This window comes from Pyrus communis, chromosome 9 (genome assembly GCF_963583255.1).
Source record: "Pyrus communis chromosome 9, drPyrComm1.1, whole genome shotgun sequence".
NCBI lineage: Eukaryota > Viridiplantae > Streptophyta > Magnoliopsida > Rosales > Rosaceae > Pyrus > Pyrus communis.
The window spans coordinates 16,443,900-16,515,988 of record NC_084811.1 but is presented as its reverse complement, the minus strand read 5'-3'; the positions used below and the strand labels follow the sequence as shown (position 1 = coordinate 16,515,988).

General features: G+C 38.3%; 1 protein-coding gene across 1 annotated transcript; it reads left to right on the top strand.

Moving 5' to 3' along the window:
- The first annotated feature begins 32,849 nt into the window (after window positions 1-32,849).
- On the top strand, window positions 32,850-35,917 carry LOC137746230 (phosphatidylinositol 4-kinase gamma 8-like). The gene is made up of 4 exons (XM_068486304.1): window positions 32,850-33,012; window positions 33,105-33,147; window positions 33,304-33,412; window positions 33,915-35,917. The coding sequence occupies exon 4, from the start codon at window positions 34,012-34,014 to the stop codon at window positions 35,662-35,664; it is 1,653 nt and encodes a 550-aa protein (XP_068342405.1). The 5' UTR covers window positions 32,850-33,012; window positions 33,105-33,147; window positions 33,304-33,412; window positions 33,915-34,011; the 3' UTR covers window positions 35,665-35,917.
- Window positions 35,918-72,089: the final 36,172 nt, after the last annotated feature.

Here is a 72,089-nt window from a genome sequence, read left to right as displayed (position 1 = left end):
TGTGAGTTCTTTCTCACTTATTTTCAACTCTTTTTCTTTCTTTTCTCTTTCTTTTTCATGTTTTTTTTTTTCGTGCCCTATTCTTTCTTTGGCTCACAAATCATACATTCTCCTAGATTCCCATGAAAAACACCTTCCCCCACACTTGTTTTTTTGCAAATTGTAAATCAAAAGGAATTCACTCTAAGTCATGCTTTGCTATCCTTAAGAATAAGGGTATGGATAGTCCTATACAAGGCTACGTAAGGATAATGTGGTTAACAAAGAAAATAGGCTAAATAAGGCTCAAAGGGGTTAAACCGACAATACATATGCAAAGGGTAAGGCTTTTTGGCTCTGGTTTTAACTAAATAACTTCATCTTGTTATATGTTATGCACTCAATTTTCTGCTTTGAATGAAATGGGCATGAGTTCTAGTATTTGGAACTATAGTGATGAAATACATTCTAAGTAGCAACCAAGCAAATAAATAATGAGATCATGCAACGACTTTAGAAAACAAGAAAATCAAGATTAATAACTCTCCAAATAAAGTTTAGGCTCAAGTCTCTTAGGATTGTAGCGTTAGTTTGAGTTTCTTCCTTCAAGCATGTTACAAAAACTGATTTTTTCTTCTTTGTGATTACATGTGAATTCGTAAATGTCAACTACAACTAAGCATAAACCAACGAGCATATCAAACTTCCATCCATGTTTGTAACTTTCTTTAATAGTCATGGAATTAGAAACCAAATCCTCATCATTGTGTTGGAAGGTATCCTAAGACACAAACAAACATAAAAACAAAAACAACTCTAAAAACAACTCCTTTTTTTTTTTGGGTTTTTAAAACACTCTTTTTCGATTTTTTTTTCTTCAAATTTTCAAATTTTCTGTTTAAGATACATAAGAACACCTCAAAACACACTTAAACAGTGAATAACAACATTAGAAGTGATAGGTGATAAAATCCCACGAAAATCTTGCAAAAACAACTTGTTTATGCCCCCACACTTAAACCAAACATTGTCCTCAATGTTTTAAGCATAGACTCACAAACAAACAACTAAATAATACAACTAACAAAGATGACAAACATGGCAAAGCAATCAAGAGTAGGGTTTAGGACAGCAAATCTGGTTATGGAGTGTTGGACATTCCTAGCTCTTCTTTATTTGCATACATGGGTTGCCTTCCAAGAAGCACTTGCTTTAACGTCTTCTAGCCGGACGATACCTCCTTTCAAGCTTCTTTGGAGCCCACGGCATGGAGGGGTATATCCTCCACTACATGCTCCTCAAAGTGCTAATAGTATGGCTCAATCAATGGGAGGGGATAATGATCCTCCCTGATTGTGGTGTTTTGGTTCCTAAAGTCCATGTAAATGCTCCCACCACCATGAAATTGATTGCAAACTTGCACCAAAGAAGGTAACAACCTATTAGTTGAAATGGGAATTGGAATTGGGATTGGAGACTTACTAGGATGTTGTGGCAATGCCCCTAGGGCAGCCACCATCTCGCCAATTTTATCATTAGGCACGGTCAAATTGGGCGTTTTTAGGGTAGTGGCGTGCTCCTTGTGCTCCACTCCAATTCCTTCCTCGATGGTGGTTCGAGATGCATTCTTCTTGATTGGTGTTGAACGTTCATGCCCTATATTTTTAATTATACCAATAGAAAAATAAGAACGAACATCAGTAGGATTCTCAATAGATTCAGAAACTTTAAAGTTAATCATATCAACACCAAACTCCATAGTTAAAGCTCCCTTGGCCACGTCAATCTTAGTGTGGGCTGTTTTCATGAAAGGTTGTCCAAGTAAAATTGGCAAAGGTGGAGAGTGGGTTGAATCCTCCATGTCAAGCACATAGAAATCTGTAGGAAAAATCAAGTGGTCTACCTGCACCAAAACATCTTCCAAAACTCCTCTCGGGTATGCATTAGATCGATTGGCTAATTTAATAATAACACCATCATTTTTAAGTTCTCCTAGATTCATAAATGCTTAAATAGAGTATGGCATAACATTAAATGATGCACCTAAATCTAGCATAGCATGTTCAAACCTTGTATTACTAATTACACAAGGGATAGTGAAACTACCTGGATCTTTGCATTTAGATGGCAGCTTTCTTTGCAACATTGCAGATTCTCACTTACATGTACCACCTCTTGCTCCCGAATCCGTTTCCTTGTTGTACAAAGCTTCTTAAAAAACTTAGCATACCTTGGAATTTGCTTTATTGCATCAAGGAGTGGGATATTGACGTGCACCTTCCTAAACGTCTCTAGAATGTCTTTTTCATCCTCCTCTGTCTTAGATTGCATAAACCTGCTAGGAAAGGGCACATTTAGTGGAATAGAACTAGAAAAATTCGAATTTGGACTTACCTTGGTGGTTTGGGACTGTTTTGGTGCACTAGGGGGCTGTGGCAAGGTTTTGGATTCCCTTGCTGTGGCCTTTGCTCCTTATTCTTCTTCTTGCAGCAGCTTTTCGTCCTCATTAAGGCCTTGTGTGGATGGTTTTGGATGATTTCCAAGCTCCTTACCACTTCTCAATGTAATGGCCTTGGCGGTTTCAAATCTTCCCTTTGGATTCACAATGGTTGAACTAGGAAGTTTGCCTTGCTCTCGAAACTACCCAAGGAACTCTGAAATCTGCCCTATTTGCTTCTCCAATTCATCCACCTTTTTGGCTTGATTTTGCATTCCCTGCTCCACAGTGGTTAGTAATTGAACAATTTGATCATTATCCATGGGCGAACCTGGTTTTGGTTAGGCAGATTGGGGTTGGTTTTGAATTGGTGCGTATGGCTTTGGAAACATCCCAGGGGGTGGTGGACGAAATCCTCCTTGTTGTTGAGATTAGTGGGGCTCCCTCCACTTGAAATTTAGGTGATCTCTCCACCTCGGATTGTAAGTGTTGGCGTATGGATCATGCCTAGGTTGATTTTGGCCTTGATAATCTATGAAATTGGTAGACTCCCATCCTCCATTCTCAATCAATTAAGGGCATTGCTCAGAGGGGTGTCCTTGCATGGTGCACTGATAGAAGCATATTTAGGCAACTTAGTTAGCTTGTTTTCGTACATTTATGTTGTTAGTTCATTGTTATTTTAGTAGTTTAAGCTATTTTCGTGTGTTTATAGGTAATTTCCCCTTCCTTGTCGTGCAAGGGAAATGCTTATTTCCTATTCTATGTCACAAAATCACGTTCCTATTTCACCTTAGTTAATGCCGCACCTTACATACCTTTTCTATCCTAATCCTTGCCTAATTTCAGCCTTAAATCACATTCCCTTTCATATAATTGAACATCGCAAGTTACCTTCCCTTTCTCCTTTGATTTCTGATTTCAAGTCTCACTTTCCTTGTGGATTTAATCCTTTCCTAAACTATGTAATAAAACTTAAGATTTTTTCCCTCAAATAAATACAAGAGCAGCACCCTTATTTCACCCTAATCATTCATCCACACAATCTGCCATCTTTCACAAACACTTAAGCCTTTGCCGCAGCCTTCAACCTATCTTTCCACCATTCTCCTACTTCCATACCTTCACCCAAACACTCATACATCTTCCCTAACCTTTGCCGCACCACTCTACCAACCTAAGTCCATTCACAACCTAGAAATTCATCCAAAATCACCCCTAGACTCTTGTGCTAAAGCTTTGCAAGGAAGAATAAGAGAACAAGAAGCCTTGGACGTTTGTGCATTCAAGTTTGAGTGTTGGAACGTTTTTAGGTGTAATCTATCTTTTGTTTTCAATGTTTAATTGAAGATTTCTTTGTTTTGTTGTGAACATGAGAGGCTAAACTCGTTTTAGCTAGGGGAGGCTTTGAAACCATGATTGACACACCCCGATCTAGATCAGGGCATGCTGGCCGTCACGTGGAAGTGACGTAACCATGTGCACAGTGCGGAAGCTAATAAAATAATAATGGAAATAGTAATACGAATAAATAAAAACTAGTTTTACATAAAGTAATAACAATAAGTGCAAGCGTAAGTGTGACGCTAAGTTCAGAGCATAAAGCCTAAAGCAGTCCGGGAGAAAATGACGTAACAAAAGTACACCCGAAGGTGGTCCTATGCTGGTGATCATCTGTCAGTTATGCCGGGAAAATCCTCAGGGAAACCACCAAACGTGCTAGCCAACTAGAACCTGGAGGGGCGCAAAACAAAAGCGTGAGTGGGCAAAAACAAAGCTTTTCGAAAACCATTTAATAAATAAGTTCTAACCCCTTGCCGTAAAACCTGTATACTTCCCAGAAAATAGATATATAGATATATATACCAATGCTCAAGAATATGCTATGCCAAAACCTCAAAATGAAATGCAAGTGCTCAGGTAATATCGCATCAATATCATATAAACTGTCAGCCGGAGTCACTTAACGTGACCTGTACGGCTGAATCCAGAGCTCAAATCTCAATCTCACTAACTAGACTTGCACACGAGTCGGAACCACCTAAAGTGGTCTGTACGACAGGCCTGGGTGTAATATATATATATGCTCAAGTGCTACGATCACGTGAAAGCTGGGCGAATAATCGCGGGTCACCTACGAGTCGGAACCACCTAGAGTGGTCTGTATGACAGGACTGTGCACCTAACTTGGATCCAAGCTGAGCGTGTGGTGCGGGAGGTGAACATCACGTGAAGGACTGTGCCCAACTCTGGGCGGGAGCACTAACACCGGGGGTGCAGGTTATGAGCTCTCTAAGCATCTCAAATCATTACTGAATGTAAACATGAATTACACTGACCTGGCACTTACCTGTGCGTCCGTGATAGGAGCATATTTATGCGACTTAAATGGCTTGTTCTCGTACATTTACGTTATGTTTCTTTAGTTATTTTAGTACTTTAAGCTATTTTCGTGTGTTTGTAGGTCCAAAGGGCTAAAGGAGCAAAAAGATGCATTTTGGAGACTTTTGGAGCACTTTTGGGCTAAGGACGGATAGCTTATGCTTGAAGCCAAAGTGTTGGACGAAATTGAAGACCTAATTGGAGCCAAAGTGTTGGAACCTTGTTCTCTTTAGTTTTAGGACATTTAAACCTTTCCTAATCCCAATCATGCCATGCATAACACACATCCATTCTAACACATTGTCATTGCACATGCATTTCCTTCAATAGTTAACCCACATGCACTTATCACTTATCATCACCACATATCATATCACTTAATCACTTATCACTTATCACTTACCATCACCACTTAACCACTTATCATATCATAACCACATATCATATCACTTATCACTTATCACTTAACATATCATCCACCTACTTCACCTACAACATCCACCTACTTCACCTACAACATCCACTTCACCTACAACATCCACCTACTTCACCTACAACATCCACCTACTTCACCTACAACATCCACCTACTTCACCTACAACATCCACTTCACCTACAACATCCACCTACTTCACCTACAACATCCACCTACTTCACCTACAACCTCCACTTACTTCACCAACCTCACACACTTACTTCACCTACAAATGACATAGCCATATGTTCCCTCCACTACTCCTATAAATACCCTTGCATTCATTCATTCATGTACATCTCATTTCATACACAACACACCATGAACACTTCCATTCCCTCATTGCCGTGAGTCCCCCTTCCCCTACAAATCCAAACACCATCCTTCCATCTCCACAACTCCTCTTCCATTCCTCCACCACTCCCCAAACCATTCACACCATCAAACTATCCCTAGACCTTGTGCTACAACGAAGAGGAAGAGAAGAATGCATAAATGTTCATACAATTCAAGTTTGAGTTGTTAGAATGTTTAGGTGCTTCTTTGATTTCTATGTTTAATTTCAATACTCTTTGTTTTGTACGAATGAGGCATGGAAGAGAAGAGGGCCTAAACGTTCATACAATTCAAGTTTGAGTTGTTGGAATGTTTAGGTGTTTCTTTGATTTCAAAGTTATGAGGAACTAAACCCTTTTTGGCTAGGGGTGATTTCAATACCATGATTATTTATGTGATATGAATTGATGAATTCCGGTTATGAACTCTTGATTCGTGAATGCAATTGGCTTAACTATTTGATGATTAACTTATTTGTGTTTGTTGATTGAGGGTCGATACTTAATTAGCATGCATGAATATGTGGCTAAAGTTTAAGAAGGTTTCACATAATCGTTACTAACTTATACTTGAAAGTAGTGAAGGTCGCTTGTCACGATCGCGTTAAGTTTAATTCTTAGCATGAGTAACATGATGTCATAGTTGCAAATGCTTTGTCAATGCTTATGGTTTTCATTATTCTTAATGATCTTCGATTGTATCTCTATTATGATGACATGTAGGGAACTTTTGAGAATGTTTTGGGTTGTCGAATGATGCCATCCAATCCAATAATATAAGGAAAATCTGAGGGTTAACTAGTGATGTCACGGTTAATTTGGGGCATTGTCGTTCATAATTCAATGAAGGAATAACTGGAAATTGATTCATATGCATAAATATCATGTGTAGAGAAAGAACCCTTAGCTAGCTTCCCATCCATTCATTTCCGTCAAATCCATATTTACAATTTGTTTTGTTTCCAAGTATTCATTTTAGTTTAAATTCGTCCAAATCCAATTCCCCCCTATTTCGTTGAAGTCTTAGTCTTAATCTTTCTTATTTTTAGTTTTGCTTTCTTCGAGCATTAAATAGTGTTTTATATTGTGTTTTTATGTTTTTAAGTCAATTTAGAAGGTTTTAGCAAGCCCTCCTAATCCCCGGTCTAGAACGATCCCTACTTGCACCTATACTACAATTTGACAAAAAGAGGGTTTAATTTGTGCGCGTATAAAACTCGCATCAGTCCGCAGCCCCAAACATATATATATATATATAAATGCCAACTAATCATGCATAACAACCGGCAATATAAATATGGCATGTAACGAATAAACGTTTTAAATCACTTTCTGGGAAAAATATAAGTATATAGGTATATACGGAAAACCAAAAGCCCACTCACTGGTATGTGGAAGGGTCGTAACCCCCCTGCCTCGAGTGACCACGCTCGTCCTCGGGATAAGATTCACCTATATGTGAAACAACTACAAAAACATTAATTTAAAAGCACATAACCAAACTTAAGAAATAACTTCTCATACAATGCTCAAATGGGGTGTATGAATACACCAACGTGATCTACTCAACCTCAGGATCATCCCCATATTTTTAAAATAATTTTTCACCGCCGCACGCGCCCCCACGCGCCGGCCAAGGTACGACCACACTCGCCGGCCACGCGCAAGCACGTGCCTGGCACGCTGACGGCGTCAGTTAACGCCGTCAGGAATATTCCGTTATCTTTAACGGATTCCGTCAACGGCGTTAGGAATATTCCGTCCAAACTGACGGAATATTTCGTCGTCTTCTCCGACGAGACTCCGGCGCCGTCGTCGGCGCCGGAAAAATCAGGAAATTTTCAAATCGTGATATCTTCTTCGTTTTTCAACCAAATTTCACAAAATTGGTACCAAAATGAAGCTTACAACGAGAGGAACAAGATCATACCACTTTCAAGTGCTAAAATCCACGAAATCTCGCCTGGAAAATACCCCCAACTCCGGCCAACCTCGAAACTCGTGATCCCGACGTCCAAAACCTTCAAACGAACCACCCCGAGCCTCCTAATACAATTTAGCATTGATTATCTATGATTTAAGATATTTTATTTCCAAAATAGTTTAAAATATTTTTAAATTTCCCAAAATCAAACGTACCAAAATAAGTTTTTCTTTTAGTACATTTAGAAAAAATAGGATTGAGAATAATATAAACGTACCAATACACAATATGTACGAAATAAAACATAACAAAATAAAAATAAGGCTTTTTAGCCAAAATGGTCCCTGAGATTTGCATAACTCATCATTTTGGTCCCTGAGATTTGAAATCAATAGAATTGGTCCTTGAGTTTGTCCACAATCAATCATTTTGGTCAAGTTGTGAACTATCTCCATAGAATAAGGATAAAATAACAAAAATACCCTCAATTTTGGTCAAATCATTTTGCCTTACTATTTAGTAAATTGAGGGTAATTTTATCATTTTGATCCTTATTTAACATAATATTTCACTCAAGGACCAAAATGATTGATGCTGGACAACTTCAGGGACCACTTTTATGGATTTTATGTGACATCCTGTCCTGAGATTTATCATATGTTATTCTCAATAGTAGTGAGATTATCAAAATACCCCTGAGATGCCACGTAGACCTTCCATGTGGACCTTAATTTTCCTTTCACTTTTCCAATCTTATTTTACTATTTTTGAATAATACTCATTTTTACGAACCGGCCCAAAATCCATGATCCACTAACCCTAACCCGGATCAGCAAACCGGCCTAGATTCTTTTCAAAAAATAAAAAAGGGGCTTAAGCCCCAACCCGGGCCAAACCTTTGGGCCTTTGTTCCAGCCCAGGCCCATTTTTGAAAATGGAGGGAATATTCCTCTTGAAATATTCCGTTAACTCCCAGTTAACTTTAACAGAATATTCTTTCTCAGGAGGGAACATTTTGTTAAAGTTAAATGTTGACGGTTAGTAGACTTTTTCAAAATTTTCTCGGAAACCCTCATAGGCTAATGTCTGATAACAATGCTCAGAAACTCAAAGAAAACCAGAAAATGCTTAGAAATATAGAGAGAGAGAATCATAGAGAGAAAAAGATGAAAAGATATGATTTTCAGTGTATTACATTCGATAGATTGTTTACAAGATTTATCACACTTATATACCCAAGTGTTATCTTATCTCCTAAGCTTCCAATGCTAACAACTCTAACTAACTAACTGTCTTTTATAACAGTTTTACACACCAGCACCATTTTACACATTTTGACCATACTACCCTTCTTATGCTAGTCAATAATGTCGACGTCCCGAGTCCATTTTGACATCCATTTAATAAAATTCCAAAGTTTTAACGTAATTGACTGCCAGGGCGTCTCGATTGACTTTTACGGTTGACCATTGACTTTTTATAAAATTTATCCGAGACCCCTCTTAGCGTATTTCGACGCTCTGATTCCGAATCTGCACTCTGTTTTCCGAAATTTAGTCGTTTAAGTTGAGATTTACTAATAGGTCCTAATATTATGCTTAGGTGCGATTACTATCAAAGACTCCAACTTTCCAAGCCTGAATGGATGTGGCATCGCAAGTATCTGTGAGTGGGTCTTTTGTTTTTATGTATATATATGTATATGTGATTTTTTTTCCAACAACTGCTTTTATATATATGATGTGACATGCCATGTTTAGCTTTACAAATAGATTTTTCTTACACTTTATGCTTTTAATATTATTTGTGAGCATAAACTTGTGGCATGACATTTTTGCGTTTTATTTGCTCATTATTACATGTTTACATGGTGTCTCTTAGTTATTTGTACTGCCCTGGGTCAAGGACTATCTTCATGTGCAGTTCACATGCATCGTTTACATTCGCTTTGCATCCAGAGTTAAGTACTAGCCTGTCCTTTTGTGTGATGTGTTAGACTCGTATGTGATGGGACTAGTACAGCTCACGTGATGTAGTACTAATATGTAAAACCTACACCTAGTCTGTTCCATTGTCTGAACATCTCTGCAATGGACTTGTGTGCCTACAAAAATTAATGAGCATTGATTTCTTATGATATCGATTTGAGATGTACTGTTGAGATACCTTGTTGTTGTACCCTACATCTTGGACTCACTTCTACTGCAGGGTACCTACTACATACTACTATTATAATATTTTTTAGGAAACCATATACTTGTTTTACAGCGAGGGGTTACACTTTTCGAAAAGGTTTTACAGAACTTTATTTTCAGGCCCACTCACCCTTGTTTTTTGTCGCTCCAGGATGTTAGTGGCAGAGCTTTCGAGATAACGAGGATTGTTGGCAAAAGCTGTTATGTAGGAGACTTTTTCTTTAGATATAAATGTCACTACTTTTCTTTTACATTAATTTATCTGTGCTCTGACATCACTTGTATGATATAGGTTCAATCCCTGCTCACATGCGCACTCTAAATTAGTCACTTTTAGGTTTTAATTTATTCACATTTTCCACATCACTACACTTTATGGCTTCGTCACCTTCCAGGTGTCTTATATGTAGTATGAATTCCTGGAACCTATACAGGTATTACAGCGAGGGGTTATATTTTAAAAGGTCTTTATTAAAGCTTTATATTTTGGCCCACTCACTCTTGTTTTTACCCCTCAAGGGTCTAGTAGCAGATTTTTCGTATCGACGAGGATTCGTGGCAATTCTTGGTATTGAAGATTACCTTCGATGGTATGATTTTCAATCCACTCTACTATACTTTACTTATGTTCTGACGTCACGTGTGAAATGGGGTCATTCCCGCTCACAGCTCATTCTCGTGTTTAGGCACTTTTAGGTTTAAAATTATTCACATATTCCACATCACCACACTTTATGGCTTCGTCACCTTTTAGGTGTTCGGCAACACATCTCAATTCGAAGTCTTAGTGGATAATCCGAGTCAGGATATGTTAGTTTGGTATCAGAGCATAAGTTGGGAAGTATTGGGTTCATCACACACGTGACGTAAGCATTCTTGATTGTTGAACCTGATTTTCAAATCTTGCCACCTCATTGAATACGAAAAATGTGCTAGTTTTCCTAAGTTTAGGCAGTTTTGTGGACTTGTCGGCATTTTAGAAGATCATTTTGGTGAATGCCTCTAATGTTGGAAATGTGCCCTAAAACCAATCATATGATGATACTTTACGGACATTTCACAAAGTTAAACTAATGTAGTTTAAATGTAAAGGGCAAAGATTATTGTTTGAGCCGTCTCATATAAATGTTATATGCTTAAACGATAAGTCCAAGGAATATGTGATTGGAAAAATGCGATCTAAAGAAGTTAGATTCATGAGACCATTCTTTCGTTGACACATCCTAAACGTTCCTGATCATAGGATTGTCAATTGGGCATTGACAGTCCGTTAAGATCAGTACGTGCTATGTCTTCTCTCAGGGAGAGTGACTAGTCTCGAGTCATTGGTGTGAGTGACACCAAGACAAGCACGTAGGTGCTCAATAGAGAATGAGTTCACTGAACACGATCAACGAAGAGTTCTCATATTCATGTCACATGAGAACTCATGGTTGGGATAATGCAAATTAGTCTTTTGACCTGAGGCATCACAGTTGTCTTGTGGTTAGGTCCTTAATCTTTGATTATGTCAAAGTCACTCCATCAGGAGGGTGTCCACGACATCGTTGGGGTTAAGCCACTTAGCCATGGAGGCAAGTGAATGCGCAACAAGGGATCTCTAACCTTCAAACTGTTTGAGGGAGAATACTCTATGATATGATTAAGAATCTTTGGCCAAAGTATGAATGAGATTTAGGAATGTGTTCCAAATCACATTCAAGGTAATCATATAAGCACAAGACTCACATTGGATAGTAGACATGAATAAACTATCAAACCAAACACTGTGATCAAGAGTATTGTATTAGAGAAAGACCGTATTGCATTTGTAATCCTAAAACTGAATAGGTTCTCCACCTCTTCTGATTAGCTTGGGTAACCGTGACATGCTGCTAGGCGTCAACCATGGTTTGTGGAAGCCCTAAAAGTGTATTATCACTAACGGGAGAATTGAAAGTAAGTTTCAATTCACAATCGATTTGAAAGAGTTTGAATCGCCCACTGCCTCGCTAAAAGGAACCTAATGGATCGTACACCGTGTAAGGTAGAGATTGAAGATTCAACAGAGATGAGTAAGAATAATTAAATGGTTTAATTATTTATGGCAAGGATTAATTAATATGATTATTAATCAAACGAATAAGTTCGTTAAAAGACCTCGGGATAGTTTTGGACCTTAAGGCCCAATGGGCTTCGAACGTCAAGTCCATTGACTTAAGTTGTGTGACAACTTAATGAATAATGATTCACAAAGGCCCAAATAGCCCAATGAATACCCTAAGGCCGGCCATTTAGAGAAAGAGTGGATTTTGGACTTATTTACAAGTTTGCCACTCAAATGAATTAAGGTATAAGTGTGACTTAATAGCCAAAATTCATTTGGGGTTTTTTTTGGGAAATTGGAGAAACACAAACTCTCCTTTCTCTCTAGAAATGGCCGGCCACCCTTGAGGAAAACATCTAGCAATCTTACTTCCTCAAGGTCACTCATTTCTTCTCCAATCTTACCTTGGTGTGGAGACTTAGAGGTTCTCAATTTTGGGAACTTGGAGAAACCTTTTCATCCATCCAAATCCATGGATCTAAGATGCAAGGAATGAAGGCCCTCTCTTTGGGTGATTAGCCTTTGCTTATGCAAAGAGGAATCTACAAAGGTATTGATTTCTCAACTCACTTTGTTTTGAGTTGAGTCTTGGTTCACCTATCTACTAGGCTTTGAAGTTCATGGGTTAAGTTTTGTTTTTGAGTGCATATAAACATGATTCCGCCTTTTAATTGTTAATTGCATGTTGTTGATGTTGCTCAAATGAACTTGTTTTTCACAAATCTTCCTTCAAGTGGTATCAGAGCCTAAGTCTAGTAGTTGGTGAATCCTTTTGGGTTTTGTAGTTCATAGTTTGTGATTTGAATGTTGTAATTGTTACAAGCTTTATTCTTGCTTCTTTGAATGTAAATTTTGTTAGAAAATTTGCCATCTCAAATGTTGTAGATGTAGTTCATATGAGCATGAATTTTGGAGCTAAATTTTGGTGCCATGTTTTTGGGGAAATTCGGCCAAATCCAAAGGGTGGATTTTTGGGTTCTTGTTTGACTTGTTAAAAGTGTTTTAAAGTGACTTTTGGAACCCCTATGTACCCTAGTATGGTTGTATGTTATTTCCCTTAAGTTTGAGTGGTTTTGGTATGTTTTTGGGTGAAGAATGTTCATGGAGCTCTTATGGGTTTTCATGGATGTTCTTCATTGTTCTTGATATGTTCTTGCCAAGAACAAAAGGTTTGGTGTTTTGATTCAAAGTTTTGATTTATTTCATAAAGTTTTTGTTTTGAAATATTTCTTATGTTTAAATATCTTAGATATTTGTTTTGAAAAATTAAAGAAATTTTAGTGGGTAGGTGTGTAATGATTTATTCCATTTCACACACCCCACTTACAAAACTTTGAAATTTTTTTATATACTTTGCTTCAATGGCCGGCCACCCTACTCAATTAGGATCCTTGTGGGGCTCTTATGCAATTACATAAAGTTTTGATACTTTTGTGTATTTGTACTTTGACCCAAAAGTTTACGTTTTTACGTAAAGGTCCAAAATCACTAAAAGGACAAATTGTTTTGCTCCTTTAATGAAGTTTTAGCTTTTGTGGAAATTTTTGGGTTCTAGTTGTAATTACATGAAGTAGTGGACTTTTGTGTTTTTACAAAGTGACCCCAAAAGTTTAAGTTTTGCAAAATGGCCCAAAAGTTGAGGTCATAGCATTTTGGCCCAAATTAGGTAGAGAACAAAATTGTTTTGTCTCTTTAAATGAGAATTGGATTTTCATTTCATTTAGCTCCATTTAAATCAATTCTATGGATACAAAAACCAAATGAAAATGTTGCATTCAAGTTTAATTAGTTAAAGCGTTAATTAATTAAAGAAAGGGTGATTATGAACCTAAGCCTACTATAATTGAGCTATGTGAAAAGCTGTTTCAAATTTGTTTGAACCATGGGAGTGTGTAGATTAAATTTTGGTTGTAATTTGATATGATCAATTGTTGTAAAAGAGCATAAGCTCTTCTTTACTTTAAAGTAATTTGATTTGATCAATTGTTGTAAAAGAGCATAAGCTCTTATTTACTTTGAAGTACTCCTTTCTTGTTTTATTCGATATGCATGAAATTGGAGTAGTTGGGTCCAACGCCCAATAAGACAACACGCCTTAATGTGATTAAACGCGTAACTAAAATCAATCACCATCCCTAGACCGAGATTCAACACTAGGCTCGTGTTGAATCGAATCAAAGGTTCATAGTCATCCTAAGGCCCTAAGGCAACTATATAGTCCATCAATGAATGCAAACCTTATGTTAGTAGTATCATATACTCTTGCTTTAAAAACCGTTTTAAAAGCTTAGTGGGAGTATTATATACAACTAAATCAATCAAATGGACCAATAGTTGTAATAGGACCAAAATTGTTTTAATTAGATTAAAATGAATATTTATGTGATGAGACCTAAAACCCTCAACCAAACCATTATTAAGTTGATAAGCGAGAGATGCTTTGAATATCTCTTCGTGGCCTTCCACCGTGGTAGGCTCCAATCGTTTGTGACTTGTACACCGGCTTCACCCTATCATGGGGGAGTACAAAGTGCATGCTTACACTCAGGAGGAGTCTATACGCATATGATGAGGTGAGTGTAGGCAACGAGGATGGCCAATATCATATCATTGTGAGGCTATTCTTGAACCCCTTCATAAACTAAGCATGGTGGGAATAACTTAACTAAGTGCAATGGCGCCGATATCAGATCATTGTGAGGCAACATTCTCTAGAGGCCAAATAAGATGGGTACTTGCAAGAGATGCAAATGAGTAAGCGTACTCTCTCATTATTATTAATGCTAGCCGATATCGTATCATCGTGAGGTGGGCTTGGTAATAGTGAGCCTCCCATACCCTACTAAGAGTTTCCTCCAAAACTCTCGAATTCCGATAAGGGATATGGAATTTGCCAAAAATAGTGGGTGGTGCTATTTGATTTAAAGACCCGAATCAAATGGCTTAAAATCAATCAATTTATATTCGTTATGTATTTGTTTACCAATATATTTGCAAACGCTATCCAAAACTTGACAAAGAAAAGCCGAATGCTTTAATTTCCGGACTTAGTTCTACAATCCCATAGATTGTCTTTAATGGCTTGTAGATGTAACTAAGTAGTCTCATCCTCACAATCTTCCTATTGATAATGTATCATTGGAAGAATATATTAGATATGTCTATCATAAAGAGGACAACAATTTTAATGTCATAATTCTTCAAATACAAATTGTTGTATGAAGAAATAAGAGTTGCTTTGAACAACCCTTAATCAATGCAAACATTAGTGCTTGTTTCTTTGTTACATAAACAAGGAACTTTTGAAGTAAGCACAAGGGCATGGACACTTTATGTGCCATGATTCTTCACTTACAAATTGTTGTATGAAGAAATGAGAGTTGCCTTGAACAACTCTTGAAAGTTTGTAATTGTGTTTAGAACATAATGGTTGGTTGACAAAAATAGTCCATCAACATGGACTTATAATGATTTTGAATCATTGAGTGTTGAAGTGTTAAACCACTTAACGAGACGGAAACTAGGCAAGGACTTCACCTTTGTGTCCCTATCCTAATGGTTCACTAAGTTTATTGTAAACTATATAATGAACGATAACCACACGCTCTCCAAATTGTTTGATGTGTATAACACAATTGAAATAAGTTTCAAGAGAGATAGTGGGAGTTTAGGGACCATGACTATTGTAGTCAAAGGAGAAGTCAAATGAAGAAGGCAAAATAACTCCAAGGGAACAAACTTTCTTTATGAAAGGATGGATATTGGAAGGGGTATTTGCAAGAAATGTCTTGCAAGTGTCAAGAACGCACCTTTCGAAGGTGTTGTAAAATGTTCTTGAATAGTTCAAAACAGTTGGTTCTTCTACTTGAATGTTTGATTCTGTATTAGTAACTATGTTTTACAATTGTTGTAGAAGTGTGCTAATAAAAAGTAGAAGATTAATGAGAGAAGAGAAAGTACTTCACATTCGGAAAGTGAATAAAATATAGATCTCTGCGAAAGCGGATTGTACTTACTTCCTCATATGAACTACCAAAGAAATTGGAAAATACTAAAGATTGTCTTTACATTCCAATTTTAAGGAACTTAAATCCGTCACTATAGTAGAGATGGATGAATGTTTTGTTTGACAAAACATTGTTCTTTATTAATCAATAATTAGATTATTGTAATTTAATTGGTTGTCTCTATAGTAGAGATGATGTGGTAGTTTAACTGTTTAGAATACGATGATGCTTAAAACCCAAAAGGTTGCAAGGTAGTGACTAATCCCAACTGAGTTGTGATACCTCTAAAACATAAGTTACGAGTTGGTCATAGATGGATGCTTTGGATCGTTAGATCCGGATCCAATACCTTCTTGTTAAAATTGTATAGAGACGAAATGTTCGAATCCTTATTCTTTTGGAAAGAAGAAAGAATCACAAAGTTGTTGAGGTTAATTCACTTAGATGTTAGTGGCACTTGTCCACAACATAATACTACTCATGTTGTATGACATTGATGCGTTATTTTATACGCACACAAACTAAACCCTATTTGTGACAATTGTAGTAATGATGTAAGTAGGGATCGTTCTAACCGGGGATTAACTAGGGGTGCTAATCTAATTTGAATTGACTTTAAAACACAAAAACTAAATGTAAATACTCTTAACAAGACTACTATGACTCAGAATGGCTTTGAAAAACTCAAACTGCCTAAAACAATCAAACTGACTCAAATAGAAACTAGAACTTGATTTAGACGAATTTGAAACTGTTTATGACTCCAAAAGCTTAAAGATACAAAAATAAAACAAATACGAATGATTAAGACTCAACGAAATATGGGGGAAATGTGTTTGGACGATATTAAATTAAATGGACAGAATATAATTAAAGGCAAAATGTAAATATGAATGTGATGAAAATATGGATGATGGAATAGCCAAGGGGTTCTACTCCACACATGTTACACTTGCATACAATATTGATTCTCAGTTGGTCTTTCGATAAGTTGTGAAACTCAATGCTCCAATTTAATTAGGTCCGCTTAAATTAACTTTCAGATTTCCCTAAATTCGTTGGATTGAATGGAATACGCATTACAACCAAATTATTCTTAATCAAAGTCCCTAACTATGGAATACGCATGATAGAGACATTCAACAAAGATCATTAAGTTCAATGAAAATTATAAGTATTGACGAGGCATTCGTTACTATGGAATACGCATGAAACTTATGCCAAGAATTCATTTAACGCGATTGTTTATAAGCAACCTCCACTACTTGTGAATATAAGTTCATAACGATTAGGTGAAACTCACTTATATTCTAGCGTCATATTCATGCATGAAAATTAAGCTTGCAATCTCAATGAACATACATAAATAAGTTATCAATCAAACAGTTAAACGAATTGAATCCACAACTTATGAAATTCCAATCCAAAAGTAATCAATTCATATTGCAAATATAAACATAGTTTCGAATCACCCCCTAGCTAAAGGGGGTTTAGTTCCTCATAACCTTGAAATCAAAGAAACAACTAAACATTCCAACAACTCAAACTTGAATTGTATGAACGTTTAGGCACTCTTCTCTTCCATTACAAAACAAAGAAAATTGAATTCAAACATTGAAATCAAAGAAACACCTAAACATTCCAACAACTCAAACTTGAATTGTATGAACGTTTAGGCACTCTTCTCTTCCTCGTTGTTGTGGCACAAGGTCTAAGGTGAGCTTTGGGGATTATGTGAAGTGTTTTGGAGGGATGGGAAGTGGTTGGATGGCTGAAATGGAGGATAAAAACTGCACAGATTGGAAGGATATACACGGCAATGGATGTGTATTTGTGTGGTGTGTTGTGTTGTGAATGAGATGAGATGTCCCTAGGTGATGGGAATGCAAGGGTATTTATAGGAGGAGTGGAGATGTATATGGCTGTTTGTTTAAGGTGTTTGTGGCTGCAATGATGAAGAGTTAGAGCTGGAAATGAAAGGGAAAGCTGGAATGTGGAATGGTGCCCACGACATAGACTTGTTTGTTTGATGATGATGCATGTGATGGGTGGGAACAAAGGGGGAAACATGGCACAAGGGTGCTTGAGTGAATGATTGAATGTGCATGTGGATTAAAGAATGAGTGGTGGTGTAATGATGAAGTGAATGCATGTGTTGATGAATGCATGTGTTGATGACTAGGTTAGTGGGTGGAAATCTGAAAATGGCATAAGGGAATGGGAGCTCACGGTTTTGGCTAGTGTTTGAATGTGTAAAGTGTGTGTGAATGCATGTGAAGATGCTAATAAATAATGCATGTAGGGTTAGGAAATAAAATCATAACTTAAAGGGGGATGATTAAAGGGTGTTGAAAGGTTTTGCATGGCTTTGAAGTGATTGTGGATTGGGCTAGAGTTTAAATACATGAAATGGACCCAAATTGCTCATCCTTGCATGGCAAGGAATGGTGTTTGTGTTAAGCCCATGGCAAGGTGTTATGTGATTGGGTTAGGGCCATTGTTTTGTGTTTTCAAGTGCATACAAGGCCTTCAATTTCATCCAACACTTGGGCTCCAAGTATAAGCTATCCATCCTTAGCCCAATAGTGCTCCAAAACACTCCACAATGCATCCTTTCGTCAAACACGTCTTATTATCCTGAAAACACACAAAAGAAGCATAAAGGACTAAAATAACTAAAGAAACACAACGTAAATGCACGAGAACAAGCAAAGTAAGTCGCCTAAATATGCTCCTATCAGACATTCACCGAAGATCACTCTCGGTTGGACTACAGTTTATTTTGAATAAACACAAGTCCGAAAACTTTGCAAAAGGTTTCAAAGAATTCAAGAAATGTAAGTAGATGAGTAAGACGTCTAAAGTATTTACCTCCTTAGATTTGATCCAAGGAAAAAGTAACACTTTAGATTAATTTCCTTGAAAAATATCAAGGAAAATAGCATCGTAAGATAATGAATTTCTCCATTAGGAGAAGAATGAACATGAATAAGATTTAGTTCGTTGGACATTATCAATTACCCATATATATATGATATATACTTCTAAGACAACCTAGTTCCTATACCACAAGCTCCAAGGTAGTTCAGAAGGATTTATAAACCGTCTCAGTTGAATGGTTTGAACTTTATGACTATGTTATAGAGTTGCACCTCTTAATTCGAAAGAAATAAGAATGAAAATCCTTATGACTACATTGAGTGTATATACGATATATACTCAAGGAAATGGATCTTAGCAAGTTAGTGGGAGCTATAAGCATCTTATGAGAAAAAGGATCAAATCGTTTGATTTCTCATAAAGATGTAAATGAATCTTTTGTTTACTAGGTTTTACAAAAGATTAGTGGGAGTTAATCATATTCCTAAATTTGAATATATATACATGATATATATTAATTTTGAAAATGAAAGGAATTCTTCATCGTTAAAGTTATGACTTTAAACATTCTATAATGATAGAATGTATATGGGAGACATAGTCTATATACATGGGATGGAAATCTATAATGATAGATTTCAAGATATAATTGGATTATATCAATCCCTAAAATAGACAAGAGATACTAGGAAGTTTCTCATATGATGATAAACTTCAATTAGAATGACAATTCTAGTGAGACTAGGAAGTTGTTCTTCTCAAAGGGAATGTACCCTTTGACTCCCAAAGAAATAATGCGTAAATAGAATCCTTCATGCATACGCAGAAAGATGATTTATGTATTTCATATTGTATGAAAACATTGATATAAGTTGTACCTAGAATGGTACAAGATGATATCAGTGCAAGCCCAGGATCAAAACCATGGCAACTGTCAAGTGAATCCTTAGGTATTTAAGAAATACTAAGGATGGATTCCTCAAGAATGAGGAAGAATTAGAGTAACGTAATGGAAGCGTAAATGTATTAGATTATGAATCTAATCCATCATAGAATATCTCTTCATTATGAATGAAGTGATAATGAGATATCTCTTTATTATGACTAAAGAGATATTTGGGTGGAAACGTTAAAAGTAATGACTTTAATGTGTTCCATCATGTATGCAAAATATATTGCCATATAGAAGCTTACAACATTGTTGTTTGGATGGGAAAGTTCATTTATGAACTCTCCATTCGGTTCCAACCAGAAAGTGTATGACACTAATGGGGTGATAGCTCAAGCCAGGGAATCAAGGTCTCATCAAGGTCCGAACTCAAATGAGAGACTGAACCACATGATTAGGAATCATGAATAATGGTGAGGTCGTTATTCTCAAGGTTGCTTCTATGGATAACATATAGATATTCATCTTGTTTAGGCCTACTACTCAGCCATTTATGAAATGAATTACAGAAGAGGTATCATCACTGATAACCAAGCTGATTGGCTCTAGTGCAAGTGGGAGATTGTTGGAAATGTGCCCTAAAACCAATCATATGATGATACTTTACGGACATTTCACAAAGTTAAACTAATGTAGTTTAAATGTAAAGGGCAAAGATTATTGTTTGAGCCGTCTCATATAAATGTTATATGCTTAAACGATAAGTCCAAGGAATATGTGATTGGAAGAATGCGATCTAAAGAAGTTAGATTCATGAGACCATTCTTTCGTTGACACATCCTAAACGTTCCTGATCATAGGATTGTCAATTGGGCATTGACAGTCCGTTAAGATCAGTACGTGCTATGTCTTCTCTCAGGGAGAGTGACTAGTCTCGAGTCATTGGTGTGAGTGACACCAAGACAAGCACGTAGGTGCTCAATAGAGAATGAGTTCACTGAACACGATCAACGAAGAGTTCTCATATTCATGTCACATGAGAACTCATGGTTGGGATAATGCAAATTAGTCTTTTGACCTGAGGCATCACAGTTGTCTTGTGGTTAGGTCCTTAATCTTTGATTATGTCAAAGTCACTCCATCAGGAGGGTGTCCACGGCATCGTTGGGGTTAAGCCACTTAGCCATGGAGGCAAGTGAATGCGCAACAAGGGATCTCTAACCTTCAAACTGTTTGAGGGAGAATACTCTATGATATGATTAAGAATCTTTGGCCAAAGTATGAATGAGATTTAGGAATGTGTTCCAAATCACATTCAAGGTAATCATATAAGCACAAGACTCACAGTGGATAGTAGACATGAATAAACTATCAAACCAAACACTGTGATCAAGAGTATTGTATTAGAGAAAGACCGTATTGCATTTGTAATCCTAAAACTGAATAGGTTCTCCACCTCTTCTGCTTAGCTTGGGTAACCATGACGTGCTGCTAGGCGTCAACCATGGTTTGTGGAAGCCCTAAAAGTGTATTATCACTAAAGGGAGAATTGAAAGTAAGTTTCAATTCACAATCGATTTGAAAGAGTTTGAATCGCCCACTGCCTCGCTAAAAGGAACCTAATGGATCGTACACCGTGTAAGGTAGAGATTGAAGATTCAACGGAGATGAGTAAGAATAATTAAATGGTTTAATTATTTATGGCAAGGATTAATTAATATGATTATTAATCAAACGAATAAGTTCGTTAAAAGACCTCGGGATAGTTTTGGACCTTAAGGCCCAATGGGCTTCGAACGTCAAGTCCATTGACTTAAGTTGTGTGACAACTTAATGAATAATGATTCACAAAGGCCCAAATAGCCCAATGAATACCCTAAGGCCGGCCATTTAGAGAAAGAGTGGGTTTTGGACTTATTTACAAGTTTGCCACTCAAATGAATTAAGGTATAAGTGTGACTTAATAGCCAAAATTCATTTGGGGTTTTTTTTGGGAAATTGGAGAAACACAAACTCTCATTTCTCTCTAGAAATGGCCGGCCACCCTTGAGGAAAACATCTAGCAATCTTACTTCCTCAAGGTCACTCATTTCTTCTCCAATCTTACCTTGGTGTGGAGACTTAGAGGTTCTCAATTTTGGGAACTTGGAGAAACCTTTTCATCCATCCAAATCCATGGATCTAAGATGCAAGGAATGAAGGCCCTCTCTTTGGGTGATTAGCCTTTGCTTATGCAAAGAGGAATCTACAAAGGTATTGATTTCTCAACTCACTTTGTTTTGAGTTGAGTCTTGGTTCACCTATCTACTAGGCTTTGAAGTTCATGGGTTAAGTTTTGTTTTTGAGTGCATATAAACATGATTCCGCCTTTTAATTGTTAATTGCATGTTGTTGATGTTGCTCAAATGAACTTGTTTTTCACAAATCTTCCTTCATCTAAATTATAAGGGAAGAATTTCCCGGCCAAGGAAAGAGGTAGATTTGGGATAAGTTGATGGCCCTGAAGCAGGGCTACTATATTGATAGTTGTGTATCTCGGGGGGAGAATTTCCTATCAATTCGACTACTATCTAGTCATTTTTCCAATCTTTTCGAGTTAGGAAACCATTGATAGTCTTGATTCCATGGCAGTAACCATTAATGTTTCACTTACTAGAATCTTTACAAAGTTTTAGTTTTCGTCGAAATTTTTAGAAAAGTTAGAGTGACTATGTAGTACTATAGGGGTAACACTCGACAAAAGAGCATGTTGGGATAATCACTTTTGGTCCCTGATAGCACAAATTTTTCCAAAAACGCTAGTGATCATTCTGGATCTTCAGGGGAAGATCGACTTCCGTCTAGGTTCGCTCTAAAGTAGATTACTCGAAAATTCTATTTTTTGACTTTAGAACACTCCAACGAATACTAATTTTGCCACGTTACTTTTGGTGCTATACCCGTCATTTTGATGAGCATTGGCACGGGAGTAAGAATTGTTATACCTACGATCAGTAGAAATCTTCGAAGTAGTAAGTATTTTCCTTAGAATTGTGGAACCAGTTCTTTACCAATAGACTGACTAACAGTTATTGCTGGAGCCTAAGAAACTAAATTTAGGAAAGTTAGGGGCAAACTTTGTATTTAGATAGTAAACTCACGGTTTGTTAGCCATATTACCTATTTAGGTAATCAAAACTTCTTCGTTTGGCCATGCTTGATCACTTTCACAGGTAGACAGTAGAATCGAAAGATGAGATGATATCTATGTTGGAGTGATTTAAGTGTCAAGAAAACTGTGAAGACTGTTTAGTTTGTGTCGTAAAGTTGGTTAGTAGTATATTACGTTTTGAGGATGTTTACCTGTGGCATCCATTCCCAAATTTTTACTTAGGAATCCACCAAATGTGGGAAGTAGAATACACCGTTGTACCACCTTATTAAACATTTTTCGAACAAGTCCTATATCAGTTTTCCTTATGACTTTTCGAACAAGTCCTACTTCATTGAAAGAACTTAGTTATTAAACACTTTATCTTGGAAATCTCAAACTTATCTGCAAAGGTGAAAAACTAAGCTTCAGGATTGTGCCTATATTTTAGCAACTCCCTCGGATGACGATTAGAAACCATTATCCCCTACTTTGAGTTGATGGTCTAATCGACCAACCTTTGTAAATTGAGTTTCCTTGTGTAGTTTAACGAATTCATAATAGTATTATAGACGACTATCTCATCTACTCTAGTAACGATATTAAATTCTCCAATCATCGGAAGTCAACTTGACATCAAATTCCTCAAATATTGCCTTTGTGTAAATTGGTACTTTACCTGGGAGATGTGATTTACGTACATGATATTCTTTTCTTTTCTCCAAAAAGGGTAGTAGCGGAAGAAAGTTGGAATACTCACAAAGTGTTGTGCTCGAAACAACTTTGGTCTTGTCGACCTTGTTGACAACTGGTTATTGATTTTTCAACTATAGTGTTTTTCTTCACTTGTCGACCAAGGAAAATTAGTTTGGTTTGGGATGTTAATTATGAATAAACTTTCTGACAATGAACTGTTATCTCACCTTACCTTTTCTTTACATTTTTCGATGACATTGATTATTTGAAAATCCATGATGACGTGTTCTCTGGATGTTTCGACTGTGCTGAGTTAGCATGCTGAAGAATCGCTTACACTTTCCAATGGTTAACTACTCAAATTGAACTCTAAGTCACTAAACCAGAATTGAAAACAGAAAACTAAACTTAGACTACTCAAAATAAGCTAAATTGATTCAAACCACATAAACTAAGTTAAATTGACTCGAAACAGGAACTAAAGGGAAGTTTGGATGAATATTAAACCAAAAAAACTCAGAATACTAAATATGGGGGGGGGGGGTTGTTTTGACAAATTTCAAATTTAAACAAACAAACTAAGGGGTACGAAATTGGGTGAATTAAGGGGGTGAAAGGCTAGCTAGGGGGTCCTTCTCCACACATGACATATATGCATACAAATCGATTTCTAGTTATTCTTCCTATAAACCATAAATGACAATGGCCCAAGTTAACTGTGAACTGCACAAATTAACCATCAGATTTTCCTAAATTCATTGAATTGGACTCAACAACGCAACCAAATTATTTCCTACATGAACTGCATATTAGAGATACATATCAAAGATCATTAAGTTCTGTGAAAATCATAAGCATTGACATGACATTCGTAACTATGAACTGCATGATACTCCTACCAGGAATTTACTTAATATGATTGTGACTAGCAGCCTCCACTACTTGTAAATATAAGTTCATAACTATTAGGTGAAACTCCCTTATATTTTAGCATCAAATTCATGCATGCAAACTAAGTGGGTCCCCTTAATCAATACACAAGAATAAGTTATCAATCAAACAGTTAAGTAAATTGCATTCACGATTTATGAAACGATAACTGGATGTAATCAATTCATATCACATATATGTTTATGGCTTTGAATTCACCTCTAGCTAAAACGAAATTTGTTCCTCATGTTTGCAATTAAACAAAGACAATTAAAATTAAACTTTGAAAACAAAAGATAGAATACACCTAGAAACGCTCCAACAATCCAAAAGTCTTGAATGATAGGCACGGCTCCAAGCTTCTTCTTCTCCTTCCTTGTAAAGCTGCGGCACAAGTGTGCTTTTTCTGATTTTAGGCTCTTGTGTGTGGTCCTCTGAATGGTGCGGCATTGTTGTGTATTTATAGGCTGAGGGCACACGACACAAGGTACTTTTGGAGAAGGATTTGGCACTCCAAAGGTTGTGTTGGAAAGGGATTGCACAACACAAACTAATAGGGACAAGGATCCAGGGTGCGACAGATTTCTAGGCAGAAATGAGCATTGTGACAGGTTTCTAGAAGGACAAGGGATAAAGTAGGTGGCACCCTTTTAGGAAAAGGTAAGGCCTTTTAGAAATCAGGTTTTTAGATATCTTAATATGAAAATAACTCCCCCTTGCAACTGGAATTTAGTTAGAATAGGATTACAATAAGGTTAGGATAAGATGAGAGAAGGTTTTGGATAATGTTCCTTCTCTTTAGCTGATTCCTTATCTTCTATGTCTTGAATTAATTTCTTCAACTCTTTAGCACATTCCTAGCCATTTTTAATCTTCAAAAACGTCCATGCACACCGCTCCATGTACGTGCTATCCATTCCAAGTCCAAAGCTGCTCTAAAACGCTCCAAATTCTTGCCATTTTTGCCATTTGAACCTACAAACACACGAAAATAGCTTAAAACACTCTAATAAATATAAACTAATTGAGTAAATGCAAGGAAATAGGCTAACAAAGTCGCATAAATATGCTCCTATCAATGACATTGATTATTTGAAAATCCATGATGACGTGTTCCCTGGATGCTTCGATTGTGCTGAGCCAGCATGATGAAGAATCGCTTACACTTTCCAACGGTTAAAATCGCTCAAAATGAACCATCCTATTCTTGACTAGCATCAAGTGTTATTATCTTCATTTAAAACATCGGATGACACTTCTTGGTGAGAATGTGTCTAGAACCTTTACCAACCTTAGATTTCTCAAATACATTTTCAGTTGAGATAACCAATTGTGCAAATGTATTATTATTTAATGCAGCAAAAGACTAATGTATACTTGAATATTTTCGGCCTGTCCTATCCTATCTCAGTTGGAGTTCATAGGTATTGTTTTGACGTTACTTGCAAGATATCAAGAAATGGTTTGAATAGTTGTAATTACTTCCTGTATATGAAGGGAGTTGGGAAGTATCAACATAAACTTTCACTACAAGGTATCTTGTACATGTGTAAATGATGATGATGCTTCGATGTTTATAGATAGACTTGATAAGTCAATCCATTTTTATTGTTCTAAAGGGATTGCATTTTTTTTATCACTTGGTAAAATTCCTCATTCATGAAATTGTCAGATTTCTTGGGCGTTTAGATCAGCGTATATTCTGATGGTGATTCCATACTCACCTCTTTGTGCTGGAAGGTATTCTAGTCAATTTTGGGTCCGTGTCTACCCTACTACACTTAGTATTATTTTTGAAACAAGCAAATCGTCTAGAGGAGTTGCGAGGACTTTGACATTAGAGTTATGTGTAGCTACGGTTACATTTCTGGTTTGGCTATGGTATTGTCTAAGCCTTAGTATAGAGATTTTACGCACTGAACATGTTTGAAAAATGAGTATTGCGAACATGTATTTGGACGATCGAGATTATGATATAGAAAAATTATGATTATTGTTAATGTTACCCGTGAGGGTAGTGCATGAGCACGATTGAGACTTGGATCATTGATGTATGTATATTTCCCAATGAGGGGCAAGATGGTAATATTGCACCCTCGGGAATTTTTACTTGCTTATTGAGACAATAGTAAGTTGTTGGTATTGCAGGGTGAAGATCGTAATATCAATGACTTATTCGTTGGGTTTGTTAAGAAAATAGACAAGTAAGTCATTCTATGTTAGCATTTGTATTTACTTATTTAGTTAGTTATTTATTGTCTGGGCTCGACCCAAAGATACTACATGTTCATTTTCGGGGTATGTAACACAACGAGTGCTTAGGTGAAAAATAGTCTATGTTTAGTTTTAATTTTAGTACAATAACTTAATGTTTATACGTATATAGACCTTTTCCTATCTTCTGGAGTACATTATGTTTAGCAAATGATTTCAAAATTTCAGGGACGAAATTTTTTAAGGTGGGTAGATTGTGACAACCCGTCCCTAAAATTTCGTTTTTATTTATTTTAATTGAGGGAATTGATAAAAATGCCCCAAAGGAAAGGATTTTGACTTCTGTTGACCATCGTCTAGAGGAACGTATGACTTATTCTTTTGGTGTATTTGTGTAATACTCGTTGGTACGAATGCATAGGCTAAAGCCGTTCGTGAGTCCGGATTATAACGGTATAGTTACAGACATTTGAAGTTGTTTCACTAAATTATAGATTTAAAGGAAAATAAACTCCCACCATGTGGGAATTGTAACCAATTAGAGAAACAGGAAAGGAAGGAGCAACCAATTAGAAAAGGGGGGAAAGGAAATGACAAAAAAAAAAAAAAAAAAAAAAAGGGAGAAAAGCCCAGCTTCCCGTGCACCAGCCCAACTCCATTTCTGACGGTTGTCGCCATTCTTTCCGCCGATTCATCACCATTCATCGCCTACAACCTCTTCCTTAACCTCCCCTCTTCTATCTCCACCCAAATTTGAGGATTTTTAAGGTCCAATTCGTGTAGAACCCTATCGGTGCACAAGAGGTGCTCAACGATGATTCCTCTAATCCGGGGAGTTTAACCACCCACCATCACCCTTAATCAACTCCCTTTGGACCCAAGAACAAGACCCAACTGGTTATAGGAGTGTTGGAGCACCGAGGAAGTCGAATGCACCGAGTAAGTCGAATCGAATAACACCCACCTTAGGGTTTCCTGCGGGTTCGAAAGAATTTGGAGCCTTTCCCAGCCAAATTGGACTTGGCCACATGTATAAAGTTTTCTCTACTCCTTGAGATCTTCATTTCTGTAAATTTTGAGAATTTTTAGAGATAGTTGAATTTTCCGGCGAATCAGGATGGTCGACCGTCGTGTGCGGCGGCGCGTGAGCGAAGTCACCCCCTGACCTTTCTAAGTTAAGTTTGACACCCCAATTCCATAGATGAAGTCCGATTGATGAAATCTCATCATTTGAGCATAGTTTTGATAAAGACTGCTACTTGAACATTATGTGAATTGACGATCTGACCGTTGGATAGTCACCAAACTTTAATATATTATAGTATGTAATATTTGAGGATATTAGAAACTTACAGATTGGGAATATGACACACGGATCTTCCTGATGTGATATATAATAGCACACAAATTAAAACCCTCTTTTGACAATTGTAGTATATGTATAAGTAGGGATCGTTCTTAACCGGGGATTAGGAGGGATTGCTAAATCACTTGAAAACTGACTCAAAAACGTAAAACAAAGGTTAAAACACTAAACTAGACTCAAAGAATGCAAAACTAAACACTTAAAACACTAAAACAAACCAAAAGATTCAAAACAGCACCAAAACACTCAAAACTGCCTTAAAAACACAATCTGGGCAGTTTTGAGCACTTTGACTAATTTGGACGAATTTGGGTAATAAATTGAATCAAAACACTTAGAAACACAAACTAAGACACTTTCTAACTAAATTGGACACTAAAGTAAAGGGGGATTTAGTTTTTGACGAAATTAAATAAAATGCACAGATTGTAAAGATGACTTTGATGAAAATATGGATGGAATGCTAGCTAGAAGGTTCTTCTCCACACATGTCACACTTGCATACAAGATGATTTTCAGTTGGTCTTTCGATGAATTATGAAACTCAACACCCCGGGTTAATTAGGTCCGCCTAAATTAACTTCAAGTTCTCCTTAAGTTAATGAATTGGATGGGACATCGCATACACAATTCAAAACATTCTCCAAAAGTCCTTTACGTGAAAAGCACAATAAAGATACAATCAAAGATCATTAAGCAACATGAAAACTATAAGTGTTGACGAGGCATTCGTTACTATGATGAGCATGAAACTAGTGCCAAGAATTCATTTAACGCGATTGTTTATAAGCAACCTCCACTACTTGTGAATATAAGTTTGTAACTATTAGGTGAAACTCACTTATATTCTAGCATCATATTCATGCATGAAAACTAAGCGTGCACTCTCAATAAACATACATAAATAAGTTATCAATCAAGCAGTTAAACAAATTGAATCCACAACTCATGAAATTCCAACCAAAGGTAATCAATTCATATTGCAAGCATAAACATGGTTTTGAATCACCCCCTAGCTAACTAGGGGATTAGTTCCTCATACTCGCAAAGCAAAAATTCTTGAAATTAATCATTGAAAACACAAGAAGGATTACACCTAGAACGTCCAGCAACTCCAAGTCGAATGGCATGCACGTCTAAGGGCTTTCCTCCTTCTTCCTTGCTGCGGCACTTGGTGTGGGTGGTGGGTTTGGGGGTTGTGAATGGTGTGTTCTTGTTTAGAAGGATGAATAATGGCTAATTATGGTGGTAGGGTGTGGCAGGTTGTGTATGAAGGTGTATGGAGTGGATGGAGGATGAAGAATGGAGGCTAGGGTGTTGCAGCACAAGGGTTTTCTGTATAGCATAGGGGGTGTACGAATTTGTGACTGAAAATATGTTTATATAGTCCTAGGGTTAATTAGATTAGGGTTACACTTAGCAGATTTATTGGATTAGGGCCCTAGGGTTTAGCACAAGTGAATTAAATCCACTTAGGAGAGGGTTTGGCCCAATTGGTTTCATAAAAGGATTTATATAACCCAAATCCACAAGGAATGAGGCCTAATAAATCAGAATCCAAAGGGAAAAATGTTTAGGAAATTCGTCCAAAATTGGGCCTTCTAGAAACTAGGTGTTTTGTGGCTGATTTTGGGTTTTCTAGAAGAAATAAAAGGGGGAAGGGTGTTGCACCCTTTTAGGGTCAGATAAGGCTTCTAGAAATCATGTTTTTAGGTCCACTTGCAGCTAGGATTAAGGTGGAACAAGATTAGGTTAGGATAAGATAGGATAAGGTTTGGATAAGATAAGGTTGGATAAGGTTTAGGATAATGTTTCCTCTTTTGAGCTGATTCCTTATCCTCTTTGCCTTTAATTTAATTTCTTCATCTTCTTATCAGATTCCTAGCCTTTTGAACTCCAAATTCGTCCATCCATGTTGGCCCATACATGTGCTATCCATTTAGTGCCCAAAACTGCTCCAAAGTGCACCAAAATGCACTTTCTTGGTACTTTAACCCTTTGGACCTACAAACACACGAAAATGAGTTGAAATACTATATTAACTAAGAAATAATAACACAAGTGCACAAGAATAAGCTAGCTAAGTCGTCTAAATATACTCCTATCACTTCCCGAATTGAATTTGTAAGTGCGTAAAATAAAATGTTGACCTCTACTTGAATTGGAAATTGGCGGAGATCCAACCGTTGGATCGTAATGAAACTTTAGTATGATATTTTAGAAGCAAAATTTGGATCTTTGGAAGTTATGGATCGGAAATCCAAGATACAGATCTTTCGGATTGAGTTACGTAGGGTTGTGGACCCTACCGTTGATCTTTGACTAACGATTGACTTTTGGTCAATGAGTCTCAAATCATTCTAGAGCGTCATTGGGATGTGTTTTATGTAAGTTATGTGTTCTATTGATAAGAGTTCGGGCACGTGACTGAATAATTGTTCTAGGTGAGGATTGTTTGTGACGTCTCGATATTCGTGCTAGGGAGTCGTAGTGCGGACCTCAGGTGAGTGGGTCATTTCCTTCCACAAAATGCTTTTAAATTGATTTATGCATTTCATGCCATGTCATATATATATATATATATATGTATATTCTAAAATACTATGATATGGTTGAGTTTTGGATTGCATTGTCATACAGGTTGCATTAGGCAACTCTGACTCAGGTGTTATCATGGATTGCTTTATGAGTACAGGTTGTGTTAGGCAACTTCAACTTGTGGGTTACCATAGATTGATGAGCACTTGATTTATATTGTTGTTGCCGATATGTAGTGATTTGGAATATTCTTGGATTTACTATTGATTAACATTTGATTTCATACTTATATGTAGTATGAATTCTTAGAACCTATACAGGTATTACAACAAGGGGTTATATCGTTTAAAAGGTCTGTATTAAAGCTTTATATTCTAGCTCACTCATTCTTGTTTTTACCCCTCCAGGTTCTAGTAGCAGAGTTTTCGTATCGACGAGGATTCGTGGCAAGTCTTGGAATTGAAGATTACGTTCGACGGTATGATTTTCAATCCACTCTATTGTCTTTATTTATGCTCTGACGTCACGTGTGAAATGGGGTCGTTCCCGCTCACAACGCACTCTCGTGTTTAGGCACTTTTAGGTTTAAATTTATTCACATATTCCACATCACCACACTTTATGGCTTCGTCACCTTCCAGGTGTTGGCCAACACATCTCAATTCGGAGTCCTAGTGGATAATCTGGGTCGGAATGTGCCAAAACGTGCCTAATATATGTAACAATACAGGAAAAATAATTTACCTACAAGTTAGAGAAGTATTATTTGATTCAAAATATATAATATGGATTTAGTATAATTTTTTTTTAATAATTGGAACAAATTAATTTACTTCCCAATTAATGCAATATATATATATATATATATATATTTGTCACATCCCTGTCCGGGCGGGACCACTTCCCGGGCCCGACTTTACCGTAGCACGATATTGTCCGCTTTAGGTTTACCATTCCCTCGCGGTTTTGTTTTTGGGAACTCACGAGCAACTTCCCAATGGGTCACCCATCATGGGATTGCTCTAGCCCTCTTCTCGCTTAACTTCGGAGTTCCTACGGAACCCAAAGCTAGTGAGCTCCCAAAAGGCCTCGTGCTAAGTAGGGATGAGAATATACATTTAAGGATCATTCCCCTGGGCGATATGGGATGTTACAATCCACCCCCCTTAGGGGCCCGACGTCCTCGTCGGCACACTTCCGGCCAGGGACTGACTCTGATACCAAATTGTCGCATCCCGGCCCGGGATGGATCACTTCCCGAGCCGACTCCACCACCGTAGCACGATATTGTCCTCTTTGGGCTTACCATTCCCTCACGGTTTTGTTTTTGGGAACTCACGAGCAACTTCCCAGTGGGTCACCCATAATGGGATTACTCTAGCCCCCTTCTCGCTTAACTTCGGAGTTCCTTCGGAACCCGAAGCCAGTGAGCTCCCAAAAGGCCTCATGCTAGGTAGGGATAGAAATATACATTTAAGGATCACTCTCCTGGGTGATGTGGGATGTCACAATCCACCCCCTTAGGGGCCTGACGTCTTCGTCAGCACACACGCGACCAGGGTTAGGCTCTAATACCAAATTTGTCACATCCCGGCCCGGGGGGGACCACTTCCTGGGCCCACTCCACCATCGTAGCACGATATTGTCCGCTTTGGGTTTACCATTCCCTCACGGTTTTGTTTTTGTGAACTCACGAGCAACTTCCCAGTGGGTCACCCATCATGGGATTGCTTTAGCCCTCTTCTCGCTTAACTTCGGAGTTCCTACGGAATCCAAAGCCAGTGAGCTCCCAAAAGGCCTCGTGCTAAGTAGGGATGAGAATATACATTTAAGGATCATTCCCCTGGGCGATGTGGGATGTTACATATCTCTCTCAATAAAGGTAAATTTTTGGTATGATATGGATAGAATTAATGCAATACAACAGTTTATATATTTTATTTCATTTTTTCTACAACTTTTAATTTGGAATAAATTTAGGGATTTGGGAAAGTGGCATGGGTGTAAATAAAATGTATTAGTAGGTCAATAGTGTTCTGATGTGACTGCATATTTTAAATTTGGATTTTTATTGAACATTTATACGTAGATGAGTTTTTATCTAAAAATCATGAATTGTAAGGGCTAGGATCTAAAGCACCAACATGATCAAAATGATGGGATTCAAAAGGAACGTCCATTTCTAACTTCCACGGACAAGATTAGAAACGTAAAACAGAAAAAGGTTAAGTTCGGAAATAGAAAAGCGTTGGCGGTGGAGCAGGAGCAAAAAATAAGCCAAATCAAGTAATCAATCATCAACCACGAAAAAGAAAGAGAAAAAGAAAAAAAAGGAAGAAGAAGGAGGTTGGGGGATCGAAATCGAATAGAGAAGGGGAGCCAGCGAGAGGTTAGGGCGCTGCAGATTGGATTGGGGGTGGTTGAAAGTAGTAAATAGCATTACACATTTTTTATTACCAGAGTGGGATAAAAACTTGTTCTTCTTCTCTTTCTCACGCTCCCCACCCCCCCTTCTGTTCGTCTCCCTGAATGCCTTACCAGTGTTCAGGGTAACAACTACAATTACAGCAACTTGTTCATCTCTGTCGATTTCTTCCTTTCTCTCGATTTCCTTACGTATAAATTGTTGTGCATGTTTCAGACTATCGTGGCGATTTATGTGCGGAGGAGCGAGGGAAAAATAGGTTGCTTTTTCAATTCAAATTTTTATCTGTACATGTATATTTTGTTTGTTGGTTTCATTTAGGTGTTACGTTGTGATTTTTTGGGTTGGTAATTGGAATGTAATGAAATTATTATCAATAAATAAATAATGAAAGCAAATATATATATACATGCAGGAGGTTGCGACGTAACGTATTGATGCGAAATGGAGACAAGTTGGTGTGTAACTTTGGTCGTTCACGAAGTATGGGATTGAATTCGTTCCAGCATATTTGCCACTCTCCGGTCAGATCATTAATTCACGTCTTTCTGTACAGGGTCTTTCTTTCTTTTATTTCCACAATTTATATGTTAATGTTCTCTTGCTCTCCTAAACCAATTTCTTTTCTTTCTTTCATTCTTTCGTTCAATAGATTTGCTCAGGAAAAAAATAATCGTATCAAGTTACTCAGTTTTTAACATTGGACATATGATCGTGTCAGTTATTAACACTTGACTTGTTTATTAATTAGAAAGATAACTTTCTGAAGATATGCATTCTGATGAACGGACAACAATGAGAATATTGTCGAGTGACATCTGAATTAGTTTACTACCATCCAGAAAAGAAAAAAAAAACGAAGATACGTTTTAGAATGTTGATCTTACGAATTGAATGCCACATTAATTGTGGTTGCTAAGACTTTCGTGATATGAATATCGTTATTGTTGCTAACATTTTATAGAATACATATTGTTCTTGTTGGAAATTGATCTTAATTTAATTGTGCTTATGTCAAATATGCAGATTTATGTAACCTAACTTGCCAAGGAAGACTAATTCTCAGGGGATCTTTTGAGAGGAACAAGTGCCTCTGGCATGCACTGCTTCCATTCTTATTTGCATGAGAATTGTCAAAATGGCTGTAGCAGTTGATCAACATCATGGATTCAAGACATTTAGCCGATCCCAGAGATGCAGATTACAGTCCTATACTCAACTTGATTATAACATTCTTGCCCACTCCTTAAAACATGCATTCGGTGATGCTAATTTTCACAAAAGCTTCTCCACCCCATGTCTATCCCTAACCACTGCATCGGAGGAAGATTTTGACACTAATCCAAGAATTGAGATTGTTGGTGGCAGTAGGATACCTAGGGTACATGCTCTTGTAGTCGAGGTTGCCATATCTATGGCGTCTGGTGCCGACCTCCTGCCAGTGTCAAGTGGACTAGGCGGTGCCTACTACTTATGTAGCAAAAATGGTGACAATATTGCTGTGGCAAAGCCCATAGATGAAGAACCTTTAGCTTTCAATAATCCTAAAGGTCTCGGAGGCAGGATGCTGGGCCAACCGGGTTTGAAACGCTCAGTTCGGATTGGTGAATCTGGAATCCGAGAATTGGCAGCATATCTCCTTGACCACGGTGGATTCGCTGGTGTTCCTCCAACAGCTTTAGTGAAAATTTCTCATGTTGCATTCCACATTAACAAAAATGCAGCCGCAATTTCCGCTTCACCCTATAAGATTGCTTCTCTGCAGCGCTTCGTGGATCATGACTTTGATGCTGGAGAGTTAGGTTCTTCAGGCTTTTCAGTAGCTGCTGTCCATCATATTGGAATTTTTGATGTAAGACTCCTGAATCTTGACAGGCATGCAGGGAACATGCTTGTTAAGACATACGAGCAGCACAACTATGCAGCTGGGGTGCTTGAGCTTGTACCTATTGACCATGGTCTTTGCCTTCCTGAGTGGCTTGATGATCCATATTTCGAATGGTTGCACTGGCCTCAAGCTTCAGTTCCTTTTTCCGAGTCTGAAATTGAGTACATATCCAAACTTGACCCCTACAAAGATGCGGAGCTTCTACGAACTCAGATTCCTTCTTTACGGGAGGCTGCTATCCGTGTTCTTGTGCTATGCACCATCTTCTTGAAGCGGTCTGCTGCTTCAGGGCTCTGTCTTGCTGATATAGGAGAAATGATGACTCGGCAGTTCTGTGCCGATGAAGAAACGTTGAGTATATTGGAGAATTTTTGCATGCAAGTTAAGAATGCCATGCCTACTAGAGACAACGAGAAGAAAGGAGAAATTGGAGAAGTTGAAATATTTGAATCAGACAATGAAAGTAAAGAAGGGTTTAATGAGAATATGGATCTTCCGAGCCATCCCGAAATTATCATGTCAAGGTTTTCATCAGCGGGTTCAATGACTGGGTTGACCGATGCATCTCTGTCTCCTCTACTCGAGGAAAATGATCAAACTGTTGACAACTATGATAGAAACACTATAACAGGCAGCAACAATGTTGGTGATGATGGAACTACTAGTGATGGTGGCGGTCGTAAGGTAGGGGTTTTGATGAAGAGCGGGAGTTTCTCAGCAGCGACCCTCAGTTGTGAAACTGGGGGAGCAATATCATTTGGAGACATGAGTGGAGACGAATGGGAATTGTTCTTGGACCATTTTGACAAGTTTTTGGCGCACAAACTGGAGGAGGGCAACAAGTGCTTGAGCTCGAAACTGAGGTTGGGAACTTCCTGCAACTTCTGAGAATTAATCTTATGGAGTGACTGTACATTATTGTCAAATGAAATGATGCTAGATAGAGTAGATTGTAAATAAATACATACCATTTTACCGATTTACCAATTTACCATAAGGAGCAGTTGAGATCGGTGGAAACGCCATCCTTCCTTTCTATGTACGTACCTGTCTGCCTTCTACGTTTTCTTGTATTGTTGCCCTACACTGGCATATAATTGCTTCTCTTGCACATGTTTTTGCTTGGGAAGGATTGAATTGTTCAGACGGTTGATATTGTTAACAAGTTTTCTTTTCTTTTATTTTTTTTTTCTTCCAAAGTTACTCTTTTTCTTTTTGAGTTAAATAAGAATTTGTTGAGATTCGGGTGATCAATTTCAATCGAGTTAATATTACTTTATCTAACCCAACTCACCTATTGGATCGGTGGTCGGGTTTCTATCCAAAAGTAATTTGTAAATTTTACAAACCTATCCATTTCGGTAGAGTTGGTCGGTAAAGCTAGTAGAACGTCAAGGACGTTTTCGTAATTTTCTAGCATTAGGGAATAAAATAGGATTAAAATTAAAACGGGATGTGACAAGTAAACCCACTAGAATGCCCACCCTAATTAAAAGTAGTAAAAATAGGAGAGTGAAAGAGAGATTAACTCGGACTTGCTTGCAAGGAATTTGAAGACTAAACGGTACATGTTCCAGTTTACTCCAAAATGCATGGTTTTTAGTAACAATATCCATCCTCAACGGGAACAAATTGCCCTCTCAGACAAATAGTTAGGGGTGATGTGATATAAACTAACACACAAATTAAACCCTTTTTAGACAATTGTAGTATGCGTAAGTAGGGATCGTTCTAGGCCGAGGATTAGAAGGGATGCTAATCTACACTTATTTAACTGAAAAGCAGAAAACTAGACTCAAAAAACTCAAAACAAGCTAAACTGACTCAAATAACACAAAACTAAGTTAAATTGACTCAAAACAGGAACTAAAGGGTGATTTGAATGAAATTTGACTAACTTGACTCAAAACATTAAAGGGGAATGTGTTTTGACGAAAATTGACTTAAAACTAATAAGTTGCAGAACTAAGTAAAGGTAGCACGAAATTAAGGTGACTTAAGGCGTGAGAGGCTAGCTAGAGGATTCTTCTCCACACATGAACCATATGCATACAAATCGATTTCCAGTTATTATTCCTATAAACCATGAATGACAATGCCCCAAATTAATCGTGAACAACACTAATTAACTCTCAGATTTTCCTAATTTCATTGAATTGGACTCAGCGACGCAATCAAATTATTCTTATCAAGTTCCCTATATGAACAACATGATAGAGATACATATCAAAGATCATTAAGTTCTATGAAAATCATAAGCATTGACAAGGCATTCACAACTATGAAAAGCATGATACTCCTGCCGTGGATTTACTTAACGCAATCATGACTAGTGACTTTTACTACTTGTGAATATAAGCTCATAACTATTAGGTGAAATTCCCTTATATTTTAACATCAAATTCATACATGCAAACTAAGTAGGCCTCCTTAATAAACATACAAGAATAAGTTCTCTATAAAACAGATAAGTAAATCACATTCATGTTTTACGAAACAATAACTGGATTTAATCAATTCATATAACACATATGTTCATGGCTTTGAATTCACCTCTAGCTAAAACGAAATTAGTTCCACATGTTTGCAATTAAACAAGACCAATCTAATTTAAAATTTTAACTAAAACTAAGGGTAGAAAGAACCCAGAAATGCTCCAGCACTCTAATGACCTTGGATGGCAGGTCACGACACAGAGCTCTTCTTCTCCTTCCTTCCTTGCAAAGTTGCGGCATTATGTGTTTATTTTTTTGAATTTCTCTCTTTAGCTCCCCCTTTATGTGGCAAATGTGTGGTGTATTTATAGGGCTAGGGGGCACGGCAAAGGCTGTCAAGGAGAAGGATTACACGGTACAAACCAAGAAGGAAAAGGACTAGGGTGCTGCGGTAGAGTCCTAGGGAAAAAGTCACACACAAATCTAGGGTAGAGGATAAGGCTTCTAAAACCAGATATTTAGGTGATTTAATGTGAAATTGATTCCCCCTTGTAGCTCGAATTAAGGTAGGATAAGATTAGGATAGGATAAGATAAGATAAGATTAGTTTGGATAAGGTTTAGATAAAACAGGACTGGATAAGGTCTCCTTGTTTTCAGCCAATTGCAAGCCTTAATAAATTCTTCCTGATTCCTTATGATGCGAGATTTACTTGACACTCAAATTAAACCCTCGTTTGACAATTGTAGTAGAATGGATAAGTGAGGGATCGTTCTAGACCGGGGATTAGGAGGGCTTGCTAAAACCTTCTAAATTGACTTAAAAACATAAAAACTAAATTAAAATACTCTTAACAAGACTACTAGGACTCAGAATGGCTTTGAAAAACTCAAATTGTCTAAAACAATCAAATTGACTCAAATAGAAGCTAGAACTTGATTTAGACGAATTTGCAAGTGTTTATGACTCCAAAAGCTTAAAGATACAAAAATAAAACAAATACGAATGATTAAGACTTAACAAAATAGGGGGGGGAAATTGTGGTTGGACGATATTAAATTAAATGGACAGAATATAATTAAAGGCAAAATGTAAATATGAATGTGATGAAAAATATGGATGATGGAATAGCTAAGGGGTTCTTCTCCACACATGTTACACTTGCAAACAAAATTGATTCTCAGTTGGTCTTTCGATAAGTTGTGAAACTCAATGCTCCAAGTTAATTAGATCCGCTTAGATTAACTTTCAGATTTCCCTAAATTCGTTGGATTGAATGGAATACGCATTACAACCAAATTATTCTTAATCAAAGTCCCTAACTATGGAATACGCATGATAGAGACATTCAACAAAGATCATTAAGTTTAACGGAAATCATAAACATCGACGAGGCATTCGTTACTATGGAATACGCATGAAACTTATGCCAAGAATTCGTTTAACGCGATTGTTTATAAGCAACCTCCACTACTTGTGAATATAAGTTCATAGCGATTAGGTGAAATTCACTTATATTCTAGCGTCATATTTATGCATGAAAATTAAGCTTGCAATCTCAATGAACATACATAAATAAGTTATCAATTAAACAGTTAAACGAATTGAATCCACAACTTATGAAATTCCAACCAAACGTAATCAATTCAAATTGCAAATATAAACATAGTTTCGAATCACCCCCTAGCTAAAGGGGGTTTAGTTCCTCATAACTTTGAAATCAAAGAAACACCCAAACATTCCAACAACTCAAACTTGAATTGTATGAACGTTTAGGCACTCTTCTCTTCCTCTTCGTTGTGTCACAAGGACTAAGGGATGTTGTTGGTGTGTTGAATGGATTGGGGGATTATGGAAATGGAAGAAATGGAGGAGAAAGGGAAGGGAATGGTGCAGAAAATGGAGAGACTCACGGCTAGGGAGAAGATGGAAGTGTTTGTGGTGTGTTTGTGTATGAAAATGAGATGATTCCTAAATGAATGAATGCAAGGGTATTTATAGGAGGAGTGGAGGTGTAAATGGCTGTTTGTTTAATGTGTTTGTGTGGAGGAATGATGAGAAAACAGCTAGGACACATGTGAAAATCTGGAAAGCAAAGGGAAGCCCCACGGCATTGATGTTGGAATTGCATGTGTGTGCTGAAAATAGTGTGTGTATGCATGTGTTTGGGAAGCTTTCTTGCTCATTTTCTGGATGCAATGATGAAGATATTAATAATTAATGCATGTAGGTGGCTGAAATGATGAAGAATGAGTGGTGGAAATGAAAGGGAAAGCTAGAAAACATGTGAAGATGCTTGAATTTATGAAGGGGATACACGGCAATGTTTGGAATGTGGAGAAAAGGGTGCATGTGGTTGTAATGTTTGTTGGTTAAAGATGCATGTGGATGTATTATACAATGGGAAAGTATGTGATTGAATTAAAGGATGCAAAGTGAATGAATCATGAATCATTGTGGATGAAAGTTGGAAGTGCATGTGTTGATGACTAGGTTAGTGGGTGGAAATCTGAAAATGGCATATAGGAATGGGAGCTCACGGTTTGAATGTGTAAAGTGTGTGTGAATGCATGTGAAGATGCAATAAATAATGCATGTAGGGTTAGGAAATAATGAAGAAATGCATGTGAGATGTTTGGAAAGGAAATGGGAACCCACGGCAATGAAGTTGTTTTGTGTTGTGAATGCATGTGACTTGTTTGTGGAATAAAGAATGAATGGTGGAAATGTGAGTGAATGATGTGCATGTGTGAGAATGCATGTGGAATTAAGAGGAGTATGGAAGTGATAAGTGAATGATATGTGGTGAGTGATAAGTGAATGGTTTGATAAGTGATAATTGAACTAGTTTAAAGGGCTAGGGTTTAAGTACATAGAATGGGCCTAAAATAGGTTGGTTTGTATGGCATAATGTGTTAAGCCCAAGGCAAGGTGAATGTAATTGGGTTAGGGCCATTGTTTTGTGTCTTCAAGTGCATACAAGGCCTTCAAATTCGTCCATCCTCTTGGCTCCATGGATAAGCTATCCAATCCATGCCCAAAAATGCTCCAAATGGCCTCAAAATGCACTTTCTTGCTCCCTAGGCCCTTAGAACCTGAAAACACACAAAAGAAACATAAAGGACTAAAATAACGAGAGAAACATAACGTAAATGCACGAGAACAAGCCATTTAAGTCGCATGAATATGCTCCTATCAAATACCCCCACACTTAGCTTTTGCTAGTCCTCGAGCAAAACAGAATAAAAACAAATAAACAAAACAACACTAAACACGTAAAACACAACCTAAACCTTCCAACAACCGTCTTAGGGATTTCCAATGCACATGACACGTTAAAAATCATCATTCTCACAGATTTTAGTCATCTTCACACTTAAGTACATTCTTAATCATAGTCACCATATACTAGTTCACAATTAAGCATTTAAAACCATGTTTTGAATGTAGTAACATGCCTTAGAGAATTTGCTCAATTCCTTACAAGATATGCACTCGATTTTCACTCAGAATTTCTAACTACACACCCTAATCTAGTCATATGTGAGAAGATTGATGTAACATGAAAACGAACACTCACATATAAATATCACAAAGAACGCAATTTCTGGAGTTAATAAGCATGTTTAGATATGATCTCATGAATGGAATGCTACTACTTAGACGCGAGAACCAGTGACACCATAAGCTCACACCAAGTTCAAACTCCACAAATTGAAATACACAACACTCAAGATAGAAGTCAAGGGTTGTAACGGGGCTTGGGGTATGTGGATAACAAAGAAGGGATATGGAAAACAAAGGTTCTTAAAGAAATAGTGAGCAAAGCATTTGAATCAACTTAGAATTCACTTTTGAATGAAAACTCAACTTTTGAACAAAAAGGGAGAATTTAGACAATTTACGCCCAGAATTGGTGTTTTGGAACCTTTCTTCAATCACTTATTCTTTTCTCTTTTTTTTTTTTTTTTTTTTTTTTTTTTTTTTTTTTTTTCTTTTGAATCTCAAAACATAAACACTTAAACATTCTCTCCCCCACACTTATTTTCTTTCATAATGTAACTCAAAAGGAATTCAATTAAGTCATGCTCACTATCTTTTAAGAACAAGGGTAAGGACGGTCATATTCTAGGTTAGGTGAAGATAAAGTGGGTTAACAAAGAACATGGGTTAACATGGCTCAACGGGGGTAAAACTTACAACATATACGAAATATGGGAAGCGAGGCTATTTGGCTATGGTGGCAACTACACAACTTCATCTTGATATATGTTATGCAAATCAATAACATGCTTTGAATGAAATGGGCATGAGTTCTAGCATTTGGAACTATATGATGAAACGCCTTCTAAGTAGTAACCAAGCAAAGAATAATGAGATCATGCAACGATTTTAGAAAACAAGAAATCACAGATTAAACTCTCCAAAGAACGTTATAGGCTCAAGTCTCTCAGGGTTGTAGCATTTGTTTGAGTTCCTTCCTTCAGGCATGTTACAAAAACTAAATTTTCTTTTATGATTGCATGTGAAGTCATACATTATAACCATAACCAAGCATATACCAAGAGTAAATCAAACTTTTCTCTATGTTATAACTCTTTTTAACAGTCATGCAATTACAAACCAAATCTTTATCATTGTGTTGGAAGGTATCCTAAGACACAAACACACACACAAAAACAACTTTAAAACAACTCTTTTTGGGTTTTTCAAAACAATTTTTCAAATTTTTATGGGATTTTCGAATTTTTAAGACAAAACACACTAAAACAGTTTTAAAACAGTGAGAAACAACATGTGAAGTGATAGGTGATAAAATCCAACGTATTTGCATCAAATATACTTAGTTACCCCCCCCACACTTAAATCAAACATTGTCCTCAATGTTTTAAGCATAGATTCACACAAAGCATAAGTAAATACACAAAAAGCACTTAAACATACTAAACATGGCATAATGTAATTAACAAAGAGAAGAGTTTAGAGACGCAAATCTGGTTATAGAGTGTAAATTCCATCTTCTCCTTGGTAATTGCATTGAGGCTTTGATCTTTGTGATTCCACAGGCTTACTCTTGAACTGGTTTCCGCCCATCATTGATTTTCCTTTGTGCTACTGGGCTGGAGGATTCTTTTGGTCTTCCCCGAAGGTCTGAGCTTACCCCTTTGGCCTGTTTCTTTGTTCAATCTTTCCAATTCGTATTGAAAAGGGTTGGAGGATAACTCAGCCTATGTTTGTCTCCACATGCTTCAATGTATCATTTTCACTTGCCTTACTCGCTCCCCTTTGCAGAAGTGGTCCCTTCTCCGGAAGTGTATCAACCGTTGAAGATGACTACTCGAGAGCAACGCTAGGTAAGCAATCAGGAATAGATTCCAGGCAGTTGGCTCCAGAACGGAAGACTGACTCCAAGTGCCGGCTGATTGCTTGTTTTACTTTGCCATGCGAGTAAGAACAAGGACAAAGAAAAAGACAGGGAAAGAGCATGATATGAGATACTTTTGCTTTTGACCTTGATGATATGAGATACCTTTGCTTTTGAAGAAGCGGTTGGTTGAATCAGCACATGTATTTGTTGTGCTGTTTCCTCCTCGGTCATATGTACTCCAGGCATCTGGTATCATCTTTGGGGAAGAAGAAAGAATTGAGTATTTCGAAAGGCTTGGCTGGGAGTGCACCCTCAGAGGTGAGGGAGAGTTGGGCATTTTCTTCAGGTTTGCCCTACCATAAAAGACGAAGGTCGACATATATAGAGATAATAGCAAGTGATGGTACTTTTTACCTTTGTCGACAAACGTTTTGATCCCGCAACTCTGGCTTTTTGAAATAGTGGCGCCTCTTCGATCTCTGAACACGCCTCTTCGATTTCTGAGCAGGCGCCCCTTCGATTTCTGAACGACGCCCCTTCGGTTTCTGAACGACACGTGGTAGTGCAGATGCGGCTCCTTTTGACAAAGCTGCACGCGTCTTCTGAAAAGCTGAGAAAGCGTCGCCGAACTTTGCGCTTGTCGGCAAAAGATGTGTAGTTGTGATGATGGCCTCCACGTGTTGTCAGAAAAGAAGAAATCTTTTGACAAAGTTGAACGCGCCTTCTGAAAAGCCGAGAAAGCGTCGCCTAAATTACGCCGGAAATTCCGGCTTTTTGAATTGGTGGACGCGTCGCCTTGGCTTTTTTATTGAGCTATCGATCACCACAACAAACACATTCTGAAAATTTCCCATTCTTGAAAATCGACTCCGGCCCTTTGAAATTTAACTCCATCCCTTCTCTTTGAACACTTTTGAAAAATGGCAAACTCATCGAACCTTAGCTTGGAATTGAGCCTTAGTAGTGATACGGGCGCGCCGCGTCAAGGTAACGTATGGCGCCCTTCTTTCTTTTCTTCTAACGGTCCTCTCACAGGTGAAGACTCCGTGATGCAGGACGCCACAACAGCTACAATAGTAGCTAGGAACCTCCTCACTCCAAAAGATAGTAGGCTGCTGTCAGGACGGTCCGATGAGTTGGCCGTTCAAGAGTCCCTCGCACTTAGTGTTCAGTGTACGAGTTCTGTGTCCAACATGGGCCAACGCCTGCTTGCCCGCTCCCGTCAGGTGGAATCATTGATGGCAGAGGTGGAAAGTCTCAAGCAGGAGATCCAGCAGCTGAAGTATGAGAATAGAAGTTTGCACGTGCTTGCAAACAACTATTCGACGGGCATGAAGAGGAAGCTTGATGAGTTGCAAGAGTCTGAAGGTCGGATTCACAGTGACCGTCAAAGGTTTTCGTCTTTCCTCCAGAGGCACCTTTTTCCTGGCTCATCCAGCGCTTGGCCAAGTATTGAGGCCTGGAATGCTCTATCTTCGATGCCTCCCGCTCCGATGCCTTCTGTTCCTACGCCTTCCGCTCCGATGCCTTCCGCTCCGATGCCTTCCGCTTCTACGCCTTCCGCTCCAAGAGTAAAGCCACGTAGTGGGGCCTCAAGCAAACAACCTTTATGAAGCATCATCTTTCTTTGTTTAGCAGTGCCTATCAATAAATCAAACATTTTCTCAATGTTACAATCATAGACTCACACAATTAATAAACAAACAAACAATAACAACTAAACAACCTAACAAGGCAGAAACGAAATAGCAACAAAGAAAAGAATTTTTTTTTTTTTTTTTTTTTTTTTTATCAAATTTTCGGAGTTTTATACCAAGACACTATAAAACACACTAAAACACTCTAAAAACGCTTAAAATAGCAAGAAACAACATTCTAAGTGATAGGTGAATAAATCCCACGAAATTCATGCAAATACAAATTGTTTACCCCCCCACACTTAAATCAAACTTTCTCCTCAATGTTTTAAGCAGAAAGTCACAACAGAGCAAGCAAATAAACAAATACGAGAAAGAAAGCAAAGTAAAGGCAGTAAAGAAAAAGAAAGGAATAAAAATAAGTCTCTTAAAGGGGTTTCCAAGTTCTTCTCTATTCGGATGCATGGGTTGCCTCCCACGAAGCGCTTTCTTTTACGTCTTGCAGCCGGACGGTACCTCCGTTTAAGCTTGACTAGGTTCCACGGCATGGAGGGGTACCTCCTCCACGACATGCTCCTCAAACATCTCGTAATAGGGCTTCAATCGATGCCCATTCACTTTGAATTCTTGCTGCGTCCTTGAACTTTTGATTTGCACTGCACCATGAGGGAAAACATTAGTAACAACAAACGGGCCAATCCATTTAGAACGCAACTTACCAGGAAACAAACGTAGGCGAGAGTTGAAAAGTAACACTTTCTGCCCAACTGTGAAGGTCTTGGTTCGAATCATTTTATCATGGAATGCTTTGGTCTTGGCTTTGTACATTCGGGCATTCTCATAGGCTTCATTCCGAATCTCCTCAAGTTCATTCAATTGGAGCTTCCTATGAACTCCCGCTGCATCTATGTCCATGTTGAAAGTCTTCACGGCCCAATGTGCCTTGTGCTCTAACTCTACGGGCAAATGACATGGCTTACCATAGACGAGCCGAAAAGGTGACATCCCAATGGGTGTTTTGTATGCCGTACGATATGCCCACAGTGCATCATCTAAGCGTAAGCTCCAATCCCTCCTTGTTGGTCCAACGGTCTTCTCCAAAATTTGTTTGATTTCTCGGTTAGACACCTCGGCTTGGCCATTTGTTTGAGGATGGTAAGGTGTGGAGACCTTATGGTTGACATGGTACTTTCTTAGCAACGCCTCAATGGTCCGATTGCAAAAGTGAGACCCTCCATCACTTATGATTACTCTCGGCATCCCAAACCTAGCAAAAATGTTAGTTTTCACGAAATCTGCAACCACCTTAGAATCGTTAGTACGGGTGGCTTTTGCTTCCACCCATTTAGAAACATAATCAACGGCTAGCAAGATATAAGTGAAACCATAAGATGGAGGGAAAGGGCCCATGAAATCAATGCCCCAAACATCAAAAATTTCAATATTAAAGACAGGGGTTTGCGGCATTTGGTCCTTGGTACCTATGTTACCCATTCGTTGGCAACGATCACAAGACATACAAAAGGTTCTAGCATCCCTAAATATAGTCGGCCAATAAAAACCACACTCTAGAACCTTGAGGGCAGTGCGTTGTGTGCCAAAATGACCACCACATGCATATGTGTGACAAAAGCTTAGAATTGAGTGAAATTCAGAATCATGCACACATCTACGTACAATTTGATCTGAGCAATACTTCCACAAATAAGGGTCATCCCAAACATAGAAACGTGCATCATTTTTAAGCTTATCACGTTGGTGCTTGTTTAGTTCATTTGGAATTTGTTTAGCCACCAAGTAATTCACCAAATCTGCATACCATGGTTCACTTACCTCAATGGATAGCAGCTGCTCATCGGGAAAAGTTTCAGGGATAGGCACGGCATGTTCATGCTCCTCGTGGATCATTCGGCTTAAATGGTCAGCCACTACATTCTCGCTTCCTTTCTTATCCCGGATTTCAATATCAAATTCTTGAAGAAGAAGAATCCAACGGATAAGCCTCGGCTTTGCTTCCTTTTTCGTGAGCAAGTACCTCAAAGCTGCATGATCAGAATAAACGATTACTTTAGTACCAATTAAATATGAACGGAATTTATCTAAAGCAAAAACCACAGCTAGAAGTTCTTTTTCCGTCGTGGAGTAGTTCAATTGGGCATCATTGAGAGTCCGAGAGGCATAGTATATGACATGCGGCCGCTTGTCTCTTCTTTGTCCTAGAACAGCTCCTAATGCATAGTCGGATGCATCGCACATGAGCTCGAACGGAAGGCTCCAATCTGGAGGTACAATAATGGGGGCCGAGACTAGCTTCTCCTTGAGTTGGTTAAATGCCGAATTACACTCTTCATCAAACTTGAATGGCACATCTTTTTGGAGCAATCGGCAAAGAGGGTTAGACATCTTGGAGAAGTCCTTGATAAAACGCCTATAGAACCCTGCATGGCCAAGAAACGAACGTACCTCTCTAACCGAAGTAGGAGAGGGTAAGTGACGTACAAGGTCTATTTTCGATTTATCTACTTCAATTCCTTTTTCTGAAACAATATGTCCTAAAACTATACCTTGTTTCACCATAAAGTGACATTTCTCCCAATTCAAGACAAGGTTAGTTTCAACACATCGTTTCAAAATTAAGGTCAGATTATCTAAGCAATTATTAAATGAACTCCCAAATACACTGAAATCATCCATGAAAACCTCAATGATCTTTTCAACAAAATCGGAAAATATACTTACCATACACCTTTGGAAAGTGGCCGGTGCGTTGCATAAGCCAAATGGCATGCGACGATAAGCAAATGTTCCAAAGGGACATGTGAATGTGGTCTTCTCTTGATCATCCGGGGCTATCACAATTTGGTTATATCCAGAGTATCCGTCAAGAAAACAGTAAAAAGCATGACCGGCTAACCTTTCGAGCATCTGGTCGATGAATGGCAAAGGAAAGTGATCTTTCCTAGTCATGGCATTTAGCTTCCGGTAATCGATACATACTCGCCATCCAGTCTGAATGCGTGTAGGCACGAGCTCATTCTCATCATTCTTGATAACAGTTACTCCGGACTTCTTGGGAACGACTTGAACTGGAGAGACCCAACGGCTATCGGAGATAGGGTAGATCACTCCGCAATCCAAAAGCTTGATTATTTCCTTCTTCACCACTTCCATCATCGGAGGGTTGAGACGGCGTTGAGCCTCTCGAGTTGGTTTAGCCCCCTCCTCAAGAAGTATACGGTGCATGCATGTGGTAGGGCTTATTCCTTTAATGTCGGCCAAAGTCCACCCTATGGCCGTTTTGTGCTCTCGCAGCACCCTCACAAGCTTCTCCTCCTCCATTGCCGTGAGACTTGATGAAATGATGACGGGCAATGTTTCGCCTTTTCCCAAAAACACATACTTCAAATGGTCTGGCAACGGCTTAAGTTCAAGCGATGGTGCCTGAACAACAGAAGGTAGCATCTTAGTGGAAACTGAATTTGAAAGTGAGAGTGGAACCTTACCATATTGTTGTGGCAATGACTCAAGGGCTGCCACAACCTCAATTATTTCTTCACTAGAACCCATTGCAAAGAATTCCTCCTCCTTGCCGTGGCCTTGCATTGGCCCAAATCCTTCATTTTTGCGCTCTATGGCCTTAGTGATGGTTGTTTCCAGGGCGTCCTCGTTCAATTCTTCAAGGTATACCTGCGCCAAAGAATCGATAACATCAATGGAAAAACAAGAATAGTCATCAACGGGATATCTCATAGTTTCAGAAATATTAAAATTAATCACTTCCCCATCGAATTCCATTGTCAAGGTGCCTTTGTATACATCAATCTTTGTTCGGGCCGTCTTCATGAATGGCCTACCAAGGAGAATCGGCAAAGATGTAGAATGGGCTGAATCCTCCATGTCTAGGACGTAGAAATCAGCCGGAAAAATTAAATGGTTCACCTGCACAAGCACATCCTCCAAAACTCTTTTTGGATACGCGTTAGAACGATCAGCCAATTGTATAATTACACCATCTTGTTTTAATTCACCCAAATTCATAGATGCATAAATAGAATAAGGCATGACATTTATGGATGCACCTAAATCAAGCATGGCATGTTCAAAACGATTATGTCCAATTACACAAGGAATCGTGAAACTACCGGGGTCTTTGCACTTGGTAGGCAGTTTACGTTGCAAAACAGCGGACACATTCTCGCTTACCTTCACTACCTCTTTGTTTGCCCTTCTTCTCTTTGTATTGCATAGGTCCTTGAGGAATTTAGCATACTTTGGAACCTGTTTGATTGCATCGAGAAGCGGTATGTTCACTTGCACTTTCCGGAACGTTTCAAGAATGTCCTTCTCGCTTTCTTCCTTTTTTTCTTGCATGAACCTGCGAGGAAAAGGTACATTGGGCAGATTAGGACGTGAAGTACATGAATTTGAACTTAAATTACCTGATTTGGCCGAGTTAGGGTGATCTGCCTCAGGTTGTGTCGTCTCTTCATCTACTTTCTGGGCAGATTTGGGATTGTTTGGCTCGGTCCCAACTTCTTTTCCACCCCTTAGGGTGATGGCCTTGGCGGATTCGAATCCTCCCTTTGGATTGACTGTGGTTGAGCTAGGAAGCTTTCCTTGCTCTCTAATCTGTCCAAGGAACTCAGAAATCTGCCCTATTTGTTTCTTCATATCCGTCATCTCCTTCTCGTTATTTGCTATCCGGTTGTTTTGATTTTGCAACCCCTGCGAAATAGAGGTTAGTAATTGCATAGCTTGATCACTTTCCAAGGACGTACCTGAATGAGATGACGTCGAAGGTTGTTGGGGTGCATACGGCTTGGAATAAAAACCAGGGGGGTTTGGCCTAAATCCTCCTTGTTGGGTGATAGGAGCATATTCATGCGACTTAATTAGCTTGTTCTCGTGCATTTATGTTGTGTTTATTTAGTTATTTTAGTGTTTAAGGCCACTTTTGTGTATTTTCAGATTATAAGGCCAAAGTGTGCAAGAAGATGCAAATTGGAGTCTTTTGGAGCGAAAGAGGAATGAATGAGTTGAAGACTTGAAGAAACGACGAATTCCTACTCCAATGATGAATTCTTACCAAAACGAGGAATCCTACTCAAACAAGGTTTCCTATTTTAGGAAAGTTAACCCTAAGTTTCCCGTTTTGGTAACCTTTCCTAATCTTAAACGTCCGTATTTTCTAGCCACTTTGAAGTCCTTGTAGGCGCTTTAGGACACAAAACGAAGGCCCTAGCCCAATTTCCAACCTATGTCGTGCCTTTAGCCTAATTCCCTTCCCTTGCCGTGCAAGGGGGGGTAGTTTTGTCTCATTTCATGCATTAAACCCTAACCTTAAACCCTAATATTCAATCCTATTCCCCATGCAGCCGCACTATTATTCATTGACTTCAACATTCACATATTTCCATTCTTGCCAGCCGTGCCTTTCCCCATCATTTTTCAGCCATTCACCATAATAAATTATTGATTCATTCACCCTAATTGACTATTGCCGCAGCACCATATCCCAATATATTTTTTTTCAGCCACAAAAAAACCAAAAGGGCCGCACTTTCTCCCTGCCAAAACAGCCGCACTTTATCCCTTTTATTCCACCCTAATTGACCTTTTCTCCATCACAGCCGCATTCCCCTTCCATTCCAGGAGCCTCCCATTATTGCCGTGCTGCCACCACACCAATCCGCAGCCAACCATCATAAATTCACACACAAAACAAAAAACAGCCGCATCCCACCACCCAAAAACTGAACAGCCGCACCTTTTTTCTCCATTCCAGCCGTAGCCTCCATAACCCTTTTTCCCATTCCAATATTTTTCAGCCGTCACCACCATCCCATATTTTTCCAATTCCCATATTTTCACTGCAAGCCGTGCATCCCAACTCCCAAAAACCGTGCAGCCTTCACACACAAAACATCACAGCCGCAGCAAGGAGAAGAAGAAAGAGGACTTAGACGCGCAGAAATTCAAGTGGATTCGTTGTGCGTTCTAGGTGTAATCAATCCTTTGTTCTTTATGTTTAAATTCAATTTTATTTTTCTTGTTGTGAACATGAGAGGCTAAACCCCTATTTAGCTAGGGGGTGATTCGAAACCATGTTTATGCTTGCAATATGATTTGATTACGTTTGGTTGGAATTTCATGAATGGTGAATTCAATTTGTTTAACTGCTTGATCGATAACTTATTTGTGTATGTTTATTGAGAGTGCACGCTTAATTTTCATGCATGAATATGACGCTAGAATATAAGTGAGTTTCACCTAATAGTTATGAACTTTTATTCACAAGTAGTGGAGGTTGCTTATAAACAATCGCGTTAAATAAATTCTTGGCATAAGTTTCATGCAATCATAGTAACGAATGCCTCGTCAACACTTATAGTTTTCATGATGCTTAATGATTCTTGCTTGTATCTCTATTATGCAATTCATGTAGGGAACTTGTGGGGAATGCTTTGGGTTGTCGCATGCAATCATCCAATTCATTAACTTAAGGAAAACTTGACGGTTAATTTAAGCGGACCTAATTAACCCGGGGTGTTGAGTTTCATAATTTATCGAAAGACCAACTGAAAATCAAATTGTATGCAAGTGTGACATGTGTGGAGAAGAACCTTCTAGCTAGCATTCATCCATATTTTCCTCACATTCATATTTATATTCTGCCTTTTAATTATAATCTTTGCATTTAGTTAATTTCGTCAAAACCTCAATCCCCCTTTACTTTAGTGTCTTATTTAGTTAGAAAGTGTCTTAGTTTGCGTTTATAAGTGTTTTGTATTCTTTGAGTCTCGTTTAGTGTTTTTAACGTTTGTTTTACATTTTTGAGTCAGTTTCCAAGTGATTTAGTAATCCCTCCTAATCCCCGGTCTAGAACGATCCCTACTTGCATCTTTACTACAATTGTCACAAGAGGGTTTTAATTTGTGTGCTTAATTAGTTCGCATCATTGGGCAGCTTGTTGTGGCTCCCTCCATTTGAAGTTTGGATGGTCCCTCCATCCGGCATTGTAAGTGTTCGAGTATGGGTTGTTTTGATTTTGTCCTTGGAAACCAATTGCATTGGCAGATTCCCACCCACCATTCTCGATTAGTTGAGGGCACTTGTCGGATGGATGCCCTTGAATTGAGCACACGCCACAAACTTGGTGTTCTTGTGCTTTTGGACCAATCACAACCTGAGAAACAAGAGAAGTAAGATTAGCAAGTTGTGATTGAATTTCAGAAATAGCACTCACCTCATTTACACTTTGTTGCCGTGGGGCTTCCCTTTGGCCCACTCCTTCATATTGTTGAGCGTTGAGCGCTCGGTTGGCTATGAGAACCTTGGCATCCCTTGGTGTTTTGTCCACCAATGCTCCTCCCGCTGATGCATCAACCATTTGACGTTCGATAGGAAGGAGGCCCTCATAGAAATATTGAAGGAGAAGTTCCTCCTTCATTTGATGTTGGGGACATGAAGCTACAAGGCCCTTGAAGCGCTCATAATAAGCCGGGAACGTCTCACCATGATTCTGTTGAATACCACTAATTTTCTTCCATAGGAGAATCACTCTCGAAGTAGGGAAGAATTTCTCCAAGAAAGCACGCTTCATACTCTCCCACGAAGTCACAGTTCCCGGGGCTAGTTCGTAGAGCCAATCTTTGGCCTTGTCCATAAGTGAAAATGGAAAGGCCTTCATCTTCAGTATACTCCCATCCACATTGACGGGGGTCATGCTCGAACAAACCACCTCGAACTCCTTCAAGTGTTTGTTGGGGTCTTCCATAGACAAGCCATGGAACTTCGGAATATGGTGTAACAAACTGGATTTGAGTTCAAATTCCTCAGTCTTCCCCTCTGCAGCCGTGGGGTATTGGATACAAAGAGGCAATGCATTATCCAAACCCGAGGCCGAAAGCTCCTTGATGGTTCTATTATCTGCTGCCATGGCTTGTTCTTCTTCAAAAATCTGATCCGTGGGCTTTTCTTCTACACCTACTTCGTCTTCTTCAAGCCCAGGTTGTGGTGGAGGTTGTGGTGGCTCTTGTTGACTCCTCGTTCTCCTCAAAGTGCGTTCAAAATCACCGTCAAAGTCGGAGATGTTCTCTATAATAGGCCGAGAGCGACGAGTCATACACAGTACCTAAAAAACAAGGAAACAAACAAACTAAGAATCTGAAATAAGAATGCACGAAAAACTAAAAAAATATAAAAATAAAGACAAAGGATTAGCAAAGTTGCTAATCCCCGGCAACGGCGCCAAAATTTGATGCGAGATTTACTTGACACTCAAATTAAACCCTCGTTTGACAATTGTAGTAGAATGGATAAGTGAGGGATCGTTCTAGACCGGGGATTAGGAGGGCTTGCTAAAACCTTCTAAATTGACTTAAAAACATAAAAACTAAATTAAAATACTCTTAACAAGACTACTAGGACTCAGAATGGCTTTGAAAAACTCAAATTGTCTAAAACAATCAAATTGACTCAAATAGAAGCTAGAACTTGATTTAGACGAATTAGGGAAGTCCAACTAAAACAATCAAATCCCTAAATTCGTTGGATTGAATGGAATACGCATTACAACCAAATTATTCTTAATCAAAGTCCCTAACTATGGAATACTCATGATAGAGACATTCAACAAAGATCATTAAGTTCAACGGAAATCATAAACATCGACGAGGCATTCGTTACTATGGAATACGCATGAAACTTATGCCAAGAATTCGTTTAACGCGATTGTTTATAAGCAACCTCCACTACTTGTGAATATAAGTTCATAGCGATTAGGTGAAATTCACTTATATTCTAGCGTCATATTTATGCATGAAAATTAAGCTTGCAATCTCAATGAACATACATAAATAAGTTATCAATCAAACAGTTAAACGAATTGAATCCACAACTTATGAAATTCCAACCAAACGTAATCAATTCAAATTGCAAATATAAACATAGTTTCGAATCACCCCCTAGCTAAAGGGGGTTTAGTTCCTCATAACTTTGAAATTAAAGAAACACCTAAACATTCCAACAACTCAAACGTGAATTGTATGAACGTTTAGGCACTCTTCTCTTCCCTTCTCATACGTACAAAACAAAGAGAATTAAATTTAAACTTTGAAATCAAAGAAACACCTAAACATTCCAACAACTCAAACTTGAATTGTATGAACGTTTAAGCACTCTTTTCTTCCTCGTTGTTGTAGCACAAGGTCTAAGGTGAGCTTTGGGGATTATGTGAAGTGTTTTGGAGGGATGGGAAGTGGTTGGATAGTGGCTGCAATGAAGGAGAAAAACTGCACAGAAAATGGAAGGGGAATTGCGGCAATGGATGTGTATTTGTGTTGTGTGAAGTGTTGTGAATGGAAATATGAGATATGAATTGAATGAATGAATGCAAGGGTATTTATAGGAGTAGTGGAGGGAACATATGGTTGTTTGTTTAAGATGCAAGTGGCTAATTAATGATGGAAAAGTATGTGATTTAAAGGATGCAAAGTGAATGAATCATGAATCATTGTGGATGAAAGGTGGAAGTGCATGTGTTGATGACTAGGTTAGTGGGTGGAAATCTGAAAATGGCATATAGGAATGGGAGCTCACGGTTTGAATGTGTAAAGTGTGTGTGAATGCATGTGAAGATGCAATAAATAATGCATGTAGGGTTAGGAAATAATGAAGAAATGCATGTGAGATGTTTGGAAAGGAAATGGGAACCCACGGCAATGAAGTTGTTTTGTGTTGTGAATTATGATGAATGCATGTGAGTTAAAGAGGGAGAATGTGGTGAAATGATGAAGTAGGAAGGTGGAAATGCATGTGAGATGTTTGGAAAGGAATAAAGAATGAATGGTGGAAATGTGAGTGAATGATGTGCATGTGTGAGAATGCATGTGGAATTAAGAGGAGTATGGAAGTGAAATAAATGAATGATATGTTAAGTGATAAGTGAATGATATGTGGTGAGTGATAAGTGAATGGTTTGATAAGTGATAAATGAATTAGTTTAAAGGGCTAGGGTTTAAGTACATAGAATGGGCCTAAAATAGGTTGGTTTGTATGGCATAATGTGTTTGATTGGGCTAGAGCCATTGTTTTGTGTCTTCAAGTGCATACAAGGCCTTCAAATTCGTCCATCCTCTTGGCTCCATGGATAAGCTATCCAATCCATGCCCAAAAATGCTCCAAATGGCCTCAAAATGCACTTTCTTGCTCCCTAGGCCCTTAGAACCTGAAAACACACAAAAGAAGCATAAAGGACTAAAATAACGAGAGAAACATAACGTAAATGCACGAGAACAAGCCATTTAAGTCGCATGAATATGCTCCTATCAAGAGTGCACGCTTAATTTGCATGCTTGAATTTGATGCTAGGATATAAGTTTGTTTCACCTAATCGTTATGAATTTATATTCACAAGTAGTGAAGGTTGCTAGTCACGATCATGTTAAGTAGATTCCTGGCAAGCGTATCATGCTTTTCATAGTTACAAATGCCTTGTCGATGCTTATGATTTCCAAAGAACGTAATGATTCTAACTTATATCTTTATCATGCTGTTCATATAGAGAATTTGTTAGGAATAATTTGCTTGCGATGCATATTCATCCAATTCAATGATTCTAGGGAAATCTGAAGGTTAATTTAAGCGGACCTAATTAACTTGGAGTGTCGAGGTTCACAACTTATTGGATTGATAATTGGAAATTGATTTACGTTGCATATATTTCATGTGTGGAGAAGAACCCCTTAGCTATCCCATCATCCATTGATTCATCCAAATTTTGTCTTAGAATCTATTTTCTTTACAATCTGCCCATTTAGTTTAAATTCGTCCAACCACAATCCCCCCATATTTTGTTGAGTCGTAGTCATTCGTATTTGTTTTATTTTGTGTTTTTAAGCATTTGGAGTCATAAACACTTTCAAATTCGACCAAATTAAATTTTAGTTTTTGTGTTTTTGAGTCAATTCAAATTAGATTAGCACCCCTAGTTAATCCCCGGTTAGAACGATCCCTACTTACTTCATTACTACAATTGTCACAAATAGGGTTTAATTTGTGTGTCAACATAAGTTACACATCAAATTTTGGCAATTGTAGTAAAGATGCAAGTAGGGATCGTTCTAACCGGGGATTAACTAGGGGTAAGCACACAAATTAAAACCCTCTTGTGACAATTGTAGTAAAGATGCAAGTAGGGATCGTTCTAGACCGGGGATTAGGAGGGATTACTAAATCACTTGGAAACTGACTCAAAAACATAAAACAAACGTTAAAAACACTAAACTAGACTCAAAGAATGCAAAAATAAACAATAAAACACTAAAACAAATCAAAAGACTCAAAGAATACAAAGCACTTATAAACACAAACTAAGACACTATCTAACTAAATTAGACACGAAGGTAAAGGGGGATTGAGGTTTTGACGAAATTAAACTAAATACACAGATTGTAATTTAAAGGCAGAATGTAAATATGAATGTGATGAAAATATGGATGAATGCTAGCTAGAAGGTTCTTCTCCACACATGTCACACTTGCATACAAGATGATTTTCGGTTGGTCTTTCGATAAATTATGAAACTCAACACCCCGGTTTAATTAGGTCCGCTTAAATTAACCGTCAAGTTTTCCTTAAGTTAATGAATTGGATGATTGCATGCGACAACCCAAAGCATTCCCCACAAGTTCCCTACATGAATTGCATAATAGAGATACAAGCAAGAATCATTAAGCATCATGAAAACTATAAGTGTTGACGAGGCATTCGTTACTATGATTGCATGAAACTTATGCCAAGAATTTATTTAACGCGATTGTTTATAAGCAACCTCCACTACTTGTGAATATAAGTTCATAACTATTAGGTGAAACTCACTTATATTCTAGCGTCATATTCATGCATGAAAATTAAGCGTGCACTCTCAATAAACATACATAAATAAGTTATCGATCAAGCAGTTAAACAAATTGAATTCACCATTCATGAAATTCCAACCAAAAGTAATCAATTCATATTGCAAGCATAAACATGGTTTCGAATCACCCCCTAGCTAAATAGGGGTTTAGCCTCTCATGTTCACAACAAGAAAAATAAAATTGAATTTAAACGTAAAGAACAAAGGATGGATTACACCTAGAACGCACAACGAATCCACTTGAATTTCTGCGCGTCGAAGCTCCTCTTTCCTCTTCTCCTTGCTGCGGCAGTGAGGTTTTTGGGAATTTCTGGATGTTGTTTTGGGTTGGGGATGGATTTAAGGCGGTTGGGTGGTGCGGCAAGGTTATGGGGTGGTGTAGGAAGGTGGAGGAAGGCTACGGCAAAATGGGGGAAAGCTGGAATGAATGGGAAAGCTGCGGCAAGGTTCAGGAAAAATGGGATGGTGCTGCCGCTTGGTTTTTGGGTGAGATTTATGGTGGAATGGTGGTGGAACTGGTGGAAAGACTTGGAAGTGGCTGGAATGGAAGAAAAATGGACTGGGAAGGCTCGGCAATCAATGGAGAAAATGGAGATGATGGCTGCGGCAAAGGGTTGTGCTTTTTAGGTCTTTTGGTGGCTGGTGGGAGTCACGGCTTATAGTGAATGGGGTGTAAAGGTGGTACGGCTGGGATGTTATTGTGGCTGAAAAATAATAAGAAAAATAATAAGAGGTCCCTAAGGTGCGGCTAAATGGTGGAAACCCTAGGGTTTTGAAATTCAAAACCCTCTTTTATTTTTATTAACTAAAATTCACCTAAAGGCTGCTAGAATTTAGGAAATAAAACTAGAAATTAAAGGGAATGGCTTAATAGGTGCGGCTAGGGTTTAGGGTTAGGATTTGGGCTAGAGCCTTCGTTTTGTGTCCTAAAGCGCCTACAAAGACTTCAAAGTGGCTAGAAAAATACGGACGTTTAAGATTAGGAAAGGTTACCAAAACGGGAAACTTAGGATTAACTTTCCTAAAATAGGAAACCTTGTTTGAGTAGGATTCCTCGTTTTGGTAAGAATTCATCGTTGGAGTAGGAATTTGTCGTTTCTTCACGTCTTCAACTCATTCATTCCTCTTTTGCTCCAAAAGGCTCCAATTTGCATCTTCTTGCACACTTTGGCCTTATAATCTGAAAATACACAAAAGTGGCCTTAAACACTAAAATAACTAAATAAACACAACATAAATGCACGAGAACAAGCTAATTAAGTCGCATGAATATGCTCCTATCAAATTCCCCCACACTTAACTTTTGCTAGTCCTCGAGCAAAACAAAACAACTAAAGAAAACAAGACGAAACAAAACAAACAAAACATAACCTAAACCTTCCAACATTTGCCTCAGGGATTTCCAATGAAACATGACATGTCAAAGATCATTACTCACATAGCTTTTAGTCTTCCTTCCCCTCGAGCACATACTTAATTATAGTCACCATTCACTAGTTCACATTTAATCAATTAAAACACATTTTGAATGTAGTAACATGCCTTAGAGAATTCCCTCAATTCCTCACTAGTTATGCACTCAATTTTCACTCATACTTTCTGACTACACACCCTACACTAGTTATATGTGAGAAGATTGATGTAAACATGAAAGACTAGTACTCACATATGTTATAACAAAGAACGCAATTTCTAGAGTAATTAAACGTGTTTAGATATGATCTCATGAATGGAACACTACTACTTAGATGCGAGAACCAGTGACACCATATGCTCATACCAAATTCAAACTCCACAATTGAAATGCACAACACTCAAGATAGAAGTTAAGGGTTGTAACGGGGCTTGGGGTGTTGGCTAACAAGGAAAGATAGGTATAGACAAAAGTTCTTTAAGCAATAGCAAGCAAAGTAATGAATTTAAGACCTAGAATTCCCTTAGAATGCAGAAATCAACTGTTAGACAAATAGGGGAGATTCAAACAACTCTTAGGGCCTAATTCATTGTTTTGGGCCCTTACTTCAACAACCAATACTTTTCAACTATTTTCAACTCTTTTTTTTTCACTTTTTTCTTTTCTTTTCTTTCTTTCTTTTTTTTTTTTTTTTTTTTTTTTTTTTTTTTTTTTTCCACCATGCCTATGGCACATAAACTCATATCAATAATCCTTCCCCCACACTTATTTTCTGCAACACATAATCAAAAGGAATTCATTCATGCTTACTATGCTTCAAGAACAAGGGTACGGATGGTCCTAATCTAGGCTAGGTGAGGATGATATGGGTTAACAAAGAACATGGGCTAACACGGCTCAATGGGGTTAACTTAAACACAAAATGAGTGAAGGGCACATGGCTGTTTGGCTTTAATGGTGGTCACTACACAACTTCATCTTGCATATGTGTTATGCAAATCAATAACATGCTTTGAATGAAATGGGCATGAGTTCTAGCATTTGGAACTAAGTGATGAAACGCCTTCTAAGTAGTAACCAAGAAAAGAATAATGAGATCATGCAACAACTTTAGAAAACAATGATGCACAGATTATTACTCTCCAAATAAACGTTTAGGCTCAAGTCTCACTGGGATGTACAACCAAGCATAAACCAAAGAGTCTATCAAACGTCCATCCATGTTTGTAACTTTCTTAACCATCATGCAATTAAAAACCAAATCCTCATCATTGTGTTGGAAGGTAACCTACGACACAAACAAACACACAAAAACAACTCTTTTTGGGTTTTTCAAAGCAATTTTTCAAATTTTTATGGGATTTTCGGATTTTTAAGTCAACATACTCTAAAACACTCTAAAATAACTTAAAAACACTTAAAAACCGTGGGAAACAAGTTTAGACATGTTAGGTGGTAATACCCTACGAATTTCATGCATAAATATCTCAAAACAGAATGTTACCCCCCCACACTTAAACTAAACATTGTCCTCAATGTTTTAGACACAATTAAACACATTACACATAACATAAAGTAAGCAACAAAGGAAAAGGGTTTAGGGACGGAAATCTGAGTGTGGAGCGATTCCCAAGTTCGTCCTTTGTTGATTGCATGGGTTGCCTCCCAAATAGCGCTTTCTTTTACGTCTTGCAGCCGGACGATGCCACATTGATCAACCTTCATGGGAACCCACGGCATAGGGGGTGGTCTCCTCCACATCATGTTCTACAAAGCTCTCGTAGTAAGGCTTCAAGCGATGCCCATTCACCTTGAACTCTTGCCCTGTTTTGAAACTACGAACTTGGACTACACCATGAGGAAAAACATTAGTAATAACAAAGGGTCCAATCCAACGTGAACGTAACTTACCCGGAAATAGACGAAGGCGAGAATTAAACAACAACACTTTTTGTCCCACAAAGAAGGACTTGGTGCGAATCATCTTGTCATGAAAGGCCTTTGTCTTTTCCTTGTAAAGTCGAGCATTCTCGTAAGCTTCATTCCGTATTTCCTCAAGTTCATTCAATTGAAGCTTACGATGAATTCCCGCCTCATCTACATCCATGTTGAACTTCCTCACGGACCAATGAGCCTTGTGCTCCAATTCCACCGGTAAGTGACATGGTTTGCCATACACAAGCCGAAATGGGGACATTCCTATGGGTGTTTTGTAGGCGGTCATATAAGCCCACAATGCATCCTCTAACCTCAAGCTCCAATCTTTTCTTGTTGGGCCAACCGTCTTCTCAAGAATCTGTTTTATCTCGCGATTCGACACCTCGGCTTGCCCGCTTGTTTGAGGATGATAGGGTGTCGAAACCCTATGTGTAACTTTGTACTTCTTGAGCAGTGCCTCGATTGTGCGATTACAAAAATGTGAACCTCCATCACTTATAAGGACTCGAGGCATTCCAAACCTAGAAAAAATGTTAGACTTCACAAAATCTGCAACCACTTTGGAATCGTTAGTACGGGTGGCTTTTGCTTCCACCCATTTGGAAACATAATCCACTGCCAACAAGATATAGATAAAACCATGGGAGGAAGGAAAAGGACCCATAAAATCAATTCCCCACACATCAAATATTTCAACAGAAAGTATAGGGTTTTGTGGCATTTGATCCTTAACACTTATATTACCCATTCGTTGACAACGATCACATGTAAGGCAAAATGTCCTAGCATCCCTAAAAATGGTTGGCCAATAAAACCCGCATTCTAGGACTTTAAGTGCAGTGCGTTGGGTGCCAAAATGTCCCCCACATGCATATGAATGACAGAATGTTAAAATAGATTGAGACTCAGATTCATTCACACAACGTCGTACAATTTGATCAGGACAAAATTTCCAAAGGTATGGGTCATCCCAGACATAAAACCTAGCATCCTTTATCAGCTTATCACGTTGATTCCTATTAAGTGTGCTAGGGGTGTGTTTAGATACCAAAAAGTTCACCAAATCTGCATACCAAGGCTCACTTACCTGGATGGACATTAATTGCTCATCGGGAAAGGTTTCAGGAATTGGCGATGCTTCCTCATGTACCATTCGACTGAGGTGGTCAGCCACCACATTCTCTACGCCCTTCTTATCTCGAATCTCAATGTCAAACTCTTGTAAAAGCAACAGCCATCGAATTAGTCTAGGCTTAGCTTCCTTCTTCGTGAGCAAATACTTGAGAGCTGCATGATCAGTAAAAATAATAACTTTAGTACCAAGTAAGTATGACCGAAACTTATCTAATGCAAATACCACAGCAAGTAATTCTTTTTCAGTGGTTGAGTAATTCAGTTGAGCATCATTTAGTGTCCTAGATGCATAATAAATAACATGAGGTTGTTTATTCTTTCGCTGCCCCAAAACAGCACCAATCGCATAGTCCGAAGCATCGCACATCAACTCGAATGGAAGGCTCCAATCTGGAGGTGTGATAATGGGAGCCGAAGTGAGAGCCTCCTTGAGGTGGTTGAATGCTTTCTCACACGCCTCGTTGAACTCGAAAACCACCTCCTTTTGAAGCAATCGGCATAGTGGCTGCGCAATCTTGGAGAAATCCTTTATGAAGCGCCTATAAAAACCTGCATGACCAAGAAACGAACGAATCTCTCTAACCGAAGTTGGAGAGGGTAAGTGACGAACAAGGTCTACCTTAGATTTATCCACTTCAATGCCTTTTTCAGAAATAATATGTCCTAGAACAATACCTTGCTTAACCATGAAATGACATTTTTCCCAATTAAGCACAAGATTCGTTTCAACACAACGTTTCAAAATTAAGGTCAGATTATTCAAGCAATGATCGAATGAATTACCAAACACGCTAAAATCATCCATGAATATCTCAATAATCTTCTCCACATAATCAGAGAATATACTCACCATGCATCGTTGAAATGTTGCAGGGGCATTGCACAACCCAAATGGCATACGTCGATATGCAAAGGTGCCAAAGGGGCACGTGAAAGTTGTCTTTTCCTGATCCTCCGGAGCTATCACAATTTGGTTATATCCGGAATATCCATCAAGAAAGCAATAAAATTTATAACCGGCTAACCTTTCTAGCATTTGGTCCAGGAATGGCAATGGAAAGTGATCCTTCCTTGTCATGGCATTTAACTTCCTGTAATCAATACACACACGCCAACCTGTCACAACACGAGTGGGTACAAGCTCTTGTTCTTCATTCTTCACCACCGTGACTCCGGACTTCTTTGGAACAACCTGCACGGGTGACACCCAACGACTATCAGAAATAGGATATATAACACCACAATCAAGCAATTTTATAATCTCCTTTTTTACTACTTCCAACATGGGTGGATTAAGGCGACGTTGAGCTTCACGAGATGGCTTGGCTCCCTCCTCCAAAAGGATGCGATGCATGCATGTGGTGGGACTAATGCCTTTGATATCCGCCAAGGTCCATCCAATGGCAGGTTTGTGCTCCTTTAACACCCTTATCAACTTGTCTTCTTCTTGGGCTGTGAGTGAACTAGAAATGATGACAGGTAGTGTCTGATCTTCTCCCAAGAAAACATACTTCAAATGACTAGGTAATGGCTTTAACTCAAGTGTAGGTGGCTGCACAATTGATGGAAGTAACTTGTTAGTCAAAACTGAATCTAAAAGTGAGAATGGAGACTTACCAGAGTGTGAGGGCAATGACTCAAGGGCCGCGACCATTTCAAGCACTTCACTACAAGGGGGCACGGCAATATGGTCAGATTTCATGCCGTCGCTTGCAAGGATTCCCCTACCCTCATTTCTTGCTCCTATGCCGTGCACTAAGGCTACTTCAAGTGCATCTTCGTTCCTTCGATTCAAATGTACCTGTGCCAAAGAATCAACAATGTCAATAGCAAAACAAGAATGGTCCTCAATTGGATATTTAATAGTTTCAGAAAGATTAAAACGAATAATGTCCCCGTCAAATTCCATGGTTAATGTTCCCGTATACACATCTATCTTTGTTCTCGCTGTTTTCATGAATGGACGGCCTAGCAAGATTGGCAATGATGGAGCATGGCTCGAATCCTCCATTTCTAAGACATAAAAATCTGCAGGAAAGATAAGATGATTGACCTGCACTAAAACATCCTTAAGGACTCCCTTGGGATAAGCGTTAGAACGATCAACCAATTGAATTATAACGCCATCTTGTTTTAACTCACCCAGGTTCATAGATGCATAAATGGAATATGGCATAACATTAATAGAAGCACCTAAATCTAACATGCATTGCTCAAATCTAGTGTTTCCAATTGTGCATGGGATAGTAAAGCTCCCTGGGTCCTTACATTTTGGAGGCAACTTTCGTTGCAAAACCGCTGATACATTCTCACTTACTTTTACAACTTCCTTGTTTGAAATTCTTTTCCTAGTTGTGCATAATTCTTTTAAAAATTTTGCATACCTGGGTACTTGCTTAATAGCATCAAGTAAAGGAATGTTTACTTGGACTTTTCGAAAGGTATCCAAAATGTCCTTTTCGCTTTCTTCCTTCTTCGATTGTGCAAATCTGCGAGGGAAAGGAACATCGGGCAAATTAGTGTTCGAAATCACAACATTTGGGACAACCTTACCTGAGGTGGATGGATGGGGGGTCGTAGATGGCTGTGGCATAGGTGGTACCACCCTTGCCGTGGGGTCATTTTTCTCCTCTTCTTCGATTCGTAACTTCTCATCTTCCTTGTTTCCCACTTCTTTTCCACTTCTTAGTGTGATAGCTTTCGCAGATTCGAAACCACCCTTGGGATTGACTACCGTAGTGCTTGGTAACTTACCACTTTCACGAATTTGTCCCAAAAATTCGGCCATTTGGCTCATTTGCTTCTTCAGCTCATTAACCTCCTTTGCTTGGTTCTGCATTCCCTGCGCCATTGTGGTTAGTAACTGATATGTTTTATCGTCATTCATAGACGTACCTGAGTTGGTTTGGGATGATTGTGCTTGAGGAGGTGGTTGTGGTGCCATTGGCCTTGGAAAGAAACCCGGGGGTTGTCGGAATCCACTTTGTTGGCCATATTGTGGTGCATCTCTCCATCTGAAATTGGGGTGGTCACGCCATCCCTGATTGTATGTGTTGGAGAAAGGATCATCCCTTGGTTGGTTCTGATTCCCAAAGCCCACGGCATTGGCAGATTCCCACCCTCCGTTCTCAATTAATTGAGGACATTGATCAGATTGGTGTCCTTGAATGGAGCATACACCACAAATTGTAGTTCCTTGCGTCTTAGGGCCTTCAACAAACTGCGATAACATAGACGTAAGGTTAGCCATTTGGGATTGTAACTCAGAAATAGAACTTACCTCATTTACATGCTGTGGCCGTGGGGTGTCTCTCTGCCCAACACCTTCATATTGTTGTGCATTGAGTGCTCGATTGGCAATGAGAGTTTTGGCATCCCTAGGCGTCTTGTCCACTAGAGCTCCTCCTGCGGATGCATCCAACATTTGCCGTTCAAGTGGTAAAAGGCCTTCGTAAAAATATTGAAGAAGTAGCTCCTCCTTCATCTGGTGCTGTGGACATGAAGCAACAAGAGATTTAAAACGTTCGTAATACGTAGGAAAAGATTCACCTTGGCTTTGCTGAATTCCACTAATCTTCTTGCGAAGAAGAATGACTCGTGATGTCGGAAAGAACTTCTCTAAGAAGGCTCGCTTCATACTCTCCCATGATGTGACAGTTCCGGGAGCCAACTCACACAACCAATCCTTGGCCTTCTCCACCAAAGAAAAAGGAAAAGCCTTCATCTTCAATATGTTGCTGTCCACGTTCACCGGTGTCATACTTGAGCACACCACCTCGAATTCCTTTAGATGCTTGTTCGGATCCTCCATGGCCAACCCATGGTATTTCGGAATATGGTGGAGCAAGCTGGACTTCAACTCAAATTCATTAGTCTTCTCAGGGGCTGCCCTAGGGTATTGGATGCAAAGAGGTGCTGCATTGGCCAAACCCGAGGCAGAAAGCTCCTTGATGGTTCGATTGTCCACTGCCATGGTTGGTACTTCCTCTTCAACCCAATCCGTGGCCTCCTCTTCAACCTCAACTTCAACTTCTTGCTCTTCTAATTCAGGTTCGGGACTAGGAGGATTAGACGGTTGCGATTTCTTTTCCCTTCTCAAAGTCCTCTCGAAATCACCGTCAAAGTCGGAGATATGCTCACGAACAGGTTGTGAGCCACGAGTCATAAACTAGTACCTGCACACAAGAGCAAACAAGGTTAGCAATCAACCTAATAGACTCGGCACAAGTAAGGAAATAAGGTGCCACACACGGCACAAAAACAAAACACACACACAGTGCAAAAAAATTAAAACAAAACAAAAACTAAACAATTTAAACAAGACTCAAGACAAGGGATTAGCAACTTTGCTAATCCCCGGCAACGGCGCCAAAATTTGATGTGTAACTTATGTTGACACACAAATTAAACCCTATTTGTGACAATTGTAGTAATGAAGTAAGTAGGGATTGTTCTAACCGGGGATTAACTAGGGGTGCTAATCTAATTTGAATTGACTCAAAAACACAAAAACTAAAATTTAATTTGGTCGAATTTGAAAGTGTTTATGACTCCAAATGCTTAAAAACACAAAATAAAACAAATACGAATGACTACGACTCAACAAAGTGTGGGGGAATTTGATAGGAGCATATTCATGCGACTTAATTAGCTTGTTCTCGTGCATTTATGTTGTGTTTATTTAGTTATTTTAGTGTTTAAGGCCACTTTTGTGTATTTTCAGATTATAAGGCCAAAGTGTGCAAGAAGATGCAAATTGGAGTCTTTTGGAGCGAAAGAGGAATGAATGAGTTGAAGACTTGAAGAAATGACGAATTCCTACTCCAATGATGAATTCTTATCAAAACGAGGAATCCTACTCAAACAAGGTTTCCTATTTTAGGAAAGTTAACCCAAAGTTTCCCGTTTTGGTAACCTTTCCTAATCTTAAACGTCCGTATTTTTCTAGCCACTTTGAAGTCTTTGTAGGCGCTTTAGGACACAAAACGAAGGCTCTAGCCCAAATCCTAACCCTAAACCCTAATAACCTAATTCATGCTGCCGTCCCTCTCCCTTGAATCCATAGCCTTTGATTCATCCAAAACCAATCTCAGCCGTATCTTGTTTTTAACCCTAGAGCCTATTCTATTCACTAGCCGTCACACCCTAATTAAATCTGCCATTCTCTCCCATTCCTTCCCATAAGCCGCAGCCACCATCATTCATCTTTTCCATCATCCGTGCACCCCCATTCAGCCCCCTTTCACACATATTCCGCTCTAAACCGTAACCAGCCAATCTATTCCATCACCCTAATTCCCTTAATCCGTAGCCATCCATTTAATCCATTCATTCACAAAACCATCCGCAGCCACCTTTACACCCCATTCACTATAAGCCGTGTCTCCCATTCATCAAATATTTAATTCCTAAGCCGCAACTCCACTCACTAATCATTCTATCATTCACCCTAATTTTAGGCAGCCACCATCCCATTTATTTTATTCCCTTTGCGTGCATTCCATCACTTTGGATCCCATTTTTTTTATTCTCTTAAAAACTGTACCCTAATTCACCTTTTGTCGACCACAGCCGCAACCATTCTTCCCTAATTCCCAAGCCGTGACATCTCCCTTCCATTCCAGCGATCTTACACATACAATCCAACCTTACCGCAGCCATCCCCACACTTCCAGCCAACATACAACCCTTCCTCCATCACTCCACCACCTTGCCGCACTACCAAACAACCCTAAACCTATCTATAACCCAGAAATTCACCCAAAATCATCCAAAACCCAATCTGCCGCATCAAGGAGAAGAGGAAAGAGGAGCTTCGACGCGCACCAATTCACGTGGATTCGTTGGGCGTTCTAGGTGTAATCAATCCTTTGTGCTTTATGTTTAAATTCATTTGTAATTCTCTTTTTGTGAACATGAGAGGCTAAATCCCCCTAGTTAGCTAGGGGGTGATTCGAAACCATGATTATATATGTGAAATAAGTTGATTACTTCCAATTATCGTTGCATAAGTTTTGAATACAATTTGCTTAACCGTTTGATTTAAAACTTATTCTTGTATGTTGATTGAGAGTGCACGCTTAATTTGCATGCTTGAATTTGATGCTAGGATATAAGTTTGTTTCACCTAATCGTTATGAATTTATATTCACAAGTAGTGAAGGTTGCTAGTCACGATCATGTTAAGTAGATTCCTGGCAAGCGTATCATGCTTTTCATAGTTACAAATGCCTTGTCGATGCTTATGATTTCCAAAGAACGTAATGATTCTAACTTATATCTTTATCATGATGTTCATATAGAGAATTTGTTAGGAATAATTTGCTTGCGATGCATATTCATCCAATTCAATGATTCTAGGGAAATCTGAAGGTTAATTTAAGTGGACCTAATTAACTTGGAGTGTCGAGGTTCACAACTTATTGGATTGATAATTGGAAATTGATTTACGTTGCATATATTTCATGTGTGGAGAAGAACCCCTTAGCTATCCCATCATCCATTGATTCATCCAAATTTTGTCTTAGAATCTATTTTCTTTACAATCTGCCCATTTAGTTTAAATTCGTCCAACCACAATCCCCCCATATTTTGTTGAGTCGTAGTCATTCGTATTTGTTTTATTTTTTGTTTTTAAGCATTTGGAGTCATAAACACTTTCAAATTCGACCAAATTAAATTTTAGTTTTTGTGTTTTTGAGTCAATTCAAATTAGATTAGCACCCCTAGTTAATCCCCGGTTAGAACGATCCCTACTTACTTCATTACTACAATTGTCACAAATAGGGTTTAATTTGTGTGTCAACATAAGTTACACATTAGACGGCTAGTAGACAAGGTAGGACGGCTAGTGACAAGCTAGGACGGCTAGGAGACAAGCTAGGACGGCTAGGAGACAAGCTAGAAATTAGGCACCATGTGTGAATAGATAAAGCCTTCTAGAAATAAGGTTTTTTTTTTAGGCCCCCTTGCAGCTCCCTAACTGAATTCAAGCCTTCAAATTCGTCCATCCTCATGCCTCCATGCTTGCACTATCCAATCTTGGCCCAAAAATGCTCTAGAATGCTCCAAATTGCTTCTTTTTGCATACTTTGACACTAAAACCTGAAATTGTACGAAAATGACTTTAAACACTTAAACTAACTAAGGAAAAACAACATAAATGCATGAGAACAAGCCAATTAAGTCGCATAAAAATGCTCATATCAGGACAAGGGGAAAGGATATGCGAGAACCTTTTAAAGGGAAAGGGAATGTGCTTCCTTATGCGGCAAGAGAGGAAATTTAAAGGGATAGGCGCGGCAAGGACTAGGAAATAGGACTAAGTCTTCTAGAACATATATTTAAGTGTCCTAAATTAATTAGGGATCCTCCTTGCAGCTGGAAATTAAATAGGAAAAGATTAGGATTGACTAAGTCAAAATAAGGAAGTTTGACTCATGTTTCCTTCTTTGTAGCTGATTCCTTTTTTTCCAAGTTTTCAATTAATTTCTTCCATCTCTTTAGCATATTCTTAGCCCTTCTTGAACTTCAATTTCATCCATCCACCTTGCTCCATGCATGTGATATCTATTCCAAGCCCAAAACTGCTCCAAAATGCACCAAAATGCACTTTCTTGCTACTTTAGCCCTTTGGACTTACAAACACACGAAAATAGCTTAAAATACTGAAATAACTAGGAACTAACAACATAAATGCAAGAAAACAAGCTAACTAAGTTGCATAAATATGCTCCTATCAAATTTCCCACACTTAGCTTTTGCTAGTCCTCGATCAAAATAAAATAAACAAAACACAATCTAGACCTTCCAACATTTGCCTCAGGCATTTCCAATGCAACATGACATATTAAAAATCACTACTCACATAGATTTTAGCCATCCTTACTCTTGAGTAAACGCTTAACCACAGTTACCACTCACTAGCTCGCATTTCATCAATTAAAACAACATTTTGAGAGTAGTAACATGCCTTCGAGAATTCCCTCAATTCCTCACCGGATATACTCTCTATTTTCACATAGATTTTCTTACTACTCTCCCTACACTAAGTATATGTGAGAAGATTGATGTAAACATGTAGACTAACACTCACAAATGTTATAACAAAGAAAGCAATTTCTGGAATTATTAATATGAACATGCATATGATCTCATGAACGGAATGCCACTACTTAGACGCAAGAACCAGGGATTCCATATGGTCATACCCATTTCAAACTCCACATATTGAAACACATAACAATCAAGATAGAAGTCTAAGGGTTGCAACGGGGCTAAGGTATTGGCTAACAAAGAAAGGTAAAGATAAACAAAGGTTCGTAAAGCAATAGGAAGCAAAGTAATGAAATAAACACTTAGAATTCCCTTTTGATTGCAGAAATCAACTTTAAACACCCATGGGAGATTCACACAACATTTAGGGCCAGATTCAAACTTTTGGACCCTTTCTTCAACAGCCAATACTTGTGAGTTCATTCTCACTTATTTCTCACCTTTTTTCTTTTATTTTTATTTTTTTGTTTTAGAACTTTTTCTTCTCTTTTTTTTTTGTTTTTTTTTTCCGTGCCCTTTTACCTTCCCTCACACTTGTTTTTCTGCATAATGTAAGTCAAAAGGAATTCCCTCTAAGTCATGTTCCATTATTCTTTAAGAACAAGGGTATGGATAGTCTTATTCTAGGCTAGGTAAAGATAATGTGGCTAACAAAGAAAATAGGCTAAATAAGGCTCAAAAGGGTTAAACCTACAATACATATGCAAAGGGTAAGGCTTTTTGGCTCTGGTTTAACTAAACAACTTCATCTTATTTTATGTTATGCAATCAATATCATGCTTTGAATGAAATGGGCATGAGTTCTAGTATTTGGAACTATAATGATGAAAACACATTCTCAGTAGCAACCAAGCAAAGAAATAATGAGATCATGCAACAACTTTAGAAAATAAGAAATCACAGATTAATAACTCTGTAAACAAAGTTTAGGCTCAAGTTTCTCAAGATTGTAGTGTTAGTTTGAGTTTCTTTCTTCAAGCATGTTTACAAAAACTGATTTTTTTTCTTTTGTGATTACATGTGAATTCGTAACGACAACTACAACTAAGCATAAACTAAAGTGCAAATCAAACTTCCATCCATGTTTGTAACTTTCTTTAACAGTCATGCAATTAAAAACCAAATCCGCATCATTGTGTTGGAAGGTACCCTAAGACACAAACACACAAAAACGACTCTAAAAACAACTCTTTTTGGGTTTTTCAAAACTTTTTCGATTTTTTTCTTCAAATTTTCGTATTTTCTGTTAAAACACATTAAAACACTTCAAAACACACTAAAAACACTTAAAAACATTGAGAAACAACATTAGAAGTGATAGGTGATAAAATCTGATGAAAATCATGCAAAAATAGCTTATTTACCCCCCCCCCCACACTTAAACCAAACATTGTCCTCAGTGTTTCAAACAAAAACTCACACTCAAACAATCAAACAAAACTAACAAACACAACTATCATGGCAAAGTAAAAGCAGTAAAGAGTAAGGTTTAGGAACGCAAATGTAGTTGTGGAGCTGGAAGTTCCTAGGTCCTTTTTATTTGAATGCATGGGTTACCTCCCAAGAAGCCTTTGCTTTAACCTTTTCCAGCCAAATGATACCTCCTTTTAAGCTTCTTTGGAGCCCACGACATGGAGGGGTACATCCTCCATAACTTGCCCCTCGACATTCTCATAATATGGCTTCAAACGGTGCCCATTCACCTTGAATTCTCTTCATTCTTCACCACAGTGACTTCATATTTCTTTAGAACTTGGACTAGGGAAACCCAACAACTATCAAAGATTGGATAGATTACTCCACAATTAAGTAGCTTGATAATCTCTTTTTTTACGACTTCCATCATTGGAGGGTTGAGTCGGCGTCGAGCCTCTCGAGATGGTTTAGCCCCCTCCTCCAAAAGTATACTATGCATGCATGTGGTAGGGTTTATTCCCTTGATGTTGGCCAAGGTCCATCCAATGGTTGTTTTGTATTCCTTTAACACCCTCATCAACTTTTCTTCTTCTTATGCCGTGAGTGGGGAAGAGACTATGACGGGCAAAGTCTCTTGTTCTCCCAAGAAGACATACTTCAAGTGATTTGGTAATGGTTTAAGCTCAAGGGAAGGTGCCTGTATCACTGAGGGTAACAACTTATTAGTAGAAACGAGAATTAGAATTAAAATTGGAGACTTACCAAATTGTTGGGGCAACAATTCTAGAGCAGCCACCATCTCAACTTCTTCTTCACAAGGGGGCACGGCATGGAGTTCTTCAATGGTGCCGTGGGTGTGGTTTACTGGTGCCCTTTGGTTTTTGATTCCCATTCCATTTGTAATGACCATTTCAAGTGCATCCTCATGTAATTGTTCAAGATGTTCCTACGCCAATGAATCAATAATTTCAATAGAAAAACATGAATGATCATCACTAGGATACCTCATAGTTTCAGAAATGTTAAAATCAATAATCTCACCATCAAATTCCATTGTCAATGTCCCTTTGAACACATCTATCTTGGTGCGGGCTGTTTTCATGAAAGGTCTCCCAAGTAGGATCGGCAAAGGAGTGGAATGGGCCGAATCTTCCATATCAAGCACATAGAAATCAGCCGGAAAGATTAAGTTATTAACCTGCACCAAAACATCTTCCAAAACTCCTTATGGATATGCATTAGAACGATCGGCTAATTGAATAATAACACCACATTTTTCAGCTCTCCTAAGTTCATAGATGCATAAATAGAATAAGGCATGACATTAATGGATGCACCTAGGTCTAACATGGCATGTTCAAATTTAACATTGCCAATAACACAAGGAATTGTGAAACTGCCTAGATCTTTGCATTTAGGAGGTAATTTCCTTTGTAAAACCACTTAAACATTCTCATTTACCCTTACCACTTCCTTGTTCGAAATCCTCTTCCTTGTTGTGCAAAGCTCTTTCAAGAATTTGGCATACTTTGGAACTTGTTTGATTTCATCAAGGAGTGGAATATTGACTTGCATCATTGGAGGGTTGTTTGGTTTAATAATCTCCTAGAACGATCCCTACTTCTTCACTACTTATTGACAATTGTAGTAAAGATGTTAGTAGGGGCCGGGATTAGGAGGGATTGCTAATCTAATAAAAACTGACTTAAGAATACAAAACTAGGCTTAAAAACACTTAAATAAACTCAAAGACTCTTAACTAAACTTATATGACTCAAAACAAACAAAAAAGACTCAAAACAATCAAATAGACTCAAACTAGACTCTAGGACTTACTCTGGACGAAAATTGAATTAGTTTTGACTCAAAACACTTAAAAACACACACTAGGACAGATTCTAGCTAATTTGACACAACAAAGTAAAAGGGATTCGATTTTTGACGAATTTAAAGTAAAAACAAGTAACTTAAAGACTTAAACAAAGTTTGGACGAAT

What these genes read in the sequence shown, in the direction of transcription:
- LOC137746230 (XM_068486304.1), top strand. Translation starts at nt 34,012, where the DNA reads ATGAGAATTGTCAAAATGGCTGTAGCAGTTGATCAACATCATGGATTC.